Source organism: Eublepharis macularius, chromosome 2 (assembly GCF_028583425.1).
Source record: "Eublepharis macularius isolate TG4126 chromosome 2, MPM_Emac_v1.0, whole genome shotgun sequence".
Lineage (NCBI taxonomy): Eukaryota > Metazoa > Chordata > Lepidosauria > Squamata > Eublepharidae > Eublepharis > Eublepharis macularius.
The window spans coordinates 30,569,909-30,636,781 of record NC_072791.1 but is presented as its reverse complement, the minus strand read 5'-3'; the positions used below and the strand labels follow the sequence as shown (position 1 = coordinate 30,636,781).

Sequence of the window (66,873 nt, the reverse complement as noted above, 5' to 3'; positions counted from 1 at the left end):
ATTAGACTGAGTTTTAAGAAGGCTTTGTGTGTGTGTGCAGCTGCTTAACTTGATTCTCTAGTAAGAATGCTGGATCCAGTATAAGCCCTGAGCTCTTCACCAAGTTTGCAATTGAACACCACTGAACTAGAGAGCATAATGCCCTTCAAGATCAACTTCCCAACCAGCATCACTTCTGTCTTGTCTGGTTTCAGTTTCAATTTGTTTGCTCTCAGCCAATTGACCACTGCTGTCAGGCAGCTACTGAAGGCCTCTACTGCATCACCAGGGAGTTTAGATAGAGGTGGGTTTCATCTGCATATTGATGGTATCCCATTCCATAGCTATGAACTAGTTCTCCTAAAGGCTTTTATAGAAGTTGAGTAACATGATGGATAGGATCCCTGTGGGATCCTGCAAAATAATTCCCAAACTGAACATAGCTGGTCTCCAATAGCAACCCTCTGAGTCTGTTCCATGAGGAATGGGTTAAACATCCTCTGATACCCTCATCTACCTCCAAATGTCTCACAGGATGGCGATCTACTGTATCAAAGTCTGCAGTTAGGTCCAGGAGAAGCAACAAAGACATATGGCGTTTGTTTACATTCAGACTGAGATCATCCACTGAATCCACCAGAGCCATTTCTGTCCTCTACTGTAGCTTGAATTCAGAGTTGAAAAGGGTCCAGAGCACCAGAGTTATCCAAGAAGACCTGAAATTTGTCTGCTACTACTATCTCAATCAATTTGCCTAGAAAGAGCAGATTAGAGATTGGCCAATAATTGGCCATATCATTTCTGTCTAGGGATGGTTTTTTTAAGTCGTGGATAGATAATCGCCTCTTTGAGTGGCTGAGGGATGGTTGTTGAAGCCATGATTTCTTAGTCTTCCTAGACTTTGTGAGATTTCCAGATTGACCTTCGATTTTTGACAGACTTCCTTCAGCTTTCAGTGTTCTACAGCCCTGTGAACTTGGCCCACATTTCTGGAGAACAGATCTCTCTGCAGCTTTTGCGGTCAACATGTCTTTTGGAGAGAGACAACCTTGTTCCAGTACATTTCACTGTTCTGTTGCAAAGTGTAAACCATGGAATGTTTTCAGAACAGTTACTGATTCCTGATTACCAAAGGATGAGCGAGAGTTTAAGCCTGAAATGTGTCAGAGCCTGTTTAACCTGAGTAACGCCATGTTTAACTCTGTAGTGTTTAGTCTTCTTTCCCTCTAGGCCCCAACACCTGCAAGGAGCCGAGTCCATGGGAAAGGAAATCTTCTTATCTGTCTGCTCGACCTTGGCCAGCTCTACGTTCCTCTGAGAAGCTTTGCTATGCAAACTCAGGGGGGAGGCTGGGCTTGGGAGTGTGAAAAGTAACCACTTTCTTCTCATGAGTCATTCTTTTTTTTATATACCTTTTTAAAATTAATATTAATAATGCTTACAATACAAGATAGTTACAAAGCTTTGAAATATTCTTAATAAGACTTTTGTGATGTACAATATAAGATAGGTAGTCTGAAATTTACACAAAAGGTTAACTGTAGTCACAAACTTATGCTTGAAAAATTGCTAGAAAAAATGCTATAATAAGTAACTATCACTGAATCAGTACAGCATACCCGGCCAAATCTTTCTTCCCTCCCCCTCCCCCCTCTTTTCCCCCTTAAGATAGTTATCAACTATAAATTCTTCTGACTTTCTCTTCCCTCCCACCTCACCCCCTTCTCCTTTTACCCTTCCCCAAACTCTACATAAAGACAATCCTAACATGGTGGCTTGTAGGTAAAACCTAACAGGCCATTGGTATAAAATACCAAACCCAAGTATAGGAAAAGACAGTGAGGGCTAAGTGCAATTACCCCCTATCCCCCCATCCCCCAATCCCCTATGGTGTCTTCATTAACTGTTTTACTTATTAACATCACAACGTGAAGAACTATGCCCTGCTTAATGAGAACAATCCTCTAATTCAAACCAACTGGTATTTTGCTGTTCTTAATGGGAGATAAGGCAGATAACATTCTTCTTTTCTGAGTGTTCCTCTCCATTTCTATTGCGGGGTCAATTCCAACGGCTCTAAGAAGTGCTTCTCCAGACTCTTGATCAATGGCTCTGTAAATTTGTTCATGATGTGCGACTTCTAGATAAACAAGGTTAGTCCATTTGTAGTTGACTTGAGCTTTCCTTAAAGCCTCAGATGTTCTTTTCAGTTTTCGTCTTTTGCTCAGTACTTCTGATGGTAAATCAGTGAAGGTTAATATTGGGGTTCCGTTGTAGTCAAGTGCTCCCCTCACTCTAGCAGTTGCAAGAATTTTTTTCTTAATGTTCCCATCTTGAAAGGTAGCAATGATGTCTCTGGAATACTTGTTCCTACTGCTGTTTCTTGGTCCCACTCTATAAGCATTTTCTATTTTTATAGTCTCATCTTCGTCTTCATTCCACTGCAATTGCTTTTTTAGCCATGCCACCAAAAAGTTAGGCAAATCTTCATTTGCATTAATATTTTCTTTAAATCCTCTAAATTTAACGTTCTTCTGTCTTACAGCCATTTCCAGCCTTAATAATCTTTCTTGCTGATAGGTATTTATTCGCCGAAGCTCTTTAACTTCTGTCTGAGTTGCGTTGTTTATTTCTAGCGCTTTATTAGCGTTGTGGGTTGCTTTATTTATTTCGATTTTCATTTCAGCAAATTGTGCAGTAAATTGCTGTGACAACATTTTTATGTTGTCAAGCAGATTTTGTTCCATTTGTTTTATTAATTGGGAAAAGCTGTCCTGTTGGGAGGGTGAGCTTATTTCGGCAGTTTTAGTTGCGCCCGCCATTTTGTCTTCCTCTCCCTGCTGTCTCACAGGCTCTAGTGCCATTTCCCGGCTCGGAAAAAAATTTCTTAAGTTTTTTAATGCCTTTACCTGGTGCCTCTTTTTCTCGGACATCTGCTTTCCCATAATTAGTGCATTTCTTTTCGTTGTGATGATCTTTAAAAGGGGAATTGGAGGGGGGAGGACGGAGCTCTTGCACTAAGCGTCCTTCCTCCTCTCCGTCGATGCCACGCCCCCCCCTCATGAGTCATTCTTGACAATACTTTGGTTGGCCAGGATCTCTATCCTGGAATATGTACGTCTGGAAATGAATGCTGTTTTTCACAATAAACCTTTTTGAAATCAAAGGTCCTAGTCTTCTTGCAGAAAGGGAGTGAAACAGACTATCAGTTCTGGAATGACATAGTCTGACAAAATGATTCTAAAAAGACTATTCTGGCATAACTATGCTTGTTCATTCTGTTCTGTATACAGCTATTTTACTTTATTTTATTTTTATTATTACTAAAAGGACGCATTGCTTTGATCCCTTTTTAATTTTCTGTATGGAGACATAATTGTCAGTAAGAATTCTCCCTTTTTTGGGCGGGAAAAAAGGCTGGCTATCTTAAATAATTGTGTGGCTGTTACAGCATAGTCACCCTAATTCATGAGTGGCCAGGTGTTCCTGAAAGGGACGTTTGTGATAAGGTGCCTTGAGTTAGCAACAGATTTATAATAGACGTCGAAGGCTCATTTTATTTGTTTGTTTATAGTTTATTTTTCTCACTGAATCTCAAAATGGATTACACCATGTAAGTCAGTGTAGTCCGTTTCAAGGACATTTCAATAAACAATGTAATGGAGTATATATATGCATATCTGCAAAGATTTAAAACCAGCAGACATCCAATACAGAGTGGAAGAAATGTTGAAACAGAGTAGAAGCAATTCCAAGACTGACATGTTAAACAAACATAGAACTACCAGTAGGATAGCGCTTCAACCAACAGATAGTAGTAAAGGCCAGGGTCCGTATCTCTCTGAGACTACTTCCCTATAGTGAAGACCTCGTATCTGAGCAAAAAACCCTTGTAAGTCATTGAGTTTTACATTGTTTTCAGAAAGCGAGGAGAATGGGATCTTTCTTTGCTGCTATCACTGCAGCTTCATTGGTTTCCCCATGGGCTCTATAGCACACTGTATCGGATTCAGTGCAGGATTTCTGCCAGCATCTTTCTAGACATCTTCTAGCCCTTTTTAAGTCACCCAGTTGTGCAGTAAGCCACAGGGCTGGCTTCCTCCCAAGGGCGGGGGAGGCCGACAAGGAGTAATCTTGTCAATGGCTTCAAGGAGCTTCACGTCCTCCTAAGCTCCCTCTGCAGCCCCAACAGAGCCTGTGTTTGGAATTCTAAGAGATGATCTTGAATCCACCTCAGCTGGTATGGCGGGGAGTGTATGTGAGAGAAGAGTGGGCCAACCCTTTCCATTTTCTCAATCCCCCTCCCTCTGAGCTTCCCTCTCAACTTGAGATGGAGCTGACCTCCCATTACTGTCAGTGCCAGTGCATGATTTCTGAGCCTTCTGTGGGCTTCTGTGGGCTGGAGTCATTGATGACAAAGAAGTCCCTCTGCTCCCAAGAATCAAACACTTTGGTTTCTAAAAAGAGCTTTGTTCTACCACAAGTCTAATTTAAAGCAGGAAAGACAGAGAGTTAGGGAGTATTTTACAACAAAGGAAAATGTAGCAAGATTGGCTAGAGAAAAGGGAAAAAAACATTACTAACTAGAGTTTACACTCTGTAACCCCCCCCTTTCATGTTCTAGGGATGGGTCACCCTCTGACCCTTTCAGTTTACTGAGCTTTCTGAGGCCCCAGAACTGGACAAAAGCCAGAGACTAGAAAGCGAGCGGTCCAACAAAGTGCACAGAGATGAGCACTCCTTTTCCAGAATTATTAACTGGGGATTCCTTGGGTTTGGACCACTGGTGATTTGGGCTTGCTCTCCCTTTCCTGCCACAAACCAATTTTCACAGCAGGTAGATTTGGGCCCCAAATGTGCTGAATTGGGCCTGTTTGGGGCCCAAATTGGCCCGCTGTGAAATATGGGAGTGCTTGCAGGCCCTGCACAATGATGTCACTCCCAGAGGTAACATACCCAGGGCAACTCAATGATGTCACTTCCAGAATCAGCCCAAATTGGCCCGTTGCAAAGCACAGAGTGCTTCTAGGGCAGCTTGATAATGCCACTTCCTGGAAGTGATGTCTTTCAGCTGCCCTGGGAGTGTTCCCTTGCTTTGTAGCGATGCATGCTGATTTGGGCCCCAAATGAGCTGGACTTAGTCTGGGAGTAACTCTCCTTAGGATTTCACAATGGTTTTTATTTGCTCAATTGTTCTATATCTTCATCTCTCATCACCTTATTTGACTCAATTCTTGAGACTCTTTTCCCAAAAAATACTTTCCACAGTAAACAGTGATGCAAAGAAGTCATTCAGTTTCTCTGCCATCTCATCTTTTTTTTTCCAGTTTAGTGTAGTGGTTAAGTGCAGCAGGACTCTAACCTGGAGACTCGGGTTTGATTCCCCACTCTTCTGCTTGAAGCCAGTTGGGTGACCCTGGGATACTCACAGCTCTTCCAGAGCTCTCTCACCTCCACCCACTTTACAGGGTGATTGTTGTGGAGTAAATAATAACATACTTTGTAAACTGCTCTGAGTGGATGTTAAATTGCCCTGAAGGGTGGTATATAAGTTGAATGTTATTATTATTCCTATCTAATGGCCTTACTGCCTCTATGGTCATTTTACTATACTTGATGTATTTAAAGAAGTAAAATTCACTTTTTGATTGCCTATTTGTAACTTACATTTTTTGGTCAGGATTCTTTTGTGCTTCCTTCTGTTTACCTTTCTGGGGTAAACTTTCAATTTTTTGTAAATTGGACTTTTTGCCTTTTATGACTTCCTTAACTTGTGGTGTTAACCACACAGATGTTTTTTAAGACTTGATGGTTAATTTACTGACTTGAGATTTGCATTCTGTCTGGGCCAAAATTAGTACGGTTCAAAACAGTTTCTCTTGATTCTCCTGAGTTCCGTCTAGGGATTTCACTCTTTTGAGTTTCCCTTTCAGCTTCCTTCTAATTACTCCCCTCAGTTTTATAAAGCTCCCTCATTTGAAATAAAATGTGACTGTTTTTGATTTTTGCAGCAACTTTCCATTGACATGAATGCTGAACTTTAATAGCATCGTGGTCACTGTTCCCAATGGGTGCAATAAGATCTACATCAGATCTCAAGCCCTGATCAGAATCAAGTCCAAGATTGGTTCTGGTTGCCTCTGTAACCAACCATTTTTGATGTCTAAGAACCTCATTTCTACAGCATGACTCTAGCAACCATTTGCCTGGTCAATATGAGGATTGTTTAAATCACCCAATATTACAACATTTTCTGCTTTAGCCACCAATCTTATTTCCATCTCAGTCTTATTTCCTTCTTCATCTAAGTAACATGTAGGGCCTGGTAACTCCACTGATAGCGATTCCCTGGAGGTGTTTATTCACCTAATTTAGTAAAGGGGGACCTATTTTTCATGGCAGAAATATAATGGCAGTGCAAGTGGAGCAAAGGAGATAGAAACTACATAACAGGAAGAGGAAGACTAGGAAGTCTAGACAAGGAAACCTAAACAATAAACATTAATACTAGCCAATTCACATCTAGGCATGAAGAACAAGAAGACAGACTGATTGTAATATGTAGCGTAATTTATTAAAACATAGATGGTAAGAAGACACAGAACAGGCATCAAGCTATTGCAAAAGAATCATTCAAGTTAGACTTTTAGAAAAAGAAATCAGAGAGGGATGGAACAAGGCACCTTGAATGTTAACCTGAAAAGAACTGAACAGTTTATAGGTTTATACATCTAATTCATTTAGTAGCTAAAGGTTTGGCAATCACTCTCAAAACATAAGCTTATGACATTATGAAGGGAAGGCAAATATGAACGTAAGTGCAATACACACAGTGGGAGGGGGTCATCTGGACAGGTTGTAATTATATGTTTCTTGGTTTCCACTTAATATTTATTATGCAGTTGGGTTATGAACTTTTGCCATGAAGACAAAGTGACGGGTTGCCTTATTAGTAATGAACATTAAGAAGGGTTTATTAAATTCAAGGATGGGAGGAGGAGGTAATAGAGCAGAGAATGTAATATCTACGACAGTGACTGCTGCTGCCTCGGTGCCTCCCTCATGAACATCCAGCACAGCCTTGTGAATAGCCTGCAGGGAAAGAGCAAGATGTTATTTCCTATGTATACTATTTTCTTCTTTCTATGACATGAAAGATAATTATGGCAATGGCATGACTCTTTCCTACATTCATGAAGGCATGACGATAGCCTCTCTCTTTCATAGAAACAGCACAGATAGTGAATGGAGGGGGGGCGGTCGGTCAGCTGCGTAGACCCAAAATGAGAGAGGAGATGTTGCTGACTTTAGGGTGACCTAGAGAGTTGAAAAGCCAGAGGGTTTTTTGTGACAGTATTCATTGATAATGAGTACCAATACCATTTTTGGGATTCTCCCAAGATGCTCGAGTGCTGGCCTACCCCACTCTTCCAGAGAAAGGGAGAGGAGGAAGTAGGTTGGGGGAAAACACATACAGAGCCAGTGGGACAGGAATGCAGAGACTCAATCCACTACAGTTGGATGGGCACACAGGCCTGGGCATGCCATGTGACAAGCAGCTGCAGGTGGTGGCCACGTACCAGCTGTGCATGAACCAGCGCACACTCTGAGCTGCCATGCCTGAGAAGGAGCTTGACCACTGACCTCCCGCCCCCCCCAGCAGAGTGGATGGGGAACCGCCTGCTCTCTTCTTTCTGCCTTTTTGGAATGGGGCATGCTGGGTGATGGCAGGCTGGGAAGTGGTCAAGGCATCACAGGCCCAGGCAGGCAAAGAGCTACAATTTCTCTGCTAGTCAGGTGGCAGTGGAGCGTGGCAGCAATGGCGGAGGGGCTTGGAGCAAAAAGGCCAGATTGGGGGGTGGGGAGTCAACGGTGGAGATCTAGCTGTTCCTCCATCCCTTGAGGAGCCTGGGATGAGAAGCCTCACCACTGCTTGGAATTCACAGGTGGCTTTTTTTTTTTTAGCTTAGGCAAGCCACAGCTTCAGATCATGACGTGCATCCAAACACACCACTGAGAAAAATTAAGTGCCCTTTCCTTAAGCAGGGGAAGCAGCAATCCCTCTCTTGTGCTGCAGCCTACTGAGCCCTCTGAAATGTTGTTCCTGCAGGTTAGTAGATGCTCAGGGACAGCCTAGTTGGGATCTGCAGAGGAAGCGGGGGGGGGGGGGGAATTGGCATGTTGGGGACCTGAGGAAACCCAGAGCTCCCGAACTCTCAGGGGATCCGAGGGGCCACACTTGGCATCCACTCAGATGAGTGGATGCCAAGTGTGACCCCTCGGATCCCCTGAGAGCAACAACATACATGGTGCCTTTAAGGCAATGTCTGCTGGAAGCAGCTGGGAAGCAACCAGGCATGGAGAACCAAGGGAATGAACTCCCTGGGAGTTCCTCAGATTCTATGTGAGTTCCAAAGAGGTGGAGCTTCCAAAGCACTCCCTCTCTTAAGGCAAAAGAAGATGGGCGAAGGAGGACACGCTTTTCCTCCACAAGTTGAAAGAAGCAAGGCTAGGAGAGAGGCAGAAAACACGGGTGAAAGGAACCTAATCCCCTATTCGTTTGACACTTAAGGGAGGGTACACAGTGCTTCCTCCTGGCAAGTAGTTCAGAGTGCAGGTGGAAGACCAGTTCTTTCATACTCCTCTGAATCAAAATTTCTCTGCAAAGTAGCAAACAAGCACAGCAAGAAGGTGGCACAGTTCATGTCTCCATAATATGTTAGTATTTTTACTCACAGAGAATTTTTCACAAGGGAGAATTCAATAATACCTGCAACACAAAGTACTAACTGTCCAGTCTGCCACCCAGGGACTCTACCAGCTCATTCTACGGTACGTGTAGGCTAATTGTCACTCCCACATCATTAGGGTGACCCGGGAGATCTAAGTGCACCAGATGTAAGAAGCAAATTTTTGTTATCTGCCACAGCTGGCAAACTCTCAGCCCTTTCCTTAGGATGAAAAGCATCCAAAAAGGGCCATGAGTAACTTGACTTGGACTAGCTACTATATTGTAATAATATATAATAATAATAACATTTGATTTATATACCGCCGTTCAAGAGAACTTAACGCCCACTCAGAGAGGTTTACAAAGTATATTATTATTATCCCCCTGGACTTAAGTTTCTGGAGACACTTTCATGGGCTAACCTACATACTTTAAATGATTCTAATTTAGACGTAACTAGGGGTTCATTTACTTACCTTTCAACTTTATGGGCCAGCACAATTGATTATTTTGCTCTATCACCTTCATTATTGAACCTGGTAGACAGGTTTGAGATTGTGGATACCTCCTTAAGTGACCACTGCCCCTTGACGTTAATATTTAATCTAACCAACAATGTTTTTCTGAACCCAGAAGCAGAACTAGCAGGAGCAGTAACTCTGGGTTTTAGGAGACTCAAGTGGTCGGAGCAGCTAAGTATTAAATTATCTCAATGTTTAGCTGACCCTGAATTGGAGGATTTGAAGCTAGCTCTTTCTCTGTTGGGTAAGGAGGCGATTAAAATTTTTCAAGCAATAATCAACCATTTTAAACCTTTCTTTGTTAATGGCAGGACTACCAATCCTATTATTATCCCCACAACAAAACACCCTGTGAGGTGAGTGGGGCTGAGAGAGCTAGAAGCTGTGACTGAGCCAAGGTCACCCAGCTGGCTTCAAGTGGAGGAGTGAGGAATCAAACCCGGCTCTCCAGATTAGCGTCCCGTGCTCTTAACCACTACACCAAACTGGCTTTTCATGTACACATGAAGCTGCTTTATAGTAAATGAGAGCATTGGTCCATCAATGTTGTGATTGGCTCTCCAGGGTCTCAGGTACACTGGCCTCATCCCTCCTCAATTCTTATTTAATCAATTGCTTCCAGATGTTTAGGGGTAATTTTGTCATTTATTTTAGTCATTTATTTTAATAAAACCTCTGAACATGCCTATGGAATCTTAAAAATATTATTTGTTTAAAGATAAAAAGAAATGGCAAATTATCTTCAAACAACTCGCATACTTACTTTGGAAACCTTCAGATTGCGTTGTCCAGTAATCCCAGATAGATCAGCATTGTCATTAAAGACATCATTCACACCTTCTCTCTGCAACAAGGCTTTGACATCATAGGATCCAGAAATGGAAAATTTTGGAATACGCAGTTCTATTTTTCTATTTAATATGAGACAAAAGGGAGAAGCAGAAAAAAAACAGCTAAGATTCAACAGGATAAAATATTTCAATTGACTTAGACCCCTTTAAAAAGGGTGATTTAGAACTTTTATTCTGGTGTCTATGTTATGCCCACTGTATTTTGGTTTCTTTGCCTGCTTATTGCTTTATTTTCTGTCTTTTTCTGTGGTATCAAACAATAAGGCACAATGTTGTGTAGCCATACTGATCTACTGTTCACTTCCAGCTGTTTTAACAGCTGTCCATTTATTTTCACTCTCTGTTTCCCATTGTTTTCCTCAGCAAATTGTTTTTTTTCCTATGTGCTTACTAATTATATGTTTAATAATAATTTCTATAAATTTTCCGGGGATGGATATTAGGCTAACTGGTCTATAATTTCCTGGTTCACCAATTCTCCAGTCTTCCTTTACTAGGGATCCCAGGTCCCCCGTTGGAGGAGGGGCTTCCCTGCTCCCACTGTCCACCCCCTCACCTCTGCTCACCTGGCCAGCAGGTAGAAAAGGTGCAAGAACACGCCTCCTGGGCACTCTCCCAGGGCAGTCTGATGATGACATCTCTTCCCAAAGTGATGTCATCGCACTGCCCTGACAGTGCTTCTGGGGTTTGCAGTGGAATAACGCACTCCCACTGAAGCGTGGGAGCACTCCCAGACCTGTGCGATGATGTCACCCAGAAGTGACATCATTGTGCAAGCACGGCAGCACTGGGTCACTGAGAGAGGGCGCCCGTGGGGACAAAATTCACAGGTCCCAGAGTTAGCTTGAGGGCCCTGAGCTGGGGCTCTCCGACAGCTGCCAAAGCACAACTCAGGTTTCTTGGGTTGCCTCTGCTTGCTTCTCCCCTTTGGGCTGCTGCCAGAGCCCCATGACTGCACATACATGCATGTGCACACAAACACGCACTCTCTCTCTTTCTCACCATCCTCAGTCATAATTTAAGTAAACAAGGATGTTATGTATTGGGCTCAGGGCCTCTAATGTATTCTGGCTCACCTTCCCCAGCCTATCTGCGAACAACAGGCTGTTCCAAACTAAGGGGGGAGGGGTGTTGTGTACTGGGCTGAGTAGGCCGAGCAAGGCCTCTAAGGTATTTACTGTATTGATTGCAATGCACTATACTGTGTTGAGCTTAAGGTTCAGTCAAGGCTCCCAATGCCTGCATTCTCATTGGTCCTTAATCCCTGCAATATCACAGGTTACTTTCTCAAGGCAGCAGCCAATCAGTCCTCTATAATAAACACCAATCAGTGACCTGCCTACTTCAAACACTGTATATAGTTTATGCAAATGATGGCATTGTAAAGTATGTATTCTCATTGGCTATCAGTTATTCTGGGGGTGGAGCTGCTGTATATATATTGAGGACTTCTGTTCAGTCTGTCTGAGTGTGTTGTGTTCCTGCTGAATAAAGAGCTGTTGAATTACCTTGTGTCTGAACCCACTATTTAACAAAGGACAAGATCTAACTAACTTGAGCAAGGCCTAAGAACAAGATATGTGCTTGATTTTTTAAAAGTTAGAAACCCACACACTCTAACCAGAAGTAGGGGGTGAGGTAGTCTTTCTCTGCAGTCTCCTCCTTTCTTTTTCTGTTTGAGGAGGCAATATCCAGAAGGGAAGAAGATGGGAAGGGGGAGCTGGAACCAGCTGGATATCACTATCGAGGGATGAGAGCTGTTTTCTAAAGTTAGTGCGGATGTGGGAAAACACCACCATCTGAAGACTCGGCTCACCTAGCTCTTCTGCATGGAGGATAAGGTGGACTTTTTACATGTTCCTATTTTTCTTCTCTTGTTAAGCATCTTTACTTCTGCAACGGGGTTTATTTTCAGTAGTAACTTGTGCTTCATATGCATTTAATTTAGAGTACATGGCAGTGTTCTCGCTAGATCCTGTGGCTGGGGAGTCTTACTGATTCTCCTTGCTCATTTTTTCTTTGAGTACACACTGTAATTTTTTCTTTTGTTCACACTGGGCAGTATGGACGCTCCCAATGAGCACTCCCTGCAGGCACCAAGGAGAAACCTCCTAGGTTGTTTTAAAGCGCCTGCTTCTGGAGATGGGGGAGACGGGGAAAAGCCAGGACTCATTCTTTGTTTTAGAGAAGAGATACTTCTGGAGAAGAAGGAAGTGGTTGCCAAGAAACACACCTGTGGATGCCAGTTGTGAAACACAATGTACCTATTTATACCTATTCACTACATGCATCCTGGAGGGATTTAACTCCCTTGAGTTCCCATTTCAACTTCCTTCTGAATAGTTCCTTGCCGACATGAATGCTGGATTTAACAGCTCTGTGGTCCCTTCTCTAAGCATTTTGCAATATTCTGCCCAAAAGAATCCAATAAGAGTGGGTGGATTTCTATTAAAGATATAGGCAAAATATTGTTCTGGGATTTTTATGCTTTTCCGGTTATCGAAAGAAAATAACGTGGCTGTTACTTTGGAGATTGTTTATTGAAATGCAGGTGACAACATCTTAAAGAGACCAAGTTGGAATTGAACGTCTGTTTGTGTTCTGCTGGAGGGCAGCACTACTGACACCGTTATTTCCCCCAGCAATTTCCAAAGTTAATATTATGAGTTGTTTTCACTAGAAAAAGAAGTCTTATTTTCAATTCTTTTGTGTTTTTTTGTTTCCTTTGAATGTGTGAGGGTTATACTGGGAGACTGTGTGAAGTAAAATTTGCAAGACATTCACATAACTTGTCATATTCACAAAATATTTTATACTGGTTTTGAAGGAAATTAGAAGCTGAATTTCAGATTTAGATCTTAAATATGAATTTTCACCTAAAAGTTAAAACTAGATTGCCTTGGAATTGTTGGTATTTTTTGAGTTCTTACAATTTGAAGACATAAAAATTATTAAGCCTTCAGCCGTGAAAGACTACCCACTTCTGGATACTATTGCATGCAAATAATTAAATATAGTCCATGCTAAATATCACCACCTGTGAACATACAACCAGTATTATATATTACTGCATGCCTGCTATCATAAATAGTGAAATAGGACATTGCATTGCATGTCAAAAATCAAATGCTATAAATTCTCCAAGCTGTCCCTAGTCAAGAGAGATTATTGGTATACTGTATGAACAGAAAGCAGAAGGGAAATTTACCTTGATCACAGTAAATGAATACTAAGTTAATGCATTATATATCATTCAATGAAAGATCACGTGTGGTTTTAAAACAAATGCTTTAACTTATCGTTTAATGCCGTATTAATAATACAGCAGCCTTTTTTCAAATAGCGCAAGATGAAGGCTTACTTGTGTTTCAGAGATGTTCTCCATTTGTTCAGAAGGCCTACTACCAAAGCATCCTCCACTTCCTTCAGTTTGCCTTTGTCTGGCAGAATGAACCATGCTGAGAAATCTCCATTGTAAGGCAGTCTGACCACCCAACACAACAAGTCGTCATCATGGAAAAAATCATAATAACCTTCACGGCTCATCATGTGGACCTTCACAGTTGTGTTTGCATCGACAAAGAAATCTGCTTCTCTGGTCAATTCATGGTTAAAAGGGTTTTTCCAGGAGGCTAAGGAGAAAAAGAACAGGTTACACTGAGTAGGATATATGTTAATTCTCACATAGGCACACTATTGCAGAATAGTTGTATGCTTATTTGTAAGAGGACGCTAAATGCAAGAGGCAGGAGTTCTGTGCTAAACCTCATGCCCAAGTAAAGGGATGATGTAAGTTATTTGGACAGCACAGAACATGAGATGGCAAAAGTGCTAGTGGGTAAAGCAGTAGGATGCTTGAGGGCATATGCACAGTAGATTAATGCAGAAAAGCCTGCTTAGTGATATTTGAAGCCTTCCTATAGCCTAAGAAGGCATCATGCAATATAAATGGCTCATCCTCCAGCTGAAAATCTACTTTCAACATTGGAAGGTTTTCCAGGCTGGAAGAAAGTTGGAGAAAGAAGTGGAAGGATACAAGCTAAAGTCTCTTGCCATTCTGAACTATGAAATTTGCAATACATTCCATTTCTTTGCTAAGCAGTCTGCCACCAACTAGACACGGGCATGAATGGGGGGAAAAAACTAAACACCCTGTTGGTCGTTCGTTGCCATCCACGAACAATGAACAATGAACATGGACGAACATGAACTGTTCCTGGACATGTTCGTTGTTCATTGTTTGTGGGGGCCAGAACTCCCCCCAACCCTGCCCACTTAGCCCCCCTCCCCTCAAACCCACTTACCTGACCCTTTAAAGATCCCTTTAAATTATCAGCTGGCAGGTGACGGGGGGGGGGGGTTCCCCCTGCTGCCTGCCAGCTGATAGTTTAACGGGCCCTGTCCTGGCAAAAACAGCAGTGTCTGCTGGCAGCTAGTTTGAGGGGTTACAAAAGTGACCTTCCCAATGTCCAATACCCACCAAATTTGCAGGGTACATAGTCCTCCCTGTCCTCTGAAGACCCCCCAAGTTTCAGAGAGATTGCACTCGGGAAAGGCATGATCCATGGGTCTCCCCATTGGCTGTCATTTTCTCTTCACAGTGGCAAAAACAGGACTCTCTGCTGGAAGTACTTTGAAGGGTTAAAACCAGAAGGAAAGCCAGAAGGAGTTCAGACAGAGTTCAGTCCCTCCCTGCCTTGGGTTGCCAAGGAGATTGATTGCCGGTGCCAGACTGTCTGGCTTGATGAATGGCTGCCGAAGGCAACGAATGAGGCTTGCAACGACCACCTGTTCATTTAGGATGGGGCCTCACGAACAGCTTGTTTGAGAACAGCAGATTAAGCTGTTTGTGGGTTTTTTCTGTTCGTAATGCTGTTCGTACCCATGTCTACTACCAACTGCTCTAGGTAAAAACATGGGAATTTGGAATGCCACGACAGCTCCCAGTTTCATTCTGCCATATTTGGCTCCAACACAAGTGTACAGGCCACAAGCCCACAACTCCCCCTTCCTTTACTTATTCATAGTTTTCACTACAACTACCAGCCATATTGGCATAGAGAACCATTCTAGTTTGCTAATAGAATCTTTCCTTCTGTCATCATTCATTAGTAAACCCCATTTTTTACCTTTGAAGAAGATATAGTTTAGAAGAACCATTACAGTATGTGGATCTAGGTTGTTGACTGCATGGCTGATTTTTCCATTAGTTTTGTTCTTTACATAATCATTTATCTCATATTCTGCTGCTTTGGAGTTCTTGAAACTAGTTGAAAAGGTTTCAGCTTCATACAAGGTTTTGACATCATTCAGGAATTTAGGAAGTGGTTTCGATGACTCTTCTATGAACAAAGCATTCCCAAGAGTCATCTGTGTTACATTATTGGGTTGGTTAAGCGTGCAGACTATTCGATTAAACCCTGCATGGATCTCATTCTCCTGAATGTCTGAAAGGTTGAAACCAAGTCCATGGAAAATCTGATGATGAGTTTCATCTTTTGCACCCAGAGTCAGCATGGCAAAGCACGTGGAGATACACAGGGGAGAGAAGAAAATGTTTTGGGTTGCTGAATCTGAAGAGATGTGCTTATACAATCGGAACAGAAATTTAGCATTGCTGTCAACTATCTTTTTATAGCTGCTGGGTTCGATTTCTTGTCCTGCTAAAGGGTGATGTTGATGTTCAAGTGGGTGTTCCTCTCCATTTCCCTCCTGTTCATCGCTATGTCCTGGGACATGATGACAGTGGACTTGAAGACCAATTAGTAGTAAGCAGAGGCAGAGGGAGAACTTCATTGGAATGAGAGAATGTCCTGATAAAAGAAAATGAAGATTAGGGAACATCAATCCATTGTTAACGTCTCCCACATAATCCCCTGTAACAGCCTGGTGTATATGGGATTGTGCTTCAAATCTGAAGAATTACTAAATATCCCTTGTGCACTCTTATTGTTGGTGGCACGACAATGACTAAATCTCAGAAAACTGTACACATAAAAGATATTGGATATTAAAAAACCTCTAAAATAATTTTTAGATTTTTTTTTGTAATTACCAAAACTTTTTAAAATATCAAAGTATGTGGTCGGAATAGTTTACCATATACTCGTCGGTTAGTTTTTTGAAACAAAGAAAGTTATAAAATATTTCAAAGATTAAAACTATTTAATAATATCATTGAAACTTATTTGCAGACAGTTAGCTTTTCCCTCCAGGAAACTTCAGCTTTTCTTTCAGAAATTCAAGCTTGATGAACAAAACTTAGAATCCATTTAAATCTCCTCTTGTCTTTAACGCAATTTCAATTGTGCCACATGTGGCAAATTTTAGGCACTTAACTCCTACATTCAGCTAAAGAGATATTCCATATTTTTTGAAGATAGAAATAACTTTTTGGGATAAGAATCTCATGAGTTTCTGTGCAGCAGAAGGAAGCCCCATTCTTTGCCTTGGCTAAATGATAGCATGTTATAGTATTTGGCTTGTCTGTGCTATGTTGTGCCACGTTTTGTACTGCCTCCAGTTTGGTAATAAAGTTCTATATTCCATGCCAACTTTCTCTGAGATTCTACATCCAAACTTTGCTCTGTGCATAATAAAATAGTACATTTAGTCTAAATTAGAAATAAATCAAGCTTTAAATTTAGATGGAGCTAGTCATTTTGTTTTTAATCATCAAAGGGAATAGATGGTGAAGTATTTTTCAGAAAACATGAATACTGGTTGATCAAAGCAGAGAATTAAAAAAAAGAGAGAATAATGCATATCATACTCACAAAGTCTTCTGCGGAAACCTATCACATCTACTCGTTCTACAATACTCCTTCCTTAATTATTTATATAGCATGAAAATAAAATGGTCAATATTCCTCATTAACCATTAAGCTGAGCAAATATTGACTATGTATCAAGGATAGATATCATAGAATTAGTCGCTGGATTTTTAGCTTGTCTCTGCAATTTGTTCAGTGGTGCTGGAAAGTTTTCAACTACATAGGAAGGCTCCTCTGCATGTCAAGAGTGCATGTACAGATGCAAAACTGAATAACTTTTGTAATGGGATCTTTTTGTCTGATGTATATCAGGGTCCCAGATATGAGTATCTGTTAGCATGGAAGGTGAGACTGATCCATTTATTCAACTGGAATCATGAAGAGATGAAAACAGCTGAAGCAGAGCTGGCACTGTGAAATACTTGAGGGAGGAAAAGTGGAGCTAGAGGTTTTCCCATGGCTGAACTCTGTGATACTCTTTAATCTACAGGATCTATAGTTCATAGGGGACTGATTCCCCCTTACCTCCCCAGATCATGCAAATTATAGCTGCTTGCTTGATTCCTATTCTCCGTTGAGACCAAATTAAGAAATAATACAATACAGTGATTTCTCCTTTTGGAGGGCTAAATGTCTCAGCTTCCCTATTAACATACTGACATGATAACATGGCTTCTTGCTACAAACCTTCCCCTCCAGGAAGTAGGAGTGGTGAGGGATTAGGTAGGGGAGATAAACAGTCACTCTACACATTACTTTTCCACAGCCAACCCACGTGCTGCCAGACACACATCACCTCAGTACAGAGGGGGGACATTTCCCCATTTCTGCTGCTCCGCATGGAGGTATTGTGTGCATGTGTGGCAGCAGAAAAGGGAGACCCAGTTTGGTGTAGTAGTTAAGAGTGGCAGGACTCTAATCTGGAGTACCGAGTTTGATTCCCCATTCCTCCACTTGAAGCCAGCTGGGTGACCTTGAGTCAGTCACAGCTCTGTCGGAGCTCTCTCAGCCCCACCCACCTCACAGGAAGATTGTTGTGAGGATAATAATAACAGGCTTTGTAAACAGTTCTGAGTGGGTGTTAAGTAGGGGTGTGCAAGCCAAAAATTTTCGGCTATAGCCGAAAGTAGAAAGCCGAAAGAAGATTCTCTATCGTTAAAGCCGAAAGCCGAAACAAGAATCTCTTTCGGCTTTCGGCTTTCGGGATTCTTTCGGCATTCTTTCGGCATTCTTTCGGCTTTTTTCTATGGGAAAATGCCTCCGTCTTCCAGGACGCCTGGAGGAGGCATTTTCCCACCGAATAAGCCCAAAATTGGTGGGGACCTTCCTCTAACCCTTCTCTAACAACCACCCAAGTTTCAGACAGATTGAACTTTGGGGGGCCATGTTATGGCCCCCCAAAGCAGGTCCCCCCATCCTCCCATAAGAAAGCGAAGGAGCAGCATATTGTTAGCATGCTGCTGCTCATCTTTCTTCATTATTTCCTATGGGGAAAAATTAAGAGGCAGGCTTCCTTTGCCAGGGGTGGCATTTTGCATGCAAAATGCCCCCTCACCCTCAGGGGCCCTTCTCCCACCCCTCCTACCACCCCCCACCAAGGCTCAGCCTGCTCCCACTTGGGGGGGCCATTTCATGGCCTCCCCAAGTAGGTGCTCTAATCTCTACCACTGACAGCTGGGGGAGGCTTGTGTTGCCAGGGGTGGCATTTTGCATGCAAAATGCCCCCCAACCCTCTGGGGCCCTTCTCCCACCCCTCCTCCCACCCCCCACCAAGGCTCAGCCTGCTCCCACTTGGGGGGGCCATTTCATGGCCTCCCCAAGTAGGTGCTCTGCTCTCATCTCTACCACTGACAGCTGGGGGAGGCTTGTCTTGCCAGGGGTGGCATTTTGCATGCAAAATGCCCCCCAGCCCTCTGGGGCCCTTCTCCCACCCTTCCTCCCACCCCCCACCAAGGCTCAGACTGCTCCCACTTGGGGGGGGCATTTCATGGCCTCCCCAAGTAGGTCCTCTCAGCCCCTAAAGTCCACCCGTTACAGCCCCACACAAACCCAATTCCCCCCCAGCTGCCACACACAGACCCAAATCCCCACATTAGCCCCTCACAGACCCAAATACTTGTATACAACAAGTATGGCATGGAAGCAGTATCTTACACAAAAATAACACAACTCACTTCACATTAAAGAATCACCCCAAAAAATTGCTGTCAAAAGCACTTTATTTCTGTAACTGCTTTAGGTTACACAGTAGGAAGGCACCACAGAGCAGGAAAGCAGTGTACTACACAAAAATAACACAACTCACTTCACAACAGAGAATCACACAAACACAATTGCTGTCAAAAACGGTGAAGTGGCCATGGCCTTCGGACTATATTCCACCTCGGTCGAGAGAACTGTCCGAACCCTTGGAGATCAGTGACCAAGGAGAGGACAGAGCAACGCAGGAAGCCGCTGAATATTACCGACGTATGGAAATGCGGATGGGTGCGATGGAGGATGAATTAGCCCAGGCTGTTTTCCTCATTGGTGAGTTGGTGAGAGGGCAGAGGGAAGAGCGAGTGGCGGCCGATCAAGTTCAACAAGCGTCGGCAGTGGTGCAGGGACAAGTGCCTGCAGGTGCTTCAATATCGGTGGCCACGCAATCCACTCCGGGATCCAGCGTAGGTCCGTCACCGCTACCGCAGCAATCGCCTGTTCAAACGACGGGAATGGCGTCCGCCCCGCGGCAACAGACACAGGTAGCTGTGCAAGTACTACAAACACCTTCACCGACGCTACCGGCCCCTAATCAACCAATACCTCTCCAAACTGTTCCACCACCACCGCCTTCGGATCAAAACGTCCCTCTACATCCTCAGCTTCCTCCCCCTCCGAGACAAGTGTCATTACCACCGCCTAGACAGGGGGCACCTCAGCAGCTGGCCCCAATACAAGTCCCTCCAAGAGCCACAGGTACACTTCCGAGAGCTCCACCGCCTGGAAACCCACCCAGAACTCAACCGATGGGAGTTCCGCGAGGTCAACCCAGGGGATTGCCACAAGGCCCGCCACCTCCACCTCCTCCGACACAAGATAGAACGAGGGAGCCGGAGTTGCCTTGGGGTTGGATTAAATTGGAAGCCACTTTTGATGGAGATACACAGAAGTTGGGATTTTTTGTAGTTCAAGCACTTCAGTTCTTCAATCGATGGGGGCATCTGTTTCCTGATGAGGAGAGCAGAATTGATCATCTGGCATCGAGACTGGAAGGCAAAGCAGCCAAATGGTATGTAACTCTATATGACTCTGGCGCCCCAGAGCTGGACACTTTACAAAGTTTTATGGCTGCGTTGCACGCACAGTATGAAGATCCTCTGGAAGAGGATCGGTCCTGCACGGAATTGCAAGTTTTACGTCAGGGCACTCAACCAGTTAGAGACTATGCTGCGAAATTCAGACAATTGGCAGCTAAGTGCCCTCACTGTGAAGAAGGAACAAAAATAGTAATGTTTAAAGGAAGCATGAACCCCCGATTGCTGGACCGGGCTCTGATGCAGGATGACCGCCAACCCTCCTCAGCTGGATCCAGTTAGCCTGCGAGGTCGAGAACCGTATACAACAAGTATGGCTAGTAGAACAACAGGCTATTGGGACAAGAAGAACGCCGATAGTACAAAAAGGAGGAAGGGGGGGGACCCCCGAGCCGCAGGACCAGAGATACACGTTGGAGGCAAGGATTATGCCTCCAATGTGGCCGAAGTGGACACTTTGCAGCGCAGTGCCCAGCCCGCCTACCAGCGCAAACAGCCCCCACTCCGGTGCGACCCATTCCAGCCCCAAGAGCAAGCCGGGGAAGAGGAATACTGAAGTGCAACCAGCCCGAGAAAGGCTTGGAAGCAGAGGAAGTGCTGATGGAGCTTGACGTGCAACCCACCGGGGAGGAAGAAGATGTACCCAGCCCCCAGTCGGGAAATGAGATGGATCTGTCATAAGGAGACCCGACCGACAGATCAAAAAAGAAATCTCCCCACGTGAGGTGAGAGAAAAGGGTCTATTTTATTTACACCAGTTGTTTTACTGAACCCCATAAGGGGAACACATATATGTGTGGAGGCATTAATTGATTCTGGATGCTCCAGAGACATTATAGCCCCAGCCTTAGTAAATGGACTGGGTCTAAGGGCTAAAGAACTGGAAAATCCTATTATTTTTGAACAAATGGATGGATCCAACATGTCCCCAGTAACTTTAGAAACTGAACCAATACCCATGGGTATCAAAAACCACTGGGAAAAAAGATGCTTCGTGATAAGCCAAGCGGCCAAATACCCGTTAATCCTTGGCAGTCGATGGTTATGGGATCATAACCCTGATATAGACTGGACCAAAGGAACAACAGATTTCAATCATGAAAATTGCAAACTTCATAACTGGCAGGCAGAATGGGGAAGAACCAAACCCCCTCGACTAGATGTGGCACTGCTAACTAAAGAGGAGTTGAACCGCATCCCAAAAGAATATAGAAGCCTGAAACAAGCGTTTAGTGAGGAGGAAGCTGACAGTCTCCCCCCCCCCCCCACCGATGGCACCACCGACTGCGCCATCGAGATCCTGCCAGGAGAAGAGCTACCCAAAGGCAAACTATATTCTATGAGCCCACTGGAAAGAGAAGAACTAAGAAAATTCATCGACAAGTATTTAGAGAGAGGATTTATACGCCCGGCTAGCAGTCCACATGCGGCTCCGGTACTGTTTGTTAAGAAAAAGGATGGAGGCTTAAGGCTCTGCACCAACTTCAGAGGAATCAATGCAGTGTCAGCAACCAATGCCTATCCCATCCCGCTCATCAGAGACCCACTCAACGTTGTGGCGCAAGGTAAGATATTCTCCAAATTAGACTTGAAAGATGCCTACTTCCATGTAAGAATTAAAGAAGGAGATGAGTGGAAAACCGCGTTCAATACACCCTTAGGCCAATATGAATACTTAGTCATGCCTTTCGGCTTATCTGGCGCCCCTTCAGTATACATGACCATGATCAATGAAGTACCGCTTAAGTATTTATATAAGGGAGTGGTCGTTTACCTAGATGACGTTTTAATTTATTCAAAAACAAAAGAAAAGCATGTAAAGTTAGTACGGGAAGTACTAACTACATTAATGTGCCACAAACTCCCTATCAAACTTTCTAAATATGAGTTCCATAAAACAGAACTGGATTATTTGGGCTACCGCATTTCGGGGGAAGGATTAAAAATGGATCCTGCCAAAATCAAAGCCGTACAAGAATGGCAGACACCCCGTACTTGCAAACAATTACAATACTTCTTGGGATTTGCCAACTTTTACAGAGACTTTATAGAAGGATTTGCCAGGATAGCCTTACCTTTAACTGAACTTTTAAAAACGAAAGGGAAGGGAGATCAAGCAAAGAAACCCACTTCCAAATTAATCTGGGACCAAAATTGCCAGACAGCCTTTGATGAACTCAAACTCAAATTTACTTCAGAGCCCATCCCACAACACCCAGACGAAAATCGGCCCTTCATAGTGCAGGTCGATGCCAGCGATGCAGCCATTGGAGGCATGCTTCTACAGAAGGGGGAGGACGGAAAAGCCAAATCGTGCGCATATCTGTCTAGAAAATTTTCAGAAGCTGAATGGCACTGGAATGTATGGGGGAAAGGAAGCCTTTGCCGTGAAAGTAGCTCTCACAGTATGGCGCCATTGGCTAGAGGGGGCTCGACACCCGTTCGAGGTTTGGACGGATCACAAAAACTTAGAAGCTCTGAAAAGCCCTAGACGCCTTAATGCCAAACAGCTCAGATGGGCGGAATTCTTTTCCAAATTCAATTTCACCTTAAACTTTTTACCGGGCAAAACTAATTTCCTAGCGGACGCTCTCTCACGCATGCCCCAACATCAAAGTAAAAAAGAAGAAACCATTGACACCGTATTCACCCCCCACCAACTGGGAGGAGTGGTTACCACTCGCAGCCAAACTGCGCAGACGCAAGCAGCAGAAAAGGGGAGGAGAGCAAAAGTGAAAAGTGAGGTGGAGAAAGAAGGGGAGGGAGCGCCCAAAGCAAAACTGTCCCAAACGGTGGAGGGAGACTGGGTAAAAGACGATCGATTATACATACCAGCTAGCCTCCGAAAAGAAGTTCTACAACGTTGTCATGATGCCCGCACCACGGGCCATTTCGGCTACTTAAAAACTCGCCATTTAATACAAAGGCAATTTTGGTGGCCGGGTATTTGGAAAGATGTTTCCCTATATGTTTCATCATGCCCAACGTGCATAAGCGCCAAAACCAGGAAGGGAAAACCACCGGGACTTTTACAGCCGCTAGAAACTCCAGGTAGACCTTGGGAAGTAATTTCTATGGACTTTATTACAGATCTTCCTAACTCCAAGGGTTGTTCATGTATTTTAGTGGTTGTGGATCTGTTCTCCAAACAAGCTCATTTTATTCCTTGCACAACCATACCCACCGTGAAGAAACTAGCGGAAATCTTTATGAAACACATTGTAAAACTGCATTCTTTTCCTTCTAAGGTGGTATCCGACCGCAGCGGACAGTTTATTGCCAAATTTTGGAAAGAACTACCCCAATCAACAGGAATGGAGCAAGGAATCAGTTCAGCATTCCACCCACAAAGTGATGGACAATCGGAAAAAACTAATCAGATATTAGAGCAAATTCTTCGATGTTATATTAATTTCCAACAAGATAACTGGGTGGAGTTTCTTCATTTTGCCGAATATTCATATAACAACGCAGTCCACAGTTCAACAGGTGAAACTCCCTTTAAAATTGTGCACGGCTACAATGGCAAAGCTTTTCCCTTTGAGCTACCACAAGGAAAGCAGCCCGTGGGAGACCTACATCAATGGTGGACCGCCCTCAGCCATCAATTGACAGCTATACAAACAGCCTTAAATAAAGCAAAAGTAGATTACAAGAAATATGCAGACCGCCACCGTGCAAAAGAATGGGAATTACATCCAGGAGACAAAGTATACATCTCAACAAAAAACCTTCGAATAGACCAAGCCAGCAGAAAACTAGCTTTAAAATATTTAGGACCTTTTCCTATTAAAAGAGTAATCAACCAAGTGACTGTAGAAGTTATTTTACCAAAAAATCTGTACCCAACGTTCCATGTGAGTCTATTGAATAAAGCCCCTGCACCAGACCAGTGGCATCCCTCACCTACCACTCCCATCCCAACCATGATCAATGATCAAGTTCACTATGAAGTGGAAGAAATATTAGACTCTAAGATCAGATGCAACAAACTATTTTATTTAATTCGCTGGAAGGACTTGGAAGGATATCGGGAGTGGGTGGAGTCTATCCATGTGAAAGCTCCTCACCTCCTTAAACAGTTCCATCAAACATATCCTAACAGACCGGGGGGAGAGGGATTTTAAGGGGGGCAGAATGTCAGAGCCTGTTTAACCTGAGTAACGCCATGTTTAACTCTGTAGTGTTTAGTCTTCTTTCCCTCTAGGCCCCAACACCTGCAAGGAGCCGAGTCCATGGGAAAGGAAATCTTCTTATCTGTCTGCTCGACCTTGGCCAGCTCTACGTTCCTCTGAGAAGCTTTGCTATGCAAACTCAGGGGGGAGGCTGGGCTTGGGAGTGTGAAAAGTAACCACTTTCTTCTCATGAGTCATTCTTTTTTTTATATACCTTTTTAAAATTAATATTAATAATGCTTACAATACAAGATAGTTACAAAGCTTTGAAATATTCTTAATAAGACTTTTGTGATGTACAATATAAGATAGGTAGTCTGAAATTTACACAAAAGGTTAACTGTAGTCACAAACTTATGCTTGAAAAATTGCTAGAAAAAATGCTATAATAAGTAACTATCACTGAATCAGTACAGCATACCCGGCCAAATCTTTCTTCCCTCCCCCTCCCCCCTCTTTTCCCCCTTAAGATAGTTATCAACTATAAATTCTTCTGACTTTCTCTTCCCTCCCACCTCACCCCCTTCCCCTTTTACCCTTCCCCAAACAATCCTAACATGGTGGCTTGTAGGTAAAACCTAACAGGCCATTGGTATAAAATACCAAACCCAAGTATAGGAAAAGACAGTGAGGGCTAAGTGCAATTACCCCCTATCCCCCCATCCCCCAATCCCCTATGGTGTCTTCATTAACTGTTTTACTTATTAACATCACAACGTGAAGAACTATGCCCTGCTTAAGGAGAACAATCCTCTAATTCAAACCAACTGGTATTTTGCTGTTCTTAATGGGAGATAAGGCAGATAACATTCTTCTTTTCTGAGTGTTCCTCTCCATTTCTATTGCGGGGTCAATTCCAACGGCTCTAAGAAGTGCTTCTCCAGACTCTTGATCAATGGCTCTGTAAATTTGTTCATGATGTGCGACTTCTAGATAAACAAGGTTAGTCCATTTGTAGTTGACTTGAGCTTTCCTTAAAGCCTCAGATGTTCTTTTCAGTTTTCGTCTTTTGCTCAGTACTTCTGATGGTAAATCAGTGAAGGTTAATATTGGGGTTCCGTTGTAGTCAAGTGCTCCCCTCACTCTAGCAGTTGCAAGAATTTTTTTCTTAATGTTCCCATCTTGAAAGGTAGCAATGATGTCTCTGGAATACTTGTTCCTACTGCTGTTTCTTGGTCCCACTCTATAAGCATTTTCTATTTTTATAGTCTCATCTTCGTCTTCATTCCACTGTAATTGCTTTTTTAGCCATGCCGCCAAAAAGTTAGGCAAATCTTCATTTGCATTAATATTTTCTTTAAATCCTCTAAATTTAACGTTCTTCTGTCTTACAGCCATTTCCAGCCTTAATAATCTTTCTTGCTGATAGGTATTTATTCGCCGAAGCTCTTTAACTTCTGTCTGAGTTGCGTTGTTTATTTCTAGCGCTTTATTAGCGTTGTGGGTTGCTTTATTTATTTCGATTTTCATTTCAGCAAATTGTGCAGTAAATTGCTGTGACAACATTTTTATGTTGTCAAGCAGATTTTGTTCCATTTGTTTTATTAATTGGGAAAAGCTGTCCTGTTGGGAGGGTGAGCTTATTTCGGCAGTTTTAGTTGCGCCCGCCATTTTGTCTTCCTCTCCCTGCTGTCTCACAGGCTCTAGTGCCATTTCCCGGCTCGGAAAAAAATTTCATAAGTTTTTTAATGCCTTTACCTGGTGCCTCTTTTTCTCGGACATCTGCTTTCCCATAATTAGTGCATTTCTTTTCGTTGTGATGATCTTTAAAAGGGGAATTGGAGGGGGGAGGACGGAGCTCTTGCACTAAGCGTCCTTCCTCCTCTCCGTCGATGCCACGCCCCCCCCCTCATGAGTCATTCTTGACAATACTTTGGTTGGCCAGGATCTCTATCCTGGAATATGTACGTCTGGAAATGAATGCTGTTTTTCACAATAAACCTTTTTGAAATCAAAGGACCTAGTCTTCTTGCAGAAAGGGAGTGAAACAGACTATCAGTTCTGGAATGACATAGTCTGACAAAATGTTTCTAAAAAGAATATTCTGGCATAACTATGCTTGTTCATTCTGTTCTGTATACAGCTATTTTACTTTATTTTATTTTTATTATTACTAAAAGGACGCATTGCTTTGATCCCTTTTTAATTTTCTGTATGGAGACATAATTGTCAGTAAGAATTCTCCCTTTTTGGGGCGGGAAAAAAGGCTGGCTATCTTAAATAATTGTGTGGCTGTTACAGCATAGTCACCCTAATTCATGAGTGGCCAGGTGTTCCTGAAAGGGACGTTTGTGATAAGGTGCCTTGAGTTAGCAACAGATTTATAATAGACGTCGAAGGCTCATTTTATTTGTTTGTTTATAGTTTATTTTTCTCACAGAATCTCAAAATGGATTACACCATGTAAGTCAGTGTAGTCCTTTTCAAGGACATTTCAATAAACAATGTAATGGGGAATATATATGCATATCTGCAAAGATTTAAAACCAGCAGACATCCAATACAGAGTGGAAGAAATGTTGAAACTGAGTAGAAGCAATTCCAAGACTGACATGTTAAACAAACATAGAACTACCCAGTAGGATAGCGCTTCAACCAACAGATAGTAGTAAAGGCCAGGGTCCGTATCTCTCTGAGACTACTTCCCTATAGTGAAGACCTCGTATCTGAGCAAAAAACCCTTGTAAGTCATTGAGTTTTACATTGTTTTCAGAAAGCGAGGAGAATGGGATCTTTCTTTGCTGCTATCACTGCAGCTTCATTGGTTTCCCCATGGGCTCTATAGCACACTGTATCGGATTCAGTGCAGGATTTCTGCCAGCATCTTTCTAGACATCTTCTAGCCCTCTTTAAGTCACCCAGTTGTGCAGTAAGCCACAGGGCTGGCTTCCTCCCAAGGGCGGGGGAGGCCGACAAGGAGTAATCTTGTCAATGGCTTCAAGGAGCTTCACGTCCTCCTAAGCTCCCTCTGCAGCCCCAACAGAGCCTGTGTTTGGAATTCTAAGAGATGATCTTGAATCCACCTCAGCTGGTATGGCAGGGAGTGTATGTGAGAGAAGAGTGGGCCAACCCTTTCCATTTTCTCAATCCCCCTCCCTCTGAGCTTCCCTCTCAACTTGAGATGGAGCTGACCTCCCATTACTGTCAGTGCCAGTGCATGATTTCTGAGCCTTCGGTGGGCTTCTGTAGGCTGGAGTCATTGATGACAAAGGAGTCCCTCTGCTCCCAAGAATCAAACACTTTGGTTTCTAAAAAGAGCTTTGTTCTACCACAAGTCTAATTTAAAGCAGGAAAGACAGAGAGTTAGGGAGTATTTTACAACAAAGGAAAATGTAGCAAGATTGGCTAGAGAAAAGGGAAAAAAACATTACTAACTAGAGTTTACACTCTGTAACCCCCCCCCCTTTCATGTTCTAGGGATGGGTCACCCTCTGACCCTTTCAGTTTACTGAGCTTTCTGAGGCCCCAGAACTGGACAAAGCCAGAGACTAGAAAGCGAGCGGTCCAACAAAGTGCACAGAGATGAGCACTCCTTTTCCAGAATTATTAACTGGGGATTCCTTGGGTTTGGACCACTGGTGATTTCGGCTTGCTCTCCTTTTCCTGCCACAAACCAATTTTCACAGCAGGTAGATTTGGGCCCCAAATGTGCTGAATTGGGCCTATTTGGGGCCCAAATTGGCCCGCTGTGAAATATGGGAGTGCTTGCAGGCCCTGCACAATGATGTCACTCCCAGAGGTAACATACCCAGGGCAACTCAATGATGTCACTTCCAGAATCAGCCCAAATTGCAAAGCACAGAGTGCTTCTAGGGCAGCTTGATAATGCCACTTCCTGGAAGTGATGTCTTTCAGCTGCCCTGGGAGTGTTCCCTTGCTTTGTAGCGATGCATGCTGATTTGGGCCCCAAATGAGCTGGACTTAGTCTGGGAGTAACTCTCCTTAGGATTTCACAATGGTTTTTATTTGCTCAATTGTTCTATATCTTCATCTCTCATCACCTTATTTGACTCAATTCTTGAGACTCTTTTCCCAAAAAATACTTTCCACAGTAAACAGTGATGCAAAGAAGTCATTCAGTTTCTCTGCCATCTCATCTTTTTTTTTCCAGTTTAGTGTAGTGGTTAAGTGCAGCAGGACTCTAACCTGGAGACTCGGGTTTGATTCCCCACTCTTCTGCTTGAAGCCAGTTGGGTGACCCTGGGATACTCACAGCTCTTCCAGAGCTCTCTCACCTCCACCCACTTTACAGGGTGATTGTTGTGGAGTAAATAATAACATACTTTGTAAACTGCTCTGAGTGGATGTTAAATTGCCCTGAAGGGTGGTATATAAGTTGAATGTTATTATTATTCCTATCTAATGGCCTTACTGCCTCTATGGTCATTTTACTAAACTTGATGTATTTAAAGAAGTAAAATTCACTTTTTGATTGCCTATTTGTAACTTACATTTTTTGGTCAGGATTCTTTTGTGCTTCCTTCTGTTTACCTTTCTGGGGTAAACTTTCAATTTTTTGTAAATTGGACTTTTTGCCTTTTATGACTTCCTTAACTTGTGGTGTTAACCACACAGATGTTTTTTAAGACTTGATGGTTAATTTACTGACTTGAGATTTGCATTCTGTCTGGGCCAAAATTAGTATGGTTCAAAACAGTTTCTCTTGATTCTCCTGAGTTCCGTCTAGGGATTTCACTCTTTTGAGTTTCCCTTTCAGCTTCCTTCTAATTACTCCCCTCAGTTTTATAAAGCTCCCTCATTTGAAATAAAATGTGACTGTTTTTGATTTTTGCAGCAACTTTCCATTGACATGAATGCTGAACTTTAATAGCATCGTGGTCACTGTTCCCAATGGGTGCAATAAGATCTACATCAGATCTCAAGCCCTGATCAGAATCAAGTCCAAGATTGGTTCTGGTTGCCTCTGTAACCAACCATTTTTGATGTCTAAGAACCTCATTTCTACAGCATGACTCTAGCAACCATTTGCCTGGTCAATATGAGGATTGTTTAAATCACCCAATATTATAACATTTTCTGCTTTAGCCACCAATCTTATTTCCATCTCAGTCTTATTTCCTTCTTCATCTAAGTAACATGTAGGGCCTGGTAACTCCACTGATAGCGATTCCCTGGAGGTGTTTATTCACCTAATTTAGTAAAGGGGGACCTATTTTTCATGGCAGAAATATAATGGCAGTGCAAGTGGAGCAAAGGAGATAGAAACTACATAACAGGAAGAGGAAGACTAGGAAGTCTAGACAAGGAAACCTAAACAATAAACATTAATACTAGCCAATTCACATCTAGGCATGAAGAACAAGAAGACAGACTGATTGTAATATGTAGCGTAATTTATTAAAACATAGATGGTAAGAAGACACAGAACAGGCATCAAGCTATTGCAAAAGAATCATTCAAGTTAGACTTTTAGAAAAAGAAATCAGAGAGGGATGGAACAAGGCACCTTGAATGTTAACCTGAAAAGAACTGAACAGTTTATAGGTTTATACATCTAATTCATTTAGTAGCTAAAGGTTTGGCAATCACTCTCAAAATATAAGCTTATGACATTATGAAGGGAAGGCAAATATGAACGTAGGTGCAATACACACAGTGGGAGGGGGTCATCTGGACAGGTTGTAATTATATGTTTCTTGGTTTCCACTTAATATTTATTATGCAGTTGGGTTATGAACTTTTGCCATGAAGACAAAGTGACGGGTTGCCTTATTAGTAACGAACATTAAGAAGGGTTTATTAAATTCAAGGATGGGAGGAGGAGGTAATAGAGCATAGAATGTAATATCTACGACAGTGACTGCTGCTGCCTCGGTGCCTCCCTCATGAACATCCAGCACAGCCTTGTGAATAGCCTGCAGGGAAAGAGCAAGATGTTATTTCCTATGTATACTATTTTCTTCTTTCTATGACATGAAAGATAATTATGGCAATGGCATGACTCTTTCCTACATTCATGAAGGCATGACGATAGCCTCTCTCTTTCATAGAAACAGCACAGATAGTGAATGGAGGGGGGGCGGTCGGTCAGCTGCGTAGACCCAAAATGAGAGAGGAGATGTTGCTGACTTTAGGGTGACCTAGAGAGTTGAAAAGCCAGAGGGTTTTTTGTGACAGTATTCATTGATAATGAGTACCAATACCATTTTTGGGATTCTCCCAAGATGCTTGAGTGCTGGCCTACCCCACTCTTCCAGAGAAAGGGAGAGGAGGAAGTAGGTTGGGGGAAAACACATACAGAGCCAGTGGGACAGGAATGCAGAGACTCAATCCACTACAGTTGGATGGGCACACAGGCCTGGGCATGCCATGTGTCAAGCAGCTGCAGGTGGTGGCCACGTACCAGCTGTGCATGAACCAGCGCACACTCTGAGCTGCCATGCCTGAGAAGGAGCTTGACCACTGACCTCCCGCCCCCCCCCCCAGCAGAGTGGATGGGGAACCGCCTGCTCTCTTCTTTCTGCCTTTTTGGAATGGGGCATGCTGGGTGATGGCAGGCTGGGAAGTGGTCAAGGCATCACAGGCCCAGGCAGGCAAAGAGCTACAATTTCTCTGCTAGTCAGGTGGCAGTGGAGCGTGGCAGCAATGGCGGAGGGGCTTGGAGCAAAGAGGCCAGATTGGGGGGTGGGGAGTCAACGGTGGAGATCTAGCTGTTCCTCCATCCCTTGAGGAGCCTGGGATGAGAAGCCTCACCACTGCTTGGAATTCACAGGTGGCTTTTTTTTTTTTAGCTTAGGCAAGCCACAGCTTCAGATCATGACGTGCATCCAAACACACCACTGAGAAAAATTAAGTGCCCTTTCCTTAAGCAGGGGAAGCAGCAATCCCTCTCTTGTGCTGCAGCCTACTGAGCCCTCTGAAATGTTGTTCCTGCAGGTTAGTAGATGCTCAGGGACAGCCTAGTTGGGATCTGCAGAGGAAGCGGGGGGGGGGGAATTGGCATGTTGGGGACCTGAGGAAACCCAGAGCTCCCGAACTCTCAGGGGATCCGAGGGGCCACACTTGGCATCCACTCAGATGAGTGGATGCCAAGTGTGACCCCTCGGATCCCCTGAGAGCAACAACATACATGGTGCCTTTAAGGCAATGTCTGCTGGAAGCAGCTGGGAAGCAACCAGGCATGGAGAACCAAGGGAATGAACTCCCTGGGAGTTCCTCAGATTCTATGGGAGTTCCAAAGAGGTGGAGCTTCCAAAGCACTCCCTCTCTTAAGGCAAAAGAAGATGGGCGAAGGAGGACACGCTTTTCCTCCACAAGTTGAAAGAAGCAAGGCTAGGAGAGAGGCAGAAAACACGGGTGAAAGGAACCTAATCCCCTATTCGTTTGACACTTAAGGGAGGGTACACAGTGCTTCCTCCTGGCAAGTAGTTCAGAGTGCAGGTGGAAGACCAGTTCTTTCATACTCCTCTGAATCAAAATTTCTCTGCAAAGTAGCAAACAAGCACAGCAAGAAGGTGGCACAGTTCATGTCTCCATAATATGTTAGTATTTTTACTCACAGAGAATTTTTCACAAGGGAGAATTCAATAATACCTGCAACACAAAGTACTAACTGTCCAGTCTGCCACCCAGGGACTCTACCAGCTCATTCTACGGTACGTGTAGGCTAATTGTCACTCCCACATCATTAGGGTGACCCGGGAGATCTAAGTGCACCAGATGTAAGAAGCAAATTTTTGTTATCTGCCACAGCTGGCAAACTCTCAGCCCTTTCCTTAGGATGAAAAGCATCCAAAAAGGGCCATGAGTAACTTGACTTGGACTAGCTACTATATTGTAATAATATATAATAATAATAACATTTGATTTATATACCGCCGTTCAAGAGAACTTAACGCCCACTCAGAGAGGTTTACAAAGTATATTATTATTATCCCCCTGGACTTAAGTTTCTGGAGACACTTTCATGGGCTAACCTACATACTTTAAATGATTCTAATTTAGACGTAACTAGGGGTTCATTTACTTACCTTTCAACTTTATGGGCCAGCACAATTGATTATTTTGCTCTATCACCTTCATTATTGAACCTGGTAGACAGGTTTGAGATTGTGGATACCTCCTTAAGTGACCACTGCCCCTTGACGTTAATATTTAATCTAACCAACAATGTTCTTCTGAACCCAGAAGCAGAACTAGCAGGAGCAGTAACTCTGGGTTTTAGGAGACTCAAGTGGTCGGAGCAGCTAAGTATTAAATTATCTCAATGTTTAGCTGACCCTGAATTGGAGGATTTGAAGCTAGCTCTTTCTCTGTTGGGTAAGGAGGCGATTAAAATTTTTCAAGCAATAATCAACCATTTTAAACCTTTCTTTGTTAATGGCAGGACTACCAATCCTATTATTATCCCCACAACAAAACACCCTGTGAGGTGAGTGGGGCTGAGAGAGCTAGAAGCTGTGACTGAGCCAAGGTCACCCAGCTGGCTTCAAGTGGAGGAGTGAGGAATCAAACCCGGCTCTCCAGATTAGCGTCCCGTGCTCTTAACCACTACACCAAACTGGCTCTTCATGTACACATGAAGCTGCTTTATAGTAAATGAGAGCATTGGTCCATCAATGTTGTGATTGGCTCTCCAGGGTCTCAGGTACACTGGCCTCATCCCTCCTCAATTCTTATTTAATCAATTGCTTCCAGATGTTTAGGGGTAATTTTGTCATTTATTTTAGTCATTTATTTTAGTAAAACCTCTGAACATGCCTATGGAATCTTAAAAATATTATTTGTTTAAAGATAAAAAGAAATGGCAAATTATCTTCAAACAACTCGCATACTTACTTTGGAAACCTTCAGATTGCGTTGTCCAGTAATCCCAGATAGATCAGCATTGTCATTAAAGACATCATTCACACCTTCTCTCTGCAACAAGGCTTTGACATCATAGGATCCAGAAATGGAAAATTTTGGAATACGCAGTTCTATTTTTCTATTTAATATGAGACAAAAGGGAGAAGCAGAAAAAAAACAGCTAAGATTCAACAAGATAAAATATTTCAATTGACTTAGACCCCTTAAAAAAGGGTGATTTAGAACTTTTATTCTGGTGTCTATGTTATGCCCACTGTATTTTGGTTTCTTTGCCTGCTTATTGCTTTATTTTCTGTCTTTTTCTGTGGTATCAAACAATAAGGCACAATGTTGTGTAGCCATACTGATCTACTGTTCACTTCCAGCTGTTTTAACAGCTGTCCATTTATTTTCACTCTCTGTTTCCCATTGTTTTCCTCAGCAAATTGTTTTTTTTCCTATGTGCTTACTAATTATATGTTTAATAATAATTTCTATAAATTTTCCGGGGATGGATATTAGGCTAACTGGTCTATAATTTCCTGGTTCACCAATTCTCCAGTCTTCCTTTACTAGGGATCCCAGGTCCCCCGTTGGAGGAGGGGCTTCCCTGCTCCCGCTGTCCACCCCCTCACCTCTGCTCACCTGGCCAGCAGGTAGAAAAGGTGCAAGAACACGCCTCCTGGGCACTCTCCCAGGGCAGTCTGATGATGACATCTCTTCCCAAAGTGATGTCATCGCACTGCCCTGACAGTGCTTCTGGGGTTTGCAGTGGAATAACGCACTCCCACTGAAGCGTGGGAGCACTCCCAGACCTGTGCGATGATGTCACCCAGAAGTGACATCATTGTGCAAGCACGGCAGCACTGGGTCACTGAGAGAGGGCGCCCGTGGGGACAAAATTCACAGGTCCCAGAGTTAGCTTGAGGGCCCTGAGCTGGGGCTCTCCGACAGCTGCCAAAGCACAACTCAGGTTTCTTGGGTTGCCTCTGCTTGCTTCTCCCCTTTGGGCTGCTGCCAGAGCCCCATGACTGCACATACATGCATGTGCACACAAACACGCACTCTCTCTCTTTCTCACCATCCTCAGTCATAATTTAAGTAAACAAGGATGTTATGTATTGGGCTCAGGGCCTCTAATGTATTCTGGCTCACCTTCCCCAGCCTATCTGCGAACAACAGGGTGTTCCAAACTAAGGGGGGAAGGGTGTTGTGTACTGGGCTGAGTAGGCCGAGCAAGGCCTCTAAGGTATTTACTGTATTGATTGCAATACACTATACTGTGTTGAGCTTAAGGTTCAGTCAAGGCTCCCAATGCCTGCATTCTCATTGGTCCTTAATCCCTGCAATATCACAGGTTACTTTCTCAAGGCAGCAGCCAATCAGTCCTCTATAATAAACACCAATCAGTGACCTGCCTACTTCAAACACTGTATATAGTTTATGCAAATGATGGCATTGTAAAGTATGTATTCTCATTGGCTATCAGTTATTCTGGGGGTGGAGCTGCTGTATATATATTGAGGACTTCTGTTCAGTCTGTCTGAGTGTGTTGTGTTCCTGCTGAATAAAGAGCTGTTGAATTACGTTGTGTCTGAACCCACTATTTAACAAAGGACAAGATCTAACTAACTTGAGCAAGGCCTAAGAACAAGATATGTGCTTGATTTTTTAAAAGTTAGAAACCCACACACTCTAACCAGAAGTAGGGGGTGAGGTAGTCTTTCTCTGCAGTCTCCTCCTTTGGTTGTTGGGGGTTTTCCGGGCTGTATTGCCGTGGTCTTGGCATTGTAGTTCCTGACGTTTCGCCAGCAGCTGTGGCTGGCATCTTCAGAGGTGTAGCACCTCTGAAGATGCCAGCCACAGCTGCTGGCGAAACGTCAGGAACTACAATGCCAAGACCACGGCAATACAGCCCGGAAAACCCCCAACAACCATCGTTCTCCGGCCGTGAAAGCCTTCGACAGTCTCCTCCTTTCTTTTTCTGTTTGAGGAGGCAATATCCAGAAGGGAAGAAGATGGGAAGGGGGAGCTGGAACCAGCTGGATATCACTATCGAGGGATGAGAGCTGTTTTCTAAAGTTAGTGCGGATGTGGGAAAACACCACCATCTGAAGATTCGGCTCACCTAGCTCTTCTGCATGGAGGATAAGGTGGACTTTTTACATGTTCCTATTTTTCTTCTCTTGTTAAGCATCTTTACTTCTGCAACGGGGTTTATTTTCAGTAGTAACTTGTGCTTCATATGCATTTAATTTAGAGTACATGGCAGTGTTCTCGCTAGATCCTGTGGCTGGGGAGTCTTACTGATTCTCCTTGCTCATTTTTTCTTTGAGTACACACTGTAATTTTTTCTTTTGTTCACACTGGGCAGTATGGACGCTCCCAATGAGCACTCCCTGCAGGCACCAAGGAGAAACCTCCTAGGTTGTTTTAAAGCGCCTGCTTCTGGAGATGGGGGAGACGGGGAAAAGCCAGGACTCATTCTTTGTTTTAGAGAAGAGATACTTCTGGAGAAGAAGGAAGTGGTTGCCAAGAAACACACCTGTGGATGCCAGTTGTGAAACACAATGTACCTATTTATACTTATTCACTACATGCATCCTGGAGGGATTTAACTCCCTTGAGTTCCCATTTCAACTTCCTTCTGAATAGTTCCTTGCCGACATGAATGCTGGATTTAACAGCTCTGTGGTCCCTTCTCTAAGCATTTTGCAATATTCTGCCCAAAAGAATCCAATAAGAGTGGGTGGATTTCTATTAAAGATATAGGCAAAATATTGTTCTGGGATTTTTATGCTTTTCCGGTTATCGAAAGAAAATAACGTGGCTGTTACTTTGGAGATTGTTTATTGAAATGCAGGTGACAACATCTTAAAGAGACCAAGTTGGAATTGAACGTCTGTTTGTGTTCTGCTGGAGGGCAGCACTACTGACACCGTTATTTCCCCCAGCAATTTCCAAAGTTATTATTATGAGTTGTTTTCACTAGAAAAAGAAGTCTTATTTTCAATTCTTTTGTGTTTTTTTGTTTCCTTTGAATGTGTGAGGGTTATACTGGGAGACTGTGTGAAGTAAAATTTGCAAGACATTCACATAACTTGTCATATTCACAAAATATTTTATACTGGTTTTGAAGGAAATTAGAAGCTGAATTTCAGATTTAGATCTTAAATATGAATTTTCACCTAAAAGTTAAAACTAGATTGCCTTGGAATTGTTGGTATTTTTTGAGTTCTTACAATTTGAAGACATAAAAATTATTAAGCCTTCAGCCGTGAAAGACTACCCACTTCTGGATACTATTGCATGCAAATAATTAAATATAGTCCATCCTAAATATCACCACCTGTGAACATACAACCAGTATTATATATTACTGCATGCCTGCTATCATAAATAGTGAAATAGGACATTGCATTGCATGTCAAAAATCAAATGCTATAAATTCTCCAAGCTGTCCCTAGTCAAGAGAGATTATTGGTATACTGTATGAACAGAAAGCAGAAGGGAAATTTACCTTGATCACAGTAAATGAATACTAAGTTAATGCATTATATATCATTCAATGAAAGATCACGTGTGGTTTTAAAACAAATGCTTTAACTTATCGTTTAATGCCGTATTAATAATACAGCAGCCTTTTTTCAAATAGCGCAAGATGAAGGCTTACTTGTGTTTCAAAGATGTTCTCCATTTGTTCAGAAGGCCTACTACCAAAGCATCCTCCACTTCCTTCAGTTTGCCTTTGTCTGGCAGAATGAACCATGCTGAGAAATCTCCATTGTAAGGCAGTCTGACCACCCAACACAACAAGTCGTCATCATGGAAAAAATCATAATAACCTTCACGGCTCATCATGTGGACCTTCACAGTTGTGTTTGCATCGACAAAGAAATCTGCTTCTCTGGTCAATTCATGGTTAAAAGGGTTTTTCCAGGAGGCTAAGGAGAAAAAGAACAGGTTACACTGAGTAGGATATATGTTAATTCTCACATAGGCACACTATTGCAGAATAGTTGTATGCTTATTTGTAAGAGGACGCTAAATGCAAGAGGCAGGAGTTCTGTGCTAAACCTCATGCCCAAGTAAAGGGATGATGTAAGTTATTTGGACAGCACAGAACATGAGACGGCAAAAGTGTTAGTGGGTAAAGCAGTAGGATGCTTGAGGGCATATGCACAGTAGATTAATGCAGAAAAGCCTGCTTAGTGATATTTGAAGCCTTCCTATAGCCTAAGAAGGCATCATGCAATATAAATGGCTCATCCTCCAGTTGAAAATCCACTTTCAACATTGGAAGGTTTTGCATGCTGGAAGAAAGTTGGAGAAAGAAGTGGAAGGATACAAGCTAAAGTCTCTTGCCATTCTGAACTATGAAATTTGCAATACATTCCATTTCTTTGCTAAGCAGTCTGCCACCAACTAGACACGGGCATGAATGGGGGGAAAAAACTAAACACCCTTTTCGTCGTTCATTGCCATCCACGAACACTGAACAACGAACATGGACAAACATGGACTGTTCCCGGACATGTTCGTTGTTCATTGTTTGTGGGGGCCAGAACTACCCCCCAACCCCGCCCACTTAGCCTCCCTCTCCTCAAACCCACTTACCTGACCCTTTCAAGATCCCTTTAAATTATCAGCTGGCAGGCGGCAGGGGGGGATTCTCCCTTGCTGCCTGCCAGCTGATAGTTTAAAGGGCCCTGTCCTGGCAAAAACAGCAGTGTCTGCTGGCAGCTAGTTTAAGGGGTTACAAAAGTGACCTTCCCAATGTCCAATGCCCACCAAATTTGCAGAGGACATAGTCCTCCCTGTCCTCTCAAGACCTCCCCCCGCAAGTTTCAGAGAGATTGCACTCCGGGAAAAGCATGATCCATGGGTCTCCCCGTTGGCTGTCATTTTCTCTTCACGGTGGCAAAACAGGACTCTCTGCTGGAAGTACTTTGAAGAGTTAAAACCAGAAGGAAAGCCAGAAGGAGTTCAGACAGAGTTCAGTCCCTCCCTGCCTGGGTTGCCAAGTGGATTGATTGCAGATGCCAGACTGTCTGGCTTGATGAATGGCTGCCGAAGGCAATGAACAAGGCTTGGAACGATCACTTGTTCATTTAGGATGGGGCCTCATGAACAGCTTGTTTGAGAACAGCAGATTAGGCTGTTCATGGTTTTTTTCTGTTCGTAATGCTGTTCATGTCCATGTCTACCACCAACTGCTCTAGGTAAAAACATGGGAATTTGGAATGCCACAACAGATCCCAGTTTCATTCTGCCATATTTGGCTCCAACACAAGTGTACAGGCCACAAGCCCACAACTCCCCCTTCCTTTACTTATTCATAGTTTTCACTACAACTACCAGCCATATTGGCATAGAGAACCATTCTAGTTTGCTGATAGAATCTTTCCTTCTGTCATCATTCATTAGTAAACCCCATTTTTTTACCTTTGAAGAAGATATAGTTTAGAAGAACCATTACAGTATGTGGATCTAGGTTGTTGACTGCATGGCTGATTTTTCCATTAGTTTTGTTCTTTACATAATCATTTATCTCATATTCTGCTGCTTTGGAGTTCTTGAAACTAGTTGAAAAGGTTTCAGCTTCATATAAGGTTTTGACATCATTCAGGAATTTAGGAAGTGGTTTCGATGACTCTTCTATGAACAAAGCATTCCCAAGAGTCATCTGTGTTACATTATTGGGTTGGTTAAGCGTGCGGACTATTCGATTAAACCCTGCATGGATCTCATTCTCCTGAATGTCTGAAAGGTTGAAACCAAGTCCATGGAAAATCTGATGATGAGTTTCATCTTTTGCACCCAGAGTCAGCATGGCAAAGCACGTGGAGATACACAGGGGAGAGAAGAAAATGTTTTGGGTTGCTGAATCTGAAGTGATGTGCTTATACAATCGGAACAGAAATTCAGCATTGCTGTCAACTATCTTTTTATAGCTGCTGGGTTCGATTTCTTGTCCTGCTAAAGGGTGATGTTGATGTTCAAGTGGGTGTTCCTCTCCATTTCCCTCCTGTTCATCGCTATGTCCTGGGACATGATGACAGTGGACTTGAAGACCAATTAGTAGTAAGCAGAGGCAGAGGGAGAACTTCATTGGAATGAGAGAATGTCCTGATAAAAGAAAATGAAGATTAGGGAACATCAATCCATTGTTAACGTCTCCCACATAATCCCCTGTAACAGCCTGGTGTTTTGTTCAATAGTGTAGTTGACTGGCAACTGCTGTTTTATTGAAATGAATAATGCTTATAGAAGTATATGGGATTGTGCTTCAAATCTGAAGAATTACTCAATATCCCTTGTGCACCCTTATTGTTAGTGGCATGACAATGACTAAATCTCAGAAAACTGTATATATAAAAGATATTGGATATTAGGAAACCTCTAAAATAGATTTTTAATTTTTTTTGTAATTACCAAAACTTCTTAAAGTATCAAAGTATGTGCTCGGAATAGTTTACCATTTACTTGTCGGTTAGTTTTTTTAAAACATAGAACGTTATAAAATATTTCAAAGATTAAAACTATTTAATTTGCAGACTGTTGCCTTCTCCCTTCAGGAAACTTCAGCTTTTCTTTCAGAAATTCAAGCTCTATGAACGAAACTTAGAATCCATTTAAATCTCCTCTTGTCTTTAACGCAATTTCAATTGTGCCACATGTGGCAAATTTTAGGCACTTAACACCTACATTCAGCTAAAGAAATATTCCATATTCTTTGAAGACAGAAATAACTTTTTTGGATAAGAATCTCGAGTTTCTGAGCAGCAGAAGGAAGCCCCATTTTTTGACTTGGCTACATGATAGTATGTTATAGTATTTGGCTTGCTATGTTGTGCCACTTTTTGTACTGCCTCCAGTTTGGTAATAAAGTTCTATATTCCATGCCAACTTTCTCTGAGATTCTGCATCCAAACTTTGCTCTCTGCATAATAAACTAGTACATTTACAGTGCAATCCTAAGCAAAGTTACACCAGTCTAAGCCCATTGATTTCAATGGGCTTAGACCGGTGTAATTCTGCTTAGGATTGCTCTGTTAGTCTAACTTAGAAATAAATTAAGCTTTAAATTTAGATGGAGCTAGTCATTTTGTTTTTAATCATCAAAGGGAATAGATGGTGAAGTATTTTTCAGAGAACATGAATACTGGTTGATCAAAGCAGAGAATTAAAAAAAAAGAATAATGCATATCATACTCACAAAGTCTTCTGCGGAAACCTATCACATCTACTCGTTCTACAATACTCCTTCCTTAATTATTTATATAGCATGGAAATAAAATGGTCAATATTCCTCATTAACCATTAAGCTGAGCAAATATTGACGAAGAGTGCAGTCCTATAGAGAGTTACTCCAGTCTAAGGCCATTGACTTCAATGGGCTTAGACTGGAGTAACTCTCCTCAGGATTGCACTGTATTTATCAAGGCTAGATATAGAATTAGTCACTGGATTTTTAGCTTGTCTCTGCAATTTGTTCAGTGGTGCTGGAAAGTTTTCAACTATACAGGAAGGCTCCTCTGCATGTCAAGACTGCATGTACAGATGCAAAACTGAATAACTTTTGTAATGGGATCTTTTTGTCTGATGTATATCAGGGTCCGAGATTTGAGTATCTGTTAGTATGGAAGGTGAGACTGATCCATTCATTCAATTGGAATCATGGAGAGATGAAAACAGCTGAAGCAGAGCTGGCACTGTGAAATACCTGAGGCAGGAAAAGTGGAGCTAGAGGTTTTCCCATGGCTGAACTCTGTGATACTCTTTGATCTACAGGATCTATAGTTCATAGGGGACTGATTCCCCCTTACCTCCCCAGATCATGCAAATTATAGCTGCCTGCTTGATTCCTATTCTCCGTTGAGACCAAATTAAGAAATAATACAATACAGTGATTTCTCCTTTTGGAGGGCTAAATGTCTCAGCTTCCCTATTAACATACTGACATGATAACATGGCTTCTTGCTACAAACCTTCCCCTCCAGGAAGTAGGAGTGGTGAGGGATTAGGTAGGGGAGATAAACAGTCACTCGACACATTACTTTTCCACAGCCAACCCACGTGCTGCCAGACACACATCACCTCAGTACAGAGGGGGGACATTTCCCCATTTCTGCTGCTCCGCATGGAGGTATTGTGTGCATGTGCGGCAGCAGAAAAGGGAGACCCAGTTTGGTGTAGTAGTTAAGAGTGGCAGGACTCTAATCTGAAGAACCGAGTTTGATTCCCCACTCCTCCACTTGAAGCCAGCTGGGTGACCTTGAGTCAGTCACAGCTCTGTCGGAGCTCTCTCAGCCCCACCCACCTCACAGGAAGATTGTTGTGAGGATAATAATAACAGGCTTTGTAAACAGTTCTGAGTGGGTGTTAAGTCATCCTGAAGGGTGGTATATAAATCAAATGTTATTATTATTGGTTGTTGTGGATTTTCCGGGCTGTATAGCCGTGGTCTTGGCATTGTAGTTCCTGATGTTTCACCAGCAGCTGTGACTGGCAAAAGACAGAGATCTCTCAGTGTCACAGTGTGGAGAAGATGTTGGCAGGTAATTTATATCTACTCAGAAAGGTGGGTTTGGGCTGAGTCATCCTGTAAGAGTTTGGAATGCTAATGAAGGGAGGCTTCACTGTATCCTGAGGAGGTTCTTTTGCATATGGATTGGTGCTTGATATGCTCCAATATCAAGGGAAACTCTTACAGGATGACTCAATCCAAACCCACCTTCCTGAGTAGATATAAATTACATCATCTCCACACTGTGACACTGAGAGATCTCTGTGTTTTGGTGCTACACCTCTGTTGTGCCAGTCACAGCTGCTGGCGAAATGTCAGGAACTACAATGCCAAGACCACGGCTATACAGCCCAGAAAATTCAAAACAACCATCGTTTTCTAGGCATGGAAGCCTTCGACAATATATCGTTATTGTTGTTGTTGTTATTTTTAAAAGTTGGGAGAAAGGCAGGAGTTTTCCTTCACCCAATGGCAGCTTTCTGAGCCCATTTGCATGCTGTTTTTTTAAAAAAACAGAAGCCAATCCCTGAGGGCATGGGTTGGCTCCGTGAAGAACTCATAAAAGAAGTAACGTGTAGAGTGACTGAAAGTATTAGTGTGTTCCCTGCTGGGCTGAACTATCAAAGTTTAAGATGCAGTGATGTAAATCTGGTCTCTGGAGGAAGGATTCAATAAACAATACACTAAGGTATAGATTGCAGAAATTTGAAAACAATATTGAAACAAAACTTAAGCAACTGGACACAACATAATAAACAACAATAAACAGTGCATAGTAGTACAGTCTACAGTGCCTATCTATTTATAGAAGCATCTCTTTGGAACCATTTCCTTACAGTATAAGCCCTATTAACTGTGTATGAAAGCCCTCTCAAATAATTTGGTTTTGTATAGTTTGCAAAGAGAGCCAGGAGGGCGGGACCTTTCCTGACCTTCACAGGCAGGTTATTCCATAAGGTGTAGTGGTTAAGAGTGGCAGGGCTCCAATCTGGAGAACCGAGTTTGATTCCCCCCTCCTCCATTTGAAGCCAGCTGGGTGACCTTGCGTCAGTCACAGCTCTTTCAGCCCCACCCACATCACAGGGTGATTAATGAGGGATAATAAAAACATACTTTGTAAACTACTCTGAGTGGGCATTAAGTTGTCCTGAAGAGTAGTATATAAATCAAATGTTGTTGTTGTTGAAGTGGGAGTGACTACAGATTTTGGCCATTTGCAGGATGGCACCTGCAGAAGGCCCTGATCAAATGAGCAAAGCTGTGATGGAGATGCATAGGGAGATAGGTGGTCCCGTAGATATGAGGGACTAAGGCTGTGAAAGGCATTGCATGTGATAGCCCAAACCTTGAATAGAGCCCAGTAACTGATGGGTAGCCAATACAGTAATGCAGAATGGGAGTAATATGCATGATCTGCCTAGCTCTGACTACAAACTGAGTTTTGGCATGTGGCACTAACTGGTGGTTTTGATTTGCCTTCAAGGGTAGACCTATGTAGAGTGCATTACAGTAGTCTAGTCTCAGTGTTACTATGGCATGGATCCAGGTGGCCAGATTGGCTGGGTCAAGGTATGGAGTCATCTTCCACATTAGACTGAGTTTTAAGAAGGCTTTGTGTGTGTGTGCAGCTGCTTAACTTGATTCTCTAAAAATGCTGGATCCAGTATAAGCCCTGAGCTCTTCACCAAGTTTGTAATTGAACACCACTAAACTAGAGAGCATAATGCCCTTCAAGATCAGCTTCCCAACCAGCATCACTTCTGTCTTGTCTGGTTTCAGTTTCAATTTGTTTGCTCTTAGCCAATTGACCACTGCTGTCAGGCAGGTACTGAAGGCCTCTACTGCATCACCAGGGAGTTTAGATAGAGCTGGGTTTCATCTGCATATTGATGTTATCCAATTCCATAGTTATGAACTAGTTCTCCTAAAGGCTTTTATAGAAGTTGAATAACATGATGGATAAGATCCCTGTGGAATTCTGCAAGATAATTCCCAAACTGAACATAGCTGGTCTCCAATAGCAACCCTCTGAGTCTGTTCCATGAGGAATGGGTTAAACATCCTCTGATACCCTCGTCTACCTCCCAATTTCTCAACAGGATGGCAATCTACTGTATCAAAGCCTGCAGTTAGATCCAGGAGACAAGCCCAAAAGAGAAAGTCACACATAGTAAACTGAATAACAAAGAATGTGACCAACTAACTACATAAGCATGAGAAATCAATACAAAATCAATCTGAAAATAATGAATTTATAGTGAACAAACTCATAAATATAGTCAGTAACACTCTTAACAGAAGCCCCGGTACACACCTGAACCACCCTGTGGAAAAAAGCAAGGGGGGGAAGGCTACATAAGAGTAAGGGAAGGCTGTGTGAAGCCCCAAACATACATTACATAAACCAGTTGCTTAAACATAAATATGTGCAACAAGTATTACATAAGCATAAGACCACACAGTTAAGATCATATATTAGTGAATCCAATCAATCAAATGAATGAAAGTGTAACCGCAAAGGTAATATATTAGTGAATCCAAAGTGTAACCGCAAAGTGTAACCGCAAATGTCTTATGTGGTCTATGTGGTAACTATGTGGTCTTATGCTTATGTAATACTTGTTGCACATATTTATGTTTAAGCAACTGGTTTATGTAATGTATGTTTGGGGCTTCACACAGCCTTCCCTTACTCTTATGTAGCCTTTTCCCCTCTCTTGCTTTTTTCCACGGGGTGGTTCAGGTGTGTACCGGGGCTTCTGTTAAGAGTGTTACTGACTATATTTATGAGTTTGTTCACTATAAATTCATTATTTTCAGATTGATTTTGTATTGATTTCTCATGCTTTTGTAGTTAGTTGGTCACATTCTTTGTTATTCAGTTAGATCCAGGAGAAGCAACAAAGACATATGGCATTTGTCACTCTACATTCAGACTGAGATCATCCACTGAATCCTCCAGAGCCATTTCTGTCCTCTACTGTAGCTTGAATTCAGAGTTGAAAAGGGTCCAGAGCACCAGAGTTATCCAAGAAGACCTGAAATTTGTCTGCTACTACTATCTCAATCAATTTGCCTAGAAAGAGCAGATTAGAGATTGGCCAATAATTGGCCATATCATTTTTGTCTAGGGATGGTTTTTTAAGTAGTGGATAGATCACTACCTCTTTGAGTGGCTGAAGGATGGTTGTTGAAGCCATGATTTCTTAGTCTTCCTAGACTTTGTGAGATTTCCAGATTGACCTTTGATTTTTGACAGACTTCCTTCAGCTTTCAGTGTTCTATGGCCCTGTGAACTTGGCCCACATTTCTGGAGAACAGATCTCTCTGCAGCTTTTGCGGTCAACATGTCTTTTGGTGAGAGACAACCTTGTTCCAGTACATTTCACTGTTCTGTTGCAAAGTGTAAACCATGGAATGTTTTCAGAACAGTTACTGATTCCTGATTACCAAAGGATGAGCGAGAGTGCAAGCCTGAAATGAATCTAAAAAGACTATTCTGACATAACTATGCTCGTTCATTCTGTTCCATATACAGCTATTTCACTTTATTTTATTTTTATTATTACTAAAAGGACGCATTGCTTTGATCCCTTTTTAATTTTCTGTATGGAGACATAATTGTCAGTAAGAATTCTCCCTTTTTGGGGCGGGAAAAAAGGCTGGCTATCTTAAATAATTGTGTGGCTGTTACAGCATAGTCACCCTAATTCATGAGTGGCCAGGTGTTCCCGAAAGGGACGTCTGTGATAAGGTGACTTGAGTTAGCAACAGATTTATAATAGACGTCGAAGGCTCATTTTATTTGTTTGTTTGTAGTTTATTTTTCTCACTGAATCTCAAAATGGATTAGACCGTGTAAGTCAGTGTAGTCCGTTTCAAGGACATTTCAATAAACAATGTAATGGGGAATATATATGCATATCTGCAAAGATTTAAAACCAGCAGACATCCAATACAGAGTGGAAGAAATGTTGAAACTGAGTAGAAGCAATTCCAAGACTGACATGTTAAACAAACATAGAACTACCCAGTAGGATCAAGCTTCAATTAACAGATAGTAGTAAAGGCCAGGGTCCGTATCTCTCTGAGACTACTTCCCTATAGTGAAGACCTCCTATCTGAGCAAAAAGCCCTCAAAATCATTCAGTTTTACATTGTTTTCAGAAAGCGAGGAGAATGGGATCTTTCTTTGCTGCTATCGCTGCAGCTTCATTGGTTTCCCCATGGGCTCTATAGCACTCTGTATCGGATTCAGTGCAGGATTTCTGCCAGCATCTTTCTAGACATCTTCTAGCCCTCTTTAAGTCGCCCAGTTGTGCAGTAAGCCACAGGGCTGGCTTCCTCCCAAGGGCGGGGGAGGCCGACAAGGAGTAATCTTGTCAATGGCTTCAAGGAGCTTCACGTCCTCCTAAGCTCCCTCTGCAGCCCCAACAGAGCCTGTGTTTGGAATTCTAACACAAAGAAATTTTATTCACGTTTAGCTCATTATTAATGTTTTTGTTTGAGGTCTTTAATAGCTTAATGCTTGGATTAGTTAAGGAATTTGGTAGTCATTTCCACTGGTTAAAGTACTAAAAACATTTTGCACTGTTCTGAACTTGTGAATGCTCAGTTTCAGCAATCTCACATTGGAATCTTCTCTTATTTGTTTGTTTGTTTGTTTATTTATTTATAGGCTGCCTTTCCCACTGAGATCCAAGGCAGATTACACCCTGCAAGTGAATAGAATATGACCAATAGCGAGGGCATTCACAGAGCAAAATACAATGTGATCAACAGTTAGGACATTCTTTTAGGTCAGCAATGGAATGTCCTGGAAGATGAAAATGTTCTCCCACTGGTTTTTGACAGTTGTGACTTTTAATGCCAGATTTATGTCCATATATTATTTGCAAATTTGTCCCCTATAGAGAGCGGACCAGCATTGCTAACACTTGATAGCATATATAACATTGGAAGTTGAACAAGTGAATGAACCTGAGATGGTATAACTGGTGTTATTAGGGCCAATGATTATGTTGTTGGAATGGGAACAAATGGGCGAGGGAAGGAGCATGGTTGTTGCAGCTGCAACCTGGTATGCATGCACCCACCCAACTTGTGGGGTCTGGGGGATACTGACTTGCCATGGTGCAGGCAGGGTCCACTGGTTTTATAGGCATGGGGGCCGCAACCTCGCAGCCACCGGCTCTAGAAATGTGGGGAGCAGCAGCAGCCCCCACTTGTCTGACACATGGTGGAGCTGAAAAAGCCTGACAATGGTGACTCCCTCCCACCTTGTGCTGGGCGGCTGCAGGATCAGGGTGGCCCTAGTGGAAGGGGGTGGCTCCCTGTGACAGAGCGCCACTTCCAAGAGGTTTCCTAAGCGGAGCCAGTTGGTTGCTGACAGGATTTTGAAGGAGAGTGTGTATAAGAGTCTGACAGGGAAGGCCAGACAGGTTCCCCTCTGTAGAGGGTTTAATTTTAATCCCTTTCTTGTTTGCATGTTATGGTTTTATCATTTCTTGTATTAAATCTTTTTCTTCTTTATTAAAAAAAAAGTAGAGGGATTTTTTTAAAAATAAAAAACCAACCAAACAAACAAACAAAAACACCCCAAGCCGTGGACCCTGAGAGGACTTGTCCAGAGATCTCATCAGTTATTCTGCTCTTGCAGCCGTCAAGATGCTGGCAGCATCTGCCACACCCATACCAGGGGTGGGGCTGGAGATTATGTTATGATTATCTGTTGCAGCTGTGTTTCTCCACTCTCCCAGGGTGTGAATTCTTTCTGGCCTTATCTCTCTTAGACTGTGCTTGCTCCTAGCCTCTGGGAAAGGAGCCCACATAACCTTGAACCCTGTGTCCTCCCCGGTGCAGATAGTTCCCAGCAGGACTAGCCAGCCTAGGAAAGTGGGGGGAATCTTTGCCTGTGAATGATATATGCTCTTGAGACATGGTTGTGTCTCATTCCTGACAATGAACCTTGTAAGATCCTGATACTGGCAACTTTTCAATAAAGCTCTATCAACCCAGTGGCATCTTTTGGAAAGCAACTTGGCAGATCCTTACAACAGCTGGTGGATGTGAAGCCCCAGCCGCTCCTGACAGACCCCAATTTTCCACCAATGGGGATATGCCAAGAGTGCTCACCAGCCCCTATCATTTCCCCAACTTCAACCTGCCAGTGACCTAATTATATTATGGTACCATTGAATCCAATTACCACAACCACTGCATGTAGAGCAAGGTAGGCGAAAAAAACCCTTTCACTGAGGCTGATTTGGTGGAATGGAAAAATATTCCTACCTGGCCCCGGAACAGTGACCAGTTAAGCCTGCCCTGCTACAGGGTGAGGAGGTTGGGCTGAGCATGAGGCGCAGACTGAAGCGCCGCCAGGTGGAGTGCACTCTAATGCACCTGGCTCCACCCCCATCTTGGTGCTCAGATGTCAGGAAAGGAGGGGTTGCCCCTTCTCCTTCCGGGACAGCAAAGTACGGCATCCGGTTGTAACGGCCATTGACCGTAGCTGGGATTGCTGCATTATGTATTATACAAAATCTGTAAAATGTCGTGCAAAAATGTATGTAATAAAACAGAAACTTTGTTCTTTGCTCAAGGGAGAAACAAGAATGAATTTCCACCAAGGCATCTTCACTCATCTGAACAGGGCCTTCTACAGGTGCCACCTTGCACAAGGACAAAATCAACAGCTGCCCATACACATGCTTTCTCCGTGGTCATACCCACCCTATAGAATGGCCTACCTGAAGAGGTCAGGAAAGTTCCCACTCACCTGCCTTTCCATAAACAATACAAAACTGAATTATTCAAGAAGGCGTTTTACTCAGATAGGAGGGCTGCACTATAGGAAAGTGGTCCCAAAAAGATGCATAAGTAAAGGCATAGGGACTATAGACTTTACTTCTATGTACTGTGTCTGTTGCTGTAAGTATGATCCCATTGGACAGTTTCTGTGTTGTTTAATAGAATTGCTTGCTTATGCTCTGTTTAGCATTCCTTCAATTCTGTATTAGATTCCTGCTAGTTTTTAAGCTTTGCAAACACTTAGATACCCAATCACATTGTTTATTGAAATGTCTTTGAAATTGACTGTACAGACTCACACTGTGTAATCCACCCTGAATCTCTTTGAGAAAGGCAGACTACAAACAAGCAAGCAAGCAAGCAAGCAAGCAAGCAAGCAAATTTGAAGGAAGGAGAATTATTGGAAACATCTTGGCCAGTTGCTTTAGCCCTAGCCTGAGCTTGTATTTCTCTTCCTCTTGGCAGGTATTTAAGCCTAAGCATGGTCAGAGGCATAAGTCTTTTGTCCAGAACTGAATTGCACTTAGCCCTTGGCCCTTTGCCAGTGGTTCACAGCCTGTGGTCCTGAGTGAGCTAGCCCAGTGGATCCAGAACTAGTCTAGGATGTAGTTCAATGGACTTTGTTTTGCTGTTTGTTCATTTAGATTGGATTTTTGCAAGCCAGTTAGACTCTCCTCTAGGAAAGTGCTGCCAGGAAGCTTGGGGAGGCATGGAAATGCAAATCACCTTCACTCTGAAGGTGAAAACGTCACTTCAGGTGCAAAACTTAAAGACATGTCATCATCTTGGGCCGACACTCTGGGATTCCATTGAAACTCTATGGTTTTACCAGAGTGATGGTGATTTTCCTTGCATTTCCCCCCTGCTGCCATATCAAGCAGTGGCAGGGGCTGCCAGCAGGAGGTAATCCTAGTTTTCACTGTGGAGAAATGCAGAGTAAAAATACTAAAATTTATTTATTTTTATTTATTTGTTTTATTTTTAACCCGCCCTCCCCGCAGGTGGGCTCAGGGCAAGGTACAACATTGATTAAAATACAACTTAAAATCAATTAAAAACAGATAAAATACTGTGCCCCTTTGGGGGCAACCAGCGGGAGTGGACTCTCCATACCCCTTGTAGAGGGAGACCAGTGGAAGGCTAGGCAATGATGGGCTCAAATTAGCCTCCACCATATGCCTGGCAGAACATCTGTCTTACAGGCTCGCCTAAATGATACAAGATCCTGGTGGGCCTGAGTGTCCTCAGACAGAGAGTTCCACCAGGTTGGGGCCAGGACCGAAAAGGCCCAGGCCCTGGTAGAGGCCAGCTGAGCCTCCCTAGGGCCAGGGACCACCAGTAGATGTTTTCCAGTTGAATGAAGTGCTCTCTGGAGCACATACAGGGAGAGACGGTCCCTTAGTTATGCTGGTCCCAGTCTGTTTAGGGCCTTATAGGTCAAAACCAACACCTTGAACCGGATCCAGAATTCTACTGGGAGCCAGTGAAGCTGCTGCAAGATAAGGCGTAATGTATGTCCTACACGAAGCTCCAGTTAGGACACGCGCAGCAGCATTCTGGACCCATTGAAGTTTCCGGATCAAGCCCAAGGGCAGCCCTGCGTAAAGCAAGTTACAGTAGTCTAACCTGGAGGTGACCATTGCATGGATCACTGTCATTAGGTCCTGAGCTGAGAGGTAGGGCGCCAGTTGCTGGGCCTGCCGAAGTTGGAAAAGGGCCGCCTGAGCCACAGCCGTGATCTGGACCTCCGTAGACAAGGAGGAATCCAGAATCATGCCCAAACTCCTAACTGATGGTATGGGCACAAGTGGTGCCCCCGCAAAGGTCAGGAGAAGGATCTCTGCCTCCGACAGTCCATGGCCCAATTACAGGACCTCCGTCTTTGCGGGATTCAACTTCAGCCTGCTCTGTTCTACCCACTCAGACATGGCCTCCAGAGCTCTCAACAAGGTGTCAGGGGCAGAGTCAGGTTGGCTACCCATCAACAGATACAACTGGGTGTCATCTGCATATTGATGACAACCCAGTCCGAAACTCCGCACCAACTGGGCGAGGGGGCACATATAAAGATTGAACAACAGGGGAGAGAGTATCGCCCCCTGTGGGACACCACACTCCAACGGTTGGCATGCGGGCAGTCTCTCCCCCAGCACCACCCTCTGTTTGATGTTTTGAATCAGACTTATAGGGATGAGAATTTTAAAAGTATGCCTCGTTTCAAATGTGTTTTAGTTCAAAATGGTGGTAAATGTGGTCAATCTAAAAGAATACAATGTTTTACAATCATTTTATTGCACAAATGCTTTGTACTCAGTGTCTTATACAGCAGAATTTGTAATGGTACCACTGGGGCTTGATTGATACACTTGCAATTGTAGTATGAAGGTCAAAATCCCATTTTTTTTAATCCTGGAAAAAAGATAGTTTTGCAGTTACAACAGATTCACTTGATTGCTTGGCTGGATTCTGTATTTTTCCCATGAAAAGGATAGTTTGTATTGTCTTGTCAAAAACAATCATCAGGAACGGTCTGTTAAATATCATGTGAGAGTAATTTTTCATATTTTCAGATATCTGTGATCCATTTCTAACGTCAATTACACTCTGGGGTGAAATAATACTTTTCTCCTGAACAACCACCATAGATTTCTGAAGAGCCTGCAGAGAAAGAACAAATCCCGATGACCTAATGATATAGTAGCAGCCTGACTGGCACAGATTAGCTCTGCCTGATCCAAATTTAGAAGCTAAGCAGGGTCTAGAGCTTGGATGGGAGATCAAAGCAGAATGGGACTGCTGTTCAGAGAAGACAATGGCAAACCATCACTGCTCCTCTCTTGTGTTAAAAACTCCATGAAGCAGAACTGATTTATTTAAAACATTTGTAGGCCTCCTTTCAATCCAATGTAAGGTCCCCAAGGTGGTGAACAAATGATACTGAAACCTTAAAATAACATTTAAAATGCATAAATAAATAAAAGATAGAGACATACAAACACACATACACAACTGGGGAAGAGGGTCAATAAGAGTCTACTGGGATATACCAAACGAAACATTGTTTTCACCTGCTGGTAGAAGACAATGACAGAGGGAGTTAAGCAAGTCTACCTGGGGAGGGAGTTCCAAAGTATTGGTGTCACGACTAGGAAGGCCATTTCTTGGGTTGCCACCAAACTAGTCACAGATAATGGGGGCACCTGAAGCAAGAACTCTGAAGATGACTGAAGTGGATGGGTAAGTTCTTATGGGAGAAGGCAGTCCCTAAGATATGCTGGTTCCAAGCTTTATAGGGCTTTAAAGGTCAAATATCAGCACCTTGAATTGGGCCCAGAAGCAAACTGGGACCCAGAGTAGATGGGACAAGACTAAAGTGATGTGATCCCTACAACTCCAGTCAACACTCTGGCTGCTGCCTTCTGTACCAATTGCAGTTTCTGGACAGTCTTCACCAGCTGGAACTGGTTAAAGGCACTCCTGATCACTGCTGGCACCTGTATATTCAACAGGAGGCCCAGATCTAGCAGCACTCCCAAGCTATGAACCTGCTTTTTTTATAGCGAGTGCAATCCCACCTAGAACAAGAGATAACCCATTTCCTAGGTCAGACCTTCCCTCCACCAGCCGCACCTCTATTTTGTCAGGATTAAAGTTCAGCTTGTTAGCTCACATCCACTGCAAAATTGCCTCCAAACACCTGTTCACAGTTCCCACTGCTTTCCTGGGATCTGTCATGTCTGAGCCCCATCCATGCCAATGCTAATGCTAATACTGACCTGTTGTTCTGAACCAATGTTTCATGCTGGAACTTGATGTCATATTGCCAATGCCATAACTGCTTCTTTCACAGGCTTATTGCAGGAGCTTATCTAACGGACTGTAACAACTTTCAGTGCTTGGTCGTGACCTTGTAGACTGCTCACTCCCATGCATTGCTATGTTTCTTGACTTTGATCTCTTGTTTTCTCAGTGTCTCGACTTGATAGTGCAAATATGCGAGACGTTATCAGGACAAATTCACACCAAAAGTCCTGTTTACTGTTGGGAGGGGGAAAGAGCAACTGTGTATGTTTAAGAGGAAGGATCTTCCCACATGTTACTATTCCTGTCAATCTTGCTGTTACTGCTCAGATGCTTACCTTGCTTCTGAGTAATCCTATGGACATATCTATGGAAATGATTTGATTTCTGAATAAAGCCATTTAACCAAGAGCCTGGATTTCTTGTTGCAATGGTACAGGGATCTGTCTGCCATAGTCTGTCACCCATAGCCTGACATTATCTGCTGGAAGTGCAAGATAGTGCTTAGTGTCATCTGCATATTGGTGGCAACTCAGCCTGCATCTCTGGATGCCTGCTTTCAGTGGCTTTACACAAATGTTGAAAAGCATGGGGGACAAGACAGAGCCTTGCGGAATCCCACAGGGAGGAGGCCAAGGGGTGGAGCCATGAGGTTGCCATGAGTTCACTGTGACTTGCTAATAATAACTGCACTTATATACCCCTCTTCAAGACAGATTAGTGCCTCACCCAGAGCGGTGAACAAGTTAGTGTTATTATTATCCTCACAATACAGCTGGGGAGCTGGGGCTGAGAAGAGTGGCTTACCCAAGGCCACCTACTGAGCTCAACGCAGTAGTGGGATTTGAACCAGTAGAGTGATGATTTGCAGCTGAACCATTTAACCACTGTGCTACAGCAGCTTTACATTTAAACATAGAGTGCAGATTGTCCATCCTATTTTTTGCATGAAATATGAAACTGTCAAGATCTCCTGAGACTGATGGGCAAAGTACACACTATGTGTGACCAGGGCTGCCTACCCCCAGCTGGGCCTGGGGGATTCCCAGTCCCCAGCCCCTGCATCCCACTTCTGGTCACCTGGCTGGGAGTGGGGAGAAGCACCTGCCAGGGAGGCACACACATGAAGCTTCTGTATCATGCCAGAAAAGATGCCATTTTCTGGTGCAACGTGGAAGCTCCAGGTCGCACTGGGGGTGATTTACTAAATGTTTCCGCCAATCAATATGTTTGTGGGCAATTTTTAGAGAACAGCTCTGCCAGTTTCTGCATTGGGACAGAAAATCTCATCATTTTTCAGCACGATAGGTGAACATAGGAGGCAAGTACTTTATTTTAATTGACCCTCCATGTCCCATGTTTGATCTGTGAGTGACCCATCAGGTTTGAGGTGCCCAACCAAACGTGCACTCACAGGTATGAACTGGGAACTCAAGTTGAAAACACATCGTTGCTCCATTTGACTCCAGAATGCTAATAGGGGTGAGGAGGGGTTCAGGCTCCCCTTCTGCGCTAATGGAAATTGCCATAGGGGCCCCTGTTTGCCTCTTTCTGTGCCTCCATGTGTCCTCATCATCAACAGAAAGCACCCTGGTCCTCAACTTGGTCAGTTCGTTTTTTAGGGTGACTAGTTATACCGCTGCACATGAAATGATACTAGCTTGCTTGCATGTTACAGCCAATGCATGTATATCCTGCCTGTGCTCGTGTACATCGGCTTGTTAGAAGCAATCCACGAACATTCACTTTACAAATGAAACCAGGGACCAGTACAATAAATGTGGGGTTTATATGACATGTTAAGCTGTATATGAATTGACCATTGCTCGTACAAAGAGCAATCAAGTGTACATTGTACACAGATTGTGTATTCACTGTAACTGGTGAACAGGGCTAGTTTCTATTAAATTTAAGATGTCTTAATTTCTGTATCATGTTCTTTGTTTGGTGAAATACTTGTCACATATGACACCAGAGATTGCAAATTGCATGTTCTGTCCTAAAACAAGATACACAAAGTTTTAATCAAACAAATACTGTGGTTAGATAAAACCAGGAACAGTGAACTCTCGGTTTTGATCTGAGCTCAAGAGATAAAGTAACCATGTGAGTTATCACAGTCCTTACATCAGAGTTCTTTTGCTTGTAAAAGGTATTTAATGTGTGCTGAAAATGTGTACAGTACCTTACATCTTGTTAACTTGTTAGGCTAACAGAGATGTGGGTTCACTGCTGTGAAATGTTGTGTATATGTGTATCTGTCTCTTTGTGAATTTTGTTTATTCTGGGCTTGCTTCTGTTCTGAAATAAAAAGGTCTTTCACAGAAAAATAGAAGAATTTCACCATCTCCACCAGTTGACAATACTTCAGTTTTTTCTTTAGGGGCCAAAACTGTCCTACCAAGGGTCATACGTAACTTAATAGCTTTGATGCAGGCCCACACTGTCTATAAGTAGCGCGAGACTCACAGAAGGCTGCCGGCTTCCTTGCGCGATTTTTGACGCCATCTGTTTACAAAACGTCACAAACGGTGATTTATGGCATTTTGTAGTCGGATGGTGTTAAAACTCGCGTGAGGAAGCTGGCAGCCTTCCAGTGAGTCTCGCACTACTTATAGACCATGTGGAAACGGCCCAGGTCTACTAAAAGCTTCTTTGCACAGTCATATCATGTATTTCAGGACATTTATAGCTGACATCTGGGTTTATTTGTCAGAAAGTCATCCTCAGCTCTTCAGCAATTCTTGTATAATCAGTTAATTCAAACCAGTGCTTACTGGTTATACTGTGAATTACTTTAGCGTGAAGTGTCAAAAGAAACCTGTACTTGATTTCATGCAATTGTCAATGCAATGTTTATTGCCAATTCCTCCCACATACTTACTTCAGACACCCACAGGTTGCGCTTTCCAGTTATTCCAGAAAAATCAGCCTTCTTAGAGAAAACGTCCAACATGCCCATACGCTGCAGAATGGCTTTGATATCATGGGATGCAGAAACATTAAATTTTGGAAGGATCAGTATTAGGTTTCTGTTTAACAAAAAGCAAAAGATAACAAGTGATTTTACTTAGACAACATACAACAGTGTAAATGGCATACAATTAAAAGGAATTATGTTAGGATTTTCATTTTGGCGTATAAATTTTGTACATTATGCTAAGTTCTTTGTTCATCTGAAGTTTGTTTTCCTCTCTTCCTCTGTGGCATCAGAGATTGTCTTAACTAGAGAAGAAATAGTGGGCAGCATGGATTGGCTTCAAGGTTGCCAGGCTGGAGCCATCAACTCCCAAGAGGAAATGGAGGCCAGGGCCACTTCCTGTGAAAACTGGAAGTGACACAGTAGATGCTCTAGCATTTTGCTGAGGTTCTTCCTCTCGCCAAACCCTGCCTTCTCCAGGCTCCACCCTCAAAATCTCCAGGAATTTCCTAACTTGGAGTTGGTAACTCTATTTGGTGCACTTCCTGGATCATTTTTGGTTTGCCAGTCCAGTTGGGTCAATGGAGAGTTTATGCTTTCTGCTGGGTTTGCAGGCTCTTGCTGAAGAGTTAGGGATTCAACTGGTTATGGAGGGGAATTCGAGCAATAGGTACAAACATTACCATTTTTAGGGGTGCTGGTTAGCAGAGAGCGGGAACTGAGTTTCTTATAGACGGAGGAATCCCAGAAGATTAAGGAGCTGATGCAGGGTTTAGGTGGGTCCAGTGGGTTATGGGGCACTTTAATTTGTCTACAGAACTGCAGGCATGGTAGAACACTTGGGGATAGGGTTGCTAGGTCCCTCGTGTCCCCAGATGGGGGACTGGGATCCTGGCACCCACCCTACCTTTTTTCTTTTTTCAACTTCTCACGTGCACGCCTTGGCGTGCATGAAGATGTCACTCACGGAAGGCACTGGCACTGGCAACAGCGAGCCGCTCTTGCTGCCACTGCCGCCGCTGCCGCCACCACTTGCTCTTGCCGCTGTAAGCCACTTTCACCAGCGCTGCAGCTCCCGCACTGCGAGAGCTAGCGGCAGCGGCATAAGCAGGCGATGCTGACAGCAGCAGCATCGAGAGCAGCCTGCTTTCAGTGCCACCGTCGCCTGCTCTCGTGGTGCAGGAGCGGTCCTCCCACCCAGGGGAGCGCCTCACTCCCCGGGGAGGGGGCACCCCAGAGAGCGCCAGGTGGGTAAGTGGGATTGGGGTGGGAAGGGTGGGATCGGGGGATCCCCCGTCTCAGCCGGGGGAATGGCAACCCTACTTGGGGAGCATGTTAGTACACTGCATCAGAATAGCTGCCACTGGTGCCATGACACCAGATCTCCACATATGGCTTGTTTTTTTTAGTGCAATTCAGTGGTGTTTCTTGTTGAAGGCAGGCCAGGCTGCTTGAAGCTCACTTTCAGGTGCAAATGGACATGTTTTGGTGTTTTTTTACATGGCAATTGTTGCACCCAGGTATGGTCCACAGAATAGCCTGGTTCTGATATTTTGATAGATTGATAGATTTTGACAGATTGCAAACGAGTCAAGGAGTCAGTTGGAAAGGTGGAGTAGAGAGAGCCTGGTGGCCCTATAGATACCCTTTTCTTCTCCTTCCAATGTGATGATCGTACCAGATGATACGCAGGGCATTATGTGAACAGAGCTCCAAGCAGCTTTTACTTCAAATATCAGCTCCTGGGACCCTGATTCCTACTGGGATCACAGCGTGAGGAGAGGTGGTTTTGAGTTTTCTGCAAATTTATATGGCCCTGTGGAGCTGCTCGTTTCCCAGTAAGTGCAAATATGCATGGGCCATATCAGTAATTGTATTTATTATTTACTTCATTTATGACCTTTTTTTTCTCCAGTAGGAACTTAAAGCAGCTCACATAATTTTCCTCCCCTCCATTTTATCCCTGCGACAACTTTGTTGTCATGGGCCGAGAGTCTATGACTGCCTCAAGGTCTCCCAGGAAATTTCCGTGGTAAAGAGGGGATTCAAACTTGGATCTCCCAGCTTCTAGTCTGACACTACTGCTACACCATACTGCGTCTCAGATTTCAAATTCAAAGCTGTATAGGAAATTAATAGAATAAGGAGAACTGAAACGGAGAAAAGAATTAAAAGATGCTGAATGACTTATTTTAAAATATAATGTGTTTGGTTTCCAGCGTGATGCTTTCATCCTAACCTGAGACTATAGTTTGGCCCTTTAGACCAAAACAGAGGCATCTAACCAATTTTATTTTTTTGTTTCTTTATAAGACTATAATCTTGCCTTTCTCCATTAAGGAAAATGGAAGTTTTATAAAAACAGTTATTCAATTAATTTGTGTGTAAAGCTGTAGCAGAAATCATACTGAAAAGTGTGATTCAGAAATGTCAGTGGTCAGGAATCGGATTCTCTAAACATTCTTGGCATAAATATGTTAGAGCAAGTGTAAATAATGCTGCGGAATAAACGCTGAGCTGATTAGAGAGGCAAAAGCTTTATTTGAGGAAGTTACATACTTGAGGGAAAGAGGGAGAGAGAGAGAGACCCTAGCTATCTGACTACATCTTGCAGAGAGAGAGAAGAAGTGTGGCAGGAGAGAGAAGAAGCAGGATATTGCCCTGTTTAGCCCAATAGGAGACAAGACAAGGAAATGACCCCCAGGAAACAAGAGAGGTGCTGCTCTCACTGTCCTAACTAAGTGATCCTTGCTGCCCCCTGCATGGTAGGCTCTTCTTCCTTCTTGCTACTGCAGTACACCAGACATTGCTATTTCTAACAAAATATTCTGCTCTTGCTGGCAAATGGGCCAATATCTGATATACACAGATTGTAAAGCGTGTTCAGGCTGAAAGGTCCTGTGCACACTGGATTGAATCAGTCCTCTAGATGAAACAACCCTTTAGCTGAAACGAAATTTGGGGTTCTTTCCAGATTTGCCCAACTAAGACACACAGGGCAAGTTTAGGGAGGTAAGATGAGGTGAGGGAATGAATACAGAGCTCAGGGTAGCTGGGAGTTTACAACTAGGATTACCAACTCTGGGCTGGGAATTTCTTGGAGATTTGGGGGTGGATCCTGGGGAGGGCACAGTTTGGGGAGGGAAGGGGACTCAGGGAGGTATAATGCTATAGAGTTCATCCTCCAAAGCAGCCATTTTCTCCAAGGGAACTGAGCTCTGTAGTGTGGAGATCAGTTGTTCTCCAGGAGAACAACTCCAGGAGACTTCAACTCCCACCTGGAGGTTGGCAAACCTAATTACAGTAGTTTAGTCCAATCTTAATCTTGGAGGCAGAGTCTCATCAAAAAAAGAGCACAACCTCAATTTGATCCATAAACTAGATGCCAAACTTGCAAGTGTTTTTTCAGCAGGATGGATACAAGATTCCACTCCTGAACATTTGCTCCAACAGATCCGACACAGGTTAAGGCACAATGAGAGCATCAAAAGGTAGCTGAGTTAGCACTCAGTTCAGTCACCCAAGGGAGATTACAAACTGTGATACTCCCAGTAATCCACCATGGGAACTTCTCTGCCCAGAGTTAGGAGAATAGCCATAAAAGGTGGGCTAACTACCTGCCCTTGTTAAAAAATGACGGCCTTATCAGGATGTGCATCACCACCAGGGACTTTTCAGCTGCACACAGAAGACAGAAATGCACCAGATACGGCGATGAAATCTCAGCGAGTTAATGAACAAATGCCTTAGCACTGCAGCCTGGGGCAGTGTCTTGAATGCTCTTGAGAGCTTCTGGCAAGGCTCTTTAGTCAGGTGAGGTGTCTCCTCCTTGCTCACTTTGGCAGGCTGCGCCAAAATAAACAATGCATGAAATGGTGGCAGGATGGAGCGTAGCTTCAGGGTGTCTGCGCAGGTTCCCATCTTGATCCTCAAGCAGACAAAACATTCAGTCTGATGTTCATTATTTTATAAAATACAGGAGGGGAGAATAAAGTTGTGGGCTGCTTTGGGCCCCCATTTTGGGTATATATATCTAAATAAATAAATATCCTATATTATATCAAGGAATATTGCAATGGTATATAAAGAGTACAGCAAAAAGGCTTACTTTGTTTTAAAAGACATTGCCCATGTAGATAGCTGTTTTTCTGTCCAAGTGTGCTCCACATGTCTCAATTTCCCTTCATCTGGCAGAACGAGCCATACTACGACACCTCCTGGACAAGGCATTTCCACCACTGAGCAAAACAGATCTTTATCATAGAGAAAGTTGTAACTGGACCTTTTGTACATCATTTCAACACTCTCAGTTCTGTTTCCATCCAAAATAAAAATTCCTTCTCTGGTTTGCTTAGTGTTGAAAGCATTAATCCAGGCACCTGGGAGGGGGGAGGAAGAATAGGTAACGTGAATGTTCATTCTCCGTTGCACAAATGTGTGTGCAGTAGCTGTACTGTGAGAGCAGTAAAGGCCAAAAGCCAGGACTGTGGGATTCAGTCATAAAGCAGAACGTGAGATGGCAAAAAGACTAGTGTGTAAAGCAGAAGAATGTTAGTTAAGATGCAGTTGGGGACACAACTTCCTCTTAGCTAGAACGATTGATTGATTGACTGATTGATTAATTGGTGTAATTTACCTTATTTCTAGTCCACCTTTCTCACGGAGACTCAAGGTGCATTATACAGTGTAAGCCAATACAATCAATAGCTGGGACATTCAATAAACAATGCAATAGGAATAGATTACAAAAATTTGAGAGCAAGAAAAGCAGAACGTCGATACAGAGCTGAAACAATGCTGAAACAAAACAAAGCAATTTAACATGGCATATTAAACAATGGGGAAACTATCCAGTAAGAGTATACTTAACAGTAAATAACAATAATAGTAAAATAAAATAGAAACAGTTCTTGTTACTACACCAGCAAAGTGCCTCAAAGCCAAGATTAGGAAGCTGGTGCTAAAGAGTAGGGTGGTGGTGCATGAATGAAAGAACGAAAGAACGAAAGAATGAACGAACAAACGAACGCACAAACGAACGAAAGAAAGAGCAAGTTTGGAGTAATGGTTAGAGTATCAGACTAGGATCTGGGAGATGCTGGTTCAGCTTCTTGATCTGCCATGCAAGCTTGTTAGGTGACCTTGGGCCACTCACGCACTCTCAGCCTAACCTACCTCGCTTTGTGAAGATAAAATGGAGGAGAGGAGAATGGCACAAGCTGCTTTGAGTTCCCATTGGGGTGAAGTGTCAGGGTATAAATGAATAATAAAACAAATAAATTATAAAAGAAATGCCTGTTCCAGTAAAATTAACAGAAAACTCTGATGTACTTACTAAGCATACAGTGGAACAATCCTTCCTGATGTAGCATCTGTATGACTTTGCAAAGGAAAAGTTTGTCTCACCAATGTTTGGAGTTCTCAAGACTGTAAAAAATGATGGTGATAAAGGTGATTCAGTAGACATTATGTACTTGTTATGAGGCTAGGTACAGCTTGAGCCAAGTGTCAGTGGTGAGAAGTCATAGCAGAGGTGCACAGCAGGTGCAGCGGAGCTTGTGAGCTCGCATCTGAATTGCAGAGTGCATACATGGAGAGGAACCAATGCTCATGAAGAGCCTGGTTGAAACTTTAGGAAAGAAATTCAAGTTCATTATTGGAAGAACACTGATGATAGGAAAGAACAGAGATAGCACATTGTTCTATCTATTTAGCCTAGGATGTCAAGGGCTATGGAATGGCATGTCCTGCATCTATTGTGGCAAGATGAAGGATGAAGAAAGAGAAGTGTGGTGCAAGAACTAAGTCCCTGAGAAAACAAACTATACTTCAAGGGGACAGTTCCAGGATAGTGGAACGGAAGGACAGACAGACTCTTGACCTCTTTGTCTCTCTCCTGCTCCCCCTCTGAAACCTGAGAAGGAGGGACAGCAAAAAGTCCTTCACTTCTTACAAGAAGCATAATCAGATCGAGGGAGAGTAGTCTTGAGGCAGCCAGCCAGACTGAAAGAGCCAAATCTCAGAAGCATGATCCAAAGCATGAAAGGTCAACAAGTTCCAGGAAATCAGGCAGATGTAAACAAGAAAAGTGCGAAGAAGAGCTATGCTCATCTCAGAGATGTTTGCTTCCAGTCAACATTTCTGGTACACATAGGGTTCCCAGTTATCTGCTGTTTGCAGGTACAATTTGCTTGGTACAATTTGCTCATTTGCAGGCAATACAGGCAAATCCATAGCAGGCACACTCCTGGCAGGGTGCAACGACATCACTTTGTCAAGTGATCTAATTGCACCGGCCATGGGAGCGCTCCCACACTTCACAGGGGCCAATTTTTGCCCCAGTGGGCTGAATCAGCCACATGCAAAGCTCAGGAGCATGTCTACTGTGATATTACTTCCAGAAGTGACATCTTCACATCAGTGCTGGAAGCATGCAAGCTCTTTATGTGCACATGGAGATCATCCTACAGCTAAGTGCTGCCCATCTTTCCTGCCAGGAGGGGACAGGGACCTGGCAACCCTAGGTACACACCATCCAGGAAAATGTTGCAATCCAGTCTCTGCATTTTCAGCCCCCAACTCCTAATTTGGCATGTGATCACAAGAGTGCTGAGTGCAGAACCCACACTTATAGAAACAGTTCATTTCCCTTGGGGACGCAAAATTTGTATAGAGTTCTAAGGTTCAAAAGGAGTCACGCATAAAGTCTTATTAAAATACACTGTGCAGTAGATCCTGAGATCATTTATGTGGCCTGAAATTGAAAAGGGCATTTAGGGAGAAAGAAAGAAAGAAGAAAGGCAGCTGGGTCAGATGGGTTATCATCTGGTTAAATGAATCTGAAAATCATCAAGGAAGGAAGTGGAGATGTTACCAGAGAGGAAAATGGCAAGACAGGTATTGCGCCCTGAAACGGAGGCTGAAAATGGGCCAGGGCCATGGGAGAGAAGGAGTTGCAGAAGGGAATAGAGGTACACAGAATGAAAATGAAAGGTTTAGGAGGTAAGGCATCCTTCCTGACCTGGATAGCCCAGGCAAGCCTGATTTTGCCAGATCTCAGAAGCTAAACAGGGTCGGCCTTGGTGAGTAATTGGCTGGGAGACCTCCAACAAAGACCAGGGTTGCAGAGGCAGGCAATGGCAAACCACCTCTGTTAGTCTTTTGCCATGAAAACCCTGCCAGGGCTTGTCACAAGTCAGGTAAGCCTAGAGGGCGGTCTCCACCACAAGAAGGCAGGTGCAGAGCTGAAACTGATTTTGGAACTGTATATTGACAATGCCATGTCAAGGGAAAGTTCAGTAACTGCTGTGTCTGGTAGTGGAAGGAACAAAGTTCAGCAGACTTTATACATAACTAGGGTTATCAACCTCCAGTCCACTCTTAAGTCCATTGATTTCAGGGAGCCTAGACTGGAGTAACTTTGCATAGGATTGCACTGTAAATTATCTTTAGTAACATAAATATTGTAAATTTTATTCTCAAACTCACCTTGGAGGATAATATAATTGATGACAACCATCTTTGTTCTTTCAGTGAGGCCCTTGACTAAATCTCCTATAATTCCATTTGTTTTATTTTTCACATAATCGTTTATCTGCTTTTCAGCATTTGTGGGATTCACGAAATCTGTAGAAAATTGTTCAGCTTTGTAAAAAGTTTTGATGGCCTCAGAAAAATTCCACAGAACATCCAATGTCTCATCTAGAAACAAGGCATTCCCTATACTGATCTGTCTGTCAACTGAACTGATGAGATCTTGAAATCCATTATGTATCTTTTCCTCCTCAATCTCTGACAGGTTAAAAGCAAGTCCGTTGTAAATCTGACTCTGGGTTTTATATTTGGCCCCCAAGGTCAGCATGGCAAAAGCTGTGGAGATGCTCAGGGGAGAGAAGAAAACATTTTTGTCACCTTGATCAGAAGCTATTTGCTTGTACAATTTGAAAGCAAATTCAGCATTGTTGAGGACTATGTTATGCCAAGGTTTCTGTTCCTTTTCTGAAATGGAAGACGGATGTTCAGGCACACTTTTATTTCTGTGGTTATCAAGTAGATATGGGAAATGATAGCAATGGACTCGAAGACCAATCAGTATCAAGGATAGGTAGATGAAGAACTTCATTAGGATTTGTAATTGTTGCGCTAAAAATCAAAGAGAAGAAATTAGAGGAGGAATCCATTGTTAACTTGTAAAGGTAGTTGTACAGGCCTTTAAAGGAATGGAATTTGGTCAAGAACACCTCTTCTTCAAGTCCCATTGAAACAGATGTGCAAGAATGCTGGATTATTTCCTCCATGCATAGAATGACACAACATAAATAATTATCCTTTCTTATAGTTAACATGAGAGGGAAATGTATCTTACTATATAACTGAGTAAGCATATTTCAGACAACTCATTTTATACCCTGGTGCACCACCAGAGGGCGCTGCCATGGGACGCCAGGCAAGGCACCATGTCCCTCCAGAAAACGTGCCATGATGGGAAGCCCAGGCCAGGAGCCTCCTGCCTTCACTCAGCTGGTATTAGGAGAGGAGAAGGTGGCAATGCCCACCCTACCTTAACACAGCTGGTATTAGGAGCGGAGCAGATGGCAATGCCCCCCCTCACCTTAACCCAGTTGGTATTAGGAGCAGAGTGGGTGGCAATTTCCTCTCCTGGCCTTAACCCAGCTGGTATTAGGAGTGGAGTAGGTGGCAATGCCCACCCCACCTCCGCCTTAACCCAGTTGGTATTAGGAGCAGAACAGGTGGCAATGCCCTCTCCCCACCTTAACCCAGCTGGTATTAGGAGCAGAGCAGGTGGCAATGCCTCCCCCCTTTGAACCAGTTGGGATCAGGACAGGAGAAGAGCAGTTGGCAATGCCCACCCTCTGCCTTCACCCAGCTGGTAATAGGAGCGGAGCAGATGGCAATACCCACCCACCCCCATCTTAACTCAGCTGGTTTTAGGAGCAGAGAAGGTGGCAATGCCCACCCCCTGCCTTGACTCAGTTGGTATTAGGAGCGGAGCAGGTGGCAATGTCTGCCCCCTGCCTTAACCCAGCTGGTATTAGGAGCGGAACAGGTGGCAATGTCTGCTTTCTGCCTTAACCTAGCTGAGATCAGGCACAGAGAAGGAGGCAATGCCCTTCTTCCCTTCACCCAGCTGGGATAAGGAGCAGAGCAAGTGGCAATGCCCACCCTCTTCAACTTACCGGAATAAGCCACTGAGCAAGCAACAATGCCCCTCCTGTCTTCACCATGCCAGAGTCAGGGAACAAGCATGCAGCAATGCTTCCCCCCGCCCTTCAACCTGCCGGAATCAGGAGCAGAGCAGTTGGCAATGCCTGTACCCACTTCACCTAGCAGGGACCAGGAGCAGAGCAGGCAGTAAAGCCCACCGCCCACCTTCATCAGTCAGGATCAGGAGCGAAGGAGGAGGCAATGCCTGTTCCTCCCTTCACCCAGCCGGGAGCAGGTGGCAATGCCCACCCCCTTCACTCAGCTGGTATCAGGCTTGGAGGAGCAGGCAGCAATGCCTGCCCCCCTTCACCCAGCCATAGTCAGGTGTAGAACAGGAGCCATTGCCCCCCCCTTTACCCGGCATGTATCAGGCATGGAGCAGGTAGCAAAGCCCACCACCCCTTCACATGGCTGAGATCAGGCAGATCAGGTTTGGAGCAGATGACAATGCCCACCCCCCTCCTTCACCAGCTGGAATCAGTGACAGAGGAGGAATGAATGCCTACCTGCCCGGCCTCCCCTTTCTAGAGCCTGTTGTATTCTCCCCCCCCCCCACACACACAATGGGCTTTGTTGGTATTAGGTAAGTAAAAGTACAGTATATTAGGTTATTTACAAAACTCAAAACCTGGCCTACCCATATCATTTGGAGGTGGAGAATGCCCTCAGGTCATAGCCAACTTATGGTGACCTCTGGCAGAATTTTCATGGCAAGAGACTGAGAGAGGTAGTTTGTCATTGCCTGCCTCTGCAACCCTGGTCTTTGTTGCAGGTCTCCCATCCAATCACTAACTAAGGCCAACCCTAATGAGCTTCTGAGATCTGATGAGATCAGGCTTGCGTGGGTTATCCAAGTCTGGGTGCCATCATAGAATCATGGAGTTGGAAGGGGCCATACGGACCATCTAGTCCAACCCCCTACCCAGTGCAGGATCAGCCTAAAGCATCTCTGACAAGTATTCATCCAGCCTCTTCTTGAAAACTACTAGTGAGGGGGAGCTCACCACCTCCCTAGGCAGCTGATTCCACTTTTGAACTACTCTGACAGTGAAAAAGTTTTTCCTAATATCCAGCCAGTACCTTTCTGCATGTAATTTAAGCCCATTGTTTTGGGTCGTACCCTCTGCTGCCAACTGGAACAGCTCCTTGCCCTCCTCCAAATGACAGCCTTTCAAATATTTACAGAGAGCAATCATGTGCCCCCTCAACCTCCTCTTCTCCAAACTAAACATTCCCAAGGCCTTCAGCCTTTTCTCGTAGGGCTCAGTCTCCAGACCCCGATCATCCTCGTCACTCTCCTCTGCATCCTCTCGATTTTGTCCACATCTTTTTTGAAGTGAGGCCTCCAGAATTGCACACAATACTCCAGGTGCGGCCTGACCAAGGCAGTATAGAGAGGGGCTATGACCTCCTGCGATTTCAATGCTATAGCCCCTTTGATACAACCCAAGACTGAATTAGCCTTTTTGGCCACCGCATCACACTGTCTGCTCATATTTAGTTTACAGTCCACTCTTACCACCAAGATCCCTTATTCAGTACAGTAATTGAATGCTGAACTGAGAGTGGGAGCAGTTCTCATGCATACATCCTCTCTGAGATACTATACGTTAAATATTGCTCCACGCAGAATAGAACAATGTATCCAGCCCATGTCATTTTTTGCTCATACAATAAAATTCCATTCAATTAGGCTTCTTATCTTTAACTCACAAAACAGACAGAATGAATATCTATGAGATTGTATAGAATGTGAAGAACAGCAGACCAAAGTATATTATACTTACAGTATGTCCAAAAGAGTCCTGTGGTTTTCTCATGAACTGGATTGTTTTGATATTTTATCTGCCAGGCTTCTGAGGGCCAAGCTACACATGACGAATGACACTTGAACAGCAAGTGGATTGAGTGGAGGGCAAGTGAACAGGGAGAAATACACTTGCCGTTCAAGTGTCATTCGTCATGTGTAGCTTGGCCCTCAGATGGACAATATCATTAACCATTAAACAGAGCAAATATAGGGTATCAAAGAAGCATGGAGAGAGATACACGAGGCAATGGATTTCTGGGTGGTCTCTGTATTTTGTACAATGGTGTCAGCCATTCGTTGTCATTGTTTCCTAATCTCTATTGTTACTTTTTACATTTTTTTTTTTAAATGGCAACATTTCCTTTTCTTTTTTTTTCAAGTTTGAACTTGTGAGAATACTCTCTGAAAATACTAAGCGGGGGGCTTTTGTGATTGTTAATAATTTACAATTAGGGTAACTGGGTTGGCTCCGGTCAGCTTGTTTGGCTTAATCTTGCTCAATTCTTAATACAGCCCATGTCCCACAGGGTTTTTGTCCATGCAGGTCACATGACACCCCCCCCCCCAGTATAATCTTTTGGTGGTTGAATGGCAACTTCTCCCTTTCCCCTCATTTTAACTGTTTCATATTTCTGTACTTATTTGT

The 66,873-nt window shown here is 43.5% G+C and overlaps 3 protein-coding genes across 5 annotated transcripts; all 3 read right to left on the bottom strand.

The window, feature by feature from the left end:
* Positions 1-6,528: 6,528 nt before the first annotated feature.
* Positions 6,529-16,934, bottom strand: LOC129324157 (alpha-1-antitrypsin-like). Of its 2 annotated transcripts, none has more exons than XM_054971197.1 (5): positions 16,859-16,934; positions 15,212-15,895; positions 13,444-13,714; positions 9,995-10,142; positions 6,529-7,071 (listed from the first exon to the last, which is right to left on the bottom strand). In XM_054971197.1, exons 2-5 carry the CDS (start codon positions 15,876-15,878, stop codon positions 6,874-6,876), a joined length of 1,284 nt encoding a protein of 427 aa, XP_054827172.1. In that variant the 5' UTR covers positions 15,879-15,895; positions 16,859-16,934; the 3' UTR covers positions 6,529-6,873. The 2 variants fall into 2 exon arrangements, with proteins under 2 accessions (XP_054827172.1, XP_054827173.1); XM_054971198.1 differs by having other exon boundaries at positions 16,855-16,921.
* Positions 16,935-29,656: 12,722 nt separating this feature from the next.
* Positions 29,657-40,408, bottom strand: LOC129324243 (alpha-1-antitrypsin-like). Of its 2 annotated transcripts, none has more exons than XM_054971385.1 (5): positions 40,351-40,408; positions 38,577-39,260; positions 36,805-37,075; positions 33,123-33,270; positions 29,657-30,199 (listed from the first exon to the last, which is right to left on the bottom strand). In XM_054971385.1, the coding sequence occupies exons 2-5, from the start codon at positions 39,241-39,243 to the stop codon at positions 30,002-30,004; spliced, it is 1,284 nt and encodes a 427-aa protein (XP_054827360.1). In that variant the 5' UTR covers positions 39,244-39,260; positions 40,351-40,408; the 3' UTR covers positions 29,657-30,001. The 2 variants fall into 2 exon arrangements, with proteins under 2 accessions (XP_054827360.1, XP_054827359.1); XM_054971384.1 differs by having other exon boundaries at positions 40,347-40,403.
* A 10,388-nt stretch (positions 40,409-50,796) lies between these two features.
* LOC129324242 (plasma serine protease inhibitor-like) lies at positions 50,797-66,234 on the bottom strand. The gene is made up of 5 exons (XM_054971383.1): positions 66,205-66,234; positions 62,681-63,334; positions 59,301-59,571; positions 55,157-55,304; positions 50,797-51,129 (listed from the first exon to the last, which is right to left on the bottom strand). Exons 2-5 carry the CDS (start codon positions 63,312-63,314, stop codon positions 50,875-50,877), a joined length of 1,308 nt encoding a protein of 435 aa, XP_054827358.1. The 5' UTR covers positions 63,315-63,334; positions 66,205-66,234; the 3' UTR covers positions 50,797-50,874.
* Positions 66,235-66,873: the final 639 nt, after the last annotated feature.

Coding starts and splice junctions, on each gene's coding strand:
- LOC129324157 (XM_054971197.1), bottom strand. CDS start 15,878: ATGAAGTTCTCCCTCTGCCTCTGCTTACTACTAATTGGTCTTCAAGTC. Junction 13,715..15,211: donor AAACTATATCTTCTTCAAAG/GTAAAAAATGGG, acceptor TTTTCTCCTTAG/CCTCCTGGAAAAACCCTTTT. Junction 10,143..13,443: donor AGAACATCTCTGAAACACAA/GTAAGCCTTCAT, acceptor CATATTAAATAG/AAAAATAGAACTGCGTATTC.
- LOC129324243 (XM_054971385.1), bottom strand. CDS start 39,243: ATGAAGTTCTCCCTCTGCCTCTGCTTACTACTAATTGGTCTTCAAGTC. Junction 33,271..36,804: donor AGAACATCTTTGAAACACAA/GTAAGCCTTCAT, acceptor CATATTAAATAG/AAAAATAGAACTGCGTATTC. Junction 30,200..33,122: donor GCAATCTGAAGGTTTCCAAA/GTAAGTATGCGA, acceptor CTTTCCCTGCAG/GCTATTCACAAGGCTGTGCT.
- LOC129324242 (XM_054971383.1), bottom strand. CDS start 63,314: ATGAAGTTCTTCATCTACCTATCCTTGATACTGATTGGTCTTCGAGTC. Junction 59,572..62,680: donor CAATTATATTATCCTCCAAG/GTGAGTTTGAGA, acceptor CCCCCCTCCCAG/GTGCCTGGATTAATGCTTTC. Junction 55,305..59,300: donor GCAATGTCTTTTAAAACAAA/GTAAGCCTTTTT, acceptor TTTGTTAAACAG/AAACCTAATACTGATCCTTC.